General features: G+C 36.0%; 2 protein-coding genes and 5 pseudogenes across 3 annotated transcripts; all 7 read left to right on the forward strand.

Moving 5' to 3' along the window:
• The first annotated feature begins 10330 nt into the window (after window positions 1-10330).
• LOC114730832 (uncharacterized) lies at window positions 10331-11599 on the forward strand. Its single transcript, XM_028917942.1, has 2 exons — window positions 10331-10537; window positions 11012-11599. The coding sequence occupies exons 1-2, from the start codon at window positions 10331-10333 to the stop codon at window positions 11597-11599; spliced, it is 795 nt and encodes a 264-aa protein (XP_028773775.1).
• A 9487-nt stretch (window positions 11600-21086) lies between these two features.
• LOC114730828 (glycerol-3-phosphate 2-O-acyltransferase 6-like) lies at window positions 21087-24117 on the forward strand (annotated as a pseudogene).
• A 1446-nt stretch (window positions 24118-25563) lies between these two features.
• Window positions 25564-26815, forward strand: LOC114730830 (uncharacterized). Of its 2 annotated transcripts, none has more exons than XM_028917939.1 (4): window positions 25564-25752; window positions 25850-25954; window positions 26058-26137; window positions 26465-26815. In XM_028917939.1, the coding sequence occupies exons 1-4, from the start codon at window positions 25678-25680 to the stop codon at window positions 26646-26648; spliced, it is 444 nt and encodes a 147-aa protein (XP_028773772.1). In that variant the 5' UTR covers window positions 25564-25677; the 3' UTR covers window positions 26649-26815. The 2 variants fall into 2 exon arrangements, with proteins under 2 accessions (XP_028773772.1, XP_028773773.1); XM_028917940.1 differs by lacking the exon at window positions 26465-26815 and adding an exon at window positions 26221-26419.
• A 1926-nt stretch (window positions 26816-28741) lies between these two features.
• LOC114730833 (glycerol-3-phosphate 2-O-acyltransferase 6-like) lies at window positions 28742-29638 on the forward strand (annotated as a pseudogene).
• A 17053-nt stretch (window positions 29639-46691) lies between these two features.
• LOC114730834 (glycerol-3-phosphate 2-O-acyltransferase 6-like) lies at window positions 46692-48317 on the forward strand (annotated as a pseudogene).
• A 1813-nt stretch (window positions 48318-50130) lies between these two features.
• On the forward strand, window positions 50131-52647 carry LOC114730835 (IQ domain-containing protein IQM5-like; annotated as a pseudogene).
• An 18449-nt stretch (window positions 52648-71096) lies between these two features.
• The window catches only part of LOC114730836 (BTB/POZ domain-containing protein At3g09030-like), a 1480-nt pseudogene continuing 487 nt past the window's right edge, over window positions 71097-72089 (forward strand).

Below are 72089 nucleotides of genomic sequence, written 5' to 3' on the forward strand. Positions count from 1 at the left end.
AAGAACAGGAGGGCCAACCTGTGGACGGAGAAGAAAGGTGATGGGACGAGGCCCCTGCAGGAGATACTAGCAGATATACCTGGTGGAGTCCCGGAGCAAGACTGGTCCAGTTACGTCTATTTTAGGATGACAGCTGACCAGATCGTATGATAATATTATATTAATTATAATTTCTTTATTTTTTGTCCAACTTGACTAATTTAATTTAATTTTTTTACATTTTGCTTCAGACTCTTTCCCGGAGAAATGCTGGGAGCGTCAGGCATCAGACGATACGTCATAGGGCTGGATCCAGGAGCTTTGCGATCACCTATGACGAGATTGTGAGTACTGGAAATAAATTTGTTAAATATGTATATGTATTTAATTTGTAACTAATTATTTCTTTCATTTCATTTACAGAGAGAAAAGATACGGCAGGAGCGGTGATACACAGCCACTTATGGCGAGATGTGGCCGATGGTGTATAGACCTCGAGACGGGCGTGCGTCAGATGAGGTTGAGGAGATAGCGGTAAGTAATAAGTTAAATATTAATATAATATCACAGTGTAAATATCATTTTATTCTAATTAACTTCTTTACATTAATTTTGGTAAGCACAGATGACTCAGGTCGATACCGAGTTGCGTGAGTCTCAGGGGTCTGCCTTGGATCCCACCGCCTCACTTTTAGCAGGTCGTGGCCGGCCGTAGTACCCTGGTCGAGTTAGCGGGCTTGGACTTGGACCTACACTGACTAGGTTGCCCCGCTCAAGTGGCGCTGGCCCTTCATATACTGGCGGGAGCTCTCAGGCCAGTGGGAGAGCGAAGCGGCCGGGTTCCTCATCCTCAGAGGAGCTCAGACAAGAGTTAGAGGCCAACATCGAGGCTAGGGTGGAGGCTAAGATCGAGGAGCGTGATCATCAGTTGTAGGAGCGTGATGCTCAATTCCAGTTGCAGCTTGACCAGCTCTTGGCAGCTGCTATGACTATGCGTCATGTGGTGATCCGTATGGCTCCAAACATTCCGATTCCTGAGATCCCCGACATGCGCCTGCCACCAGTCCCGCCCCTACCCCCTATCAGCCAGTCCAGTCCCAGCACGTTGAGCGGCCCACCCACCCCCAGCAGGAGGATCTAGCAGAGGACGATCACGATGATGCTGCTTCTGCCCCTCACCCATGATTTCTCCTGTTTTCATTGTATATGATTTTATTTGAATTTTGATTTTATGATTTTATATTCTATTTAGATATTTATTTAAATTTTATATTTAGTTGTTTACTTTATTTATTTATTTCTATAATTTTATTTATGTCAAGTATTAATTAACATTGATTAATGTTAAACATGTTAATTAATTAAAATATTTCTACAATTTATTTCTATAAATTAAATATTTCTATAATTATTTATTATTTTAATAAATATTTATAAATATTAATAATTTGTTAATAATTTTGTTTATATCACGTGTTAATTAATACATTATACTAAAAATGTTATTAATTTATTGCGCAGTATTTAAAATACTTTTGGAATCTTTAATATTTAAAAATATTACCATTTCTAGCGGTTAACAAACCACTACAAAACTGAAAGTGGGAAGCATTTTCTAGCAGTTCCATAACCGCTAGAAAATTCAAGCCAAATTCAAATTTTCCTCCTCGAGTTTCTAGCGAATTATACGCGCTAGAAAATTAAGAAAATTGTAGCGGTTCCTAACCGCTAGAAATTTTATAACCGTTGTCAGATTGAATTTGTAGCGGTTATTAACAGCTAGAAAATCAAATTTTTCATTAAAATCGCTAGAAATTTCTAGCGGTTGTTAACCGCTACAAAAAATTGACCGTTACACATCCATTGGTAGCCTCCTTTATAAGCTAAAACACTCCAATTGAAATTCATTTTAACTTCTCTTTGAGCTTCCTGTGTCATATGTTCACGAAATTTGAGCGATATTAGTGATGGATCGATCATGGATCAACTTACATCGGTCGTCGCCATAATACCTAGCTGGTCTAAGCTATTTTTTAGATTTTGCTTTTGTCAATGCCACCGTAAATGGTAAGATTCAGTGTCCATGTCCTAAATGTAATTTCAAGAAGTGGCATCCCAAAGATATTGTTAGAGAACATTTGATCTTTAAGCCCTTCCCGCGAGAGTACGTATTTTGGCAACTACATGGGGAATGGCCAGATATGGTTGCTGAGTCAATTCTAGTAGTTTCTCAGATGGGTGTTCGAGTGGATGAAGCCGATGCCGTGAACGATGCTGTGTGTAATGCTTTTGGTGTTCACGAAAGCCCGAATCCCAATGAAGATGAAGTAGAGGGGCCTCAACCGGAGTTTCTAAGAAACGAAACTGCTCAGGAATTTTTCGACCTCATGAGTGAAGCTGACAAGCCTCTTTATTCTGGGTACACAAAGTATTAGAAGTTGTCATTCCTGGTGAGGCTGTATCATATCAAATGCTTGTGTGGTATGAGTGACAAGGCGATGTCCATGTTGTTGGAATTACTGGAGATGCTTTCCCCTAAGCTGAATTCCCTCCATCTTTTTATGAAGCAAAAAAGATTATTAACAAGCTTGGCTTAAACTACAAGAAGATAGATGCATGCCCAAACGACTGTATGCTATATTGGGGAGATTATGCAAACAAGGAGATTTGTACGAGATGCAAGACATCACGCTATAAGTCGGTATGGAAGGGCAAAAAGCAAAAGAAGAAACCGGCCAAAATTCTCAGGTACAATTTATTACAATGTGTTACTTGTTCCGTCTCTAAATATTTGATATTTGAAATTCTCAATACAATTGATTATAATGTGTTACTTGTTCAGTCTTTAAATATTTGGTATTTGAAATTTTTAATATATTATTTTCTTAGATACTTTCCTTTGAAACCACGGTTGCAAAGAATGTATATGTCATCAAAAATGGCTTAGCACATGAGGTGGCATGCGACTGAGGAAAATCCAGATGGCAGGTTAAGGCACCCACGAGACTCGGAGGCGTGGAAAGCATTTGATGCGAAATTTCCAGACTTTGCCAATGATCCTAGAAATGTACGTCTTGCATTGGCAACTGATGGTTTCAATCCCTTCGGAAACATGAGCACAAGTTATAGTATCTGGCCGGTAGTGTTAATTCCATACAATCTACCACCTTGGATGTGCATGAAGCAGAGCTCTTTTTTGCTTTCCATGATCATTCCTGGCAAGAAAGCACCGAGAAATGATATAGACGTATACCTACAACTGTTGATACACGAATTGATCGACCTGTGGACGAATGGTGTTGAGGCATATGACTTATATGACAAGCGACTATTCAATCTCTGTGCAGCCTTGATGTGGACAATAAGTGATTTTTCCGGTTTGGGAACTTTGTTCGGCTGGAACGTGCATACTGGGTTGGCTTGTCCTGAGTGCAATTTGGATTCTATGCCATGTCGCCTTCCACACAGTCACAAGTGGTACTTCATAAGACATCGACGATTCCTTGATTCTAAGCATAGACTTAGATTGCAATGGATTTGCTTTGATGGGAAACAGGAGAAGAGATCTCCTCCTGTTACTTTTTCTGGTGTGGATATTTTGCGGCAGTTAGAAGATGTTAATGTTGAGTTTGGTAAGAGTGTGGATCCTGAATGATTGGGATGACGATCTCGTGGGAGATCTGATACGCAACCTATACAATGGCGGAAGAGAAGCATATTTTTCACTCTTCTTTATTGGGAATCTAATTTGCTACGACACAGTTTGGATGTTATGCACATTGAAAAAAAATGTGTTCGATAATGTGCTATATACGTTGCTCAATAAAGCTGGAAAGTCCAAAGACCATCTCTCAGCTAGAAAAGATTTACGGGCCTGGGGAATTCATGAAGAGGCTTGGCCTGATGAAAATGACAAGTTTCAACCAGCTAAATTCACCTTGACGAAACAGAACAAGGATATCTTCCTCTCGACGTTGAAGAACATAAAAGTACCAGATGGATATTCTAGCAACATCTCAAGGTGTATTGATCTGGAGGCTCGAAAGGTTACTAGGTTAAAAAGTCATGACTCTCATGTTCTTATGCAACAGTTACTTCCATTGGCCTTGAAAAACACACTTCCTTCTGATGTATCAGTGGTTTTGGTAGAATTATGTTCATTTTTCAAGAAGTTGTGTGCGAAGGTCTTGATAGCGAAAGAGCTTGATTAGCTGTAAAATAAAATTATTCTTACACTTTGTCACTTGGAGATGATATTTCCTCCATCATTCTTTACTGTTATGGTTCACTTGACTGTCCACCTTGTTCGAGAAGCAAAGGTTGCTGGCCCAGTTCACTATTGATGGATGTACCCTATAGAGAGGTACTAGATTATCTTTTATTCTCACCTCTTTAAATTTCACATTGTTCTTTCATTTGCTCGTAATTATTAATGTAATTCTAACTTACAGGTACTTGGGAAAATTAAAATCATATGTTAGGAATAAGGCATGGCATGAGGGGTCAATAGCAGAAGGTTATTCCGGAGATGAGGTCCTAACTTTCTGTTCAAGGTACTTTGATGACATGGAGATATCTTTTAACCGCCCGCGTCGGGTAGATGATTCTCCTCCTAGTCCTTCCACGTCAATTTTATTTCCTCCTATAGAGAAACTCCAGGCACACAGACACGTTTTGATAAATTGCAGCCAAGTTGAACCCTTCATGCAGTAAGTATATCATATAAGCTCACTAGCCTTTACACTTTATATTTGTTTCTCACTAACTCTTCTAACAAATTACACTTTACTGTAGTGAGTTTAGGAGTTACCTCAGGCGTTCGCTACGGGGGCGTGCGCGTTCTGCTGACATTGATAAGAGTCCATAAAGAGTCTCCCAGTTGGTTTACACGTCGAATACATAATGACAACAGCCCATACACAGATGAATTCAAAGCTCTTTCTCTCGGTCCGTTAGCCCATGCACGAAGGTTTACCGCATATAATGTCAACGGCTTCAAGTTTTGTACGGTTGGACGTGATCAAGGATTGCTCACACAAAACTCTGGATTTTACGGGACATTTGGAATGAGATGTTATGCTAGCAATAGTGATGGCGATATGCGCTTTGGAGGCATCACTTACTATGGAAAGCTAATTGACATTATTGAGTTGAGTTACTAGCTTTTCACCGTGATACTGTTCAAGTGCTCCTGGGCAAATACGACAACTTCACAGGGACTCGCTACTGACCATTTGGGCATCACCTCAGTTAATTTCTCTAGACTTATTCATATGGGGGCATCTGAAGATGATGAGCCATATATCCTTACTTCTGAGGAACACCAGGTTTACTATGTCGAGGACGAGAAACATAAAGATTGGAATATGGTTGTTCACCTCAAGCACGGGATCTTTATGATATGGGTGATGGTGACATTATTTACGACAGTGAACCCTTCCAAACCTCGAATTTTGAAGACTTCTTTCCTCAAGGAGATGATAATTTGCCAATTATCAGATATACGTCTTTTCTTAAATTATCTAAATAATTAACTACTAATTACTAATTTCTTCTAAATACATTATAATTCTAACAATTTTTTTTTAAATATGTCCTTTCAGGCCGGATGATGATGAATAATAGTAGCATCCAAAATTTTTATTATTAAAAAAAAATTTCCTTCCATAAATACATATGTATAAATTAAAATTGGTATAGCTTTTTAAAAAATAAAAAAATTTGTAGCGGACAAATTTATTACTAGAAATATTCCCCCGACAAGTACATATATGTATAAATTAAAATTGGTTTAGATTTTTAAAAAATAAAAAATTATAATTTGTAGCGGTTATATAACTGCTACAAAATCTAACTGCTACAAATACTAGCGATTAGCTGTACACTAGAAAATGACAAACAACTACAAAATGCAATAAAACGCTACAAAAAAACCGTTACAAATGTGTCGCTGATTTCTATAAATATCATATCATCTCTACATTCATTTACTCCATCTATTTTCTTTCCTCTCCTATTCTTCCTCATAATTCTCTCTTTTTTTCTTACTCTCTCATATGGTAGTTTCTTTCTCTTCACTGTATGGTAAGTGAATTTTATTTTATAAGTTATTGTATCTTTTATTTGTTTTTACTTATAATTTACTAACATATTTATTTCTCTTTTTCTTTTAGATTTTTCTTCTTTACACTTGTCATGCCCTCCTCAACTGATTCAAATACTTCTCAACAAAACACTTTAGGTTCAATATTACAAACTATCTCATCTTCAATTCAACTATCTTATTAAATTAAATTCACTTCTTTTGACACACTCATAATTTAATTACATATTCTTTGTTGCAAAATTCAAATATATAAAATGTAATACATAACTAATTATACAAATTAACAAAAATTCTCCAACATAATCTATTTAATGGTTTTTAAATTTATTATATTATATTTTCTAATAATGAAAAACCATAAATTTTTTTTCTGCCTCGAAAAACATTTCTAGGGGTTCAAAACCGCTAGAAATAAAAAAAATAGCGGGAAAATTTCGTGAAATTAAAATTTTGCGTCAAATTTTCTAGCGGTTCAAACTGCTAGAAATGTTTTGGTGCCAATTGAAAAATTTAATTTGCCGACAAAATTTGATTTCCCACTAAATTTCTAGCGGTTCTGGAACTGCTAGAAATTTTGGCGTCATAATGCAAATTTTTAATTCCTGGCAAAATGAGATTTGGTTCAGAATTTTGTAGCGGTTATATACCCGCTACAAATTTTTTCCTCTTTTCTAGCGGTTTCTGTTTGCTAGAAATTTTCTCTCCTACTGCTAGCGTTTTCTAACGGTTATTAAATTGTTAGAAAATTTCTAGCGTTTTGACCATACCATGTAACGGTTGCCATAACCGCTAGAAATTTTTTCTTGCGCCTGATTTTCTAGCGGTTTTTGTAACCGCTACAAATATTATTTTTCTTACTTTAATCGCTACAATTGACATATTTTTTGTGGTGTAAGTCTCCAGTAGTCATATCAAAAGCAGAGAAGTTGAGTTGTGTTAATTCTCCCAGCCAAGGGGAAGATCTGTCAAAGGCCCTAGTTGTGTATGGTAATCTGTCACTGCTATCAGAAGTTACTAGGGGAGTGAGTACGATCAGGTTGAAGAGGGAGCTGGAGGATGCAGTTGAAAAGGAAAAATTAAAAAGAAGAAAGTTCAATTTTGATGATGATTCACTAAAGGAAAAAAAAAAGATGAGATGAGTGAAAAGAGGCCTGTGGAAAGAAGTGTGAGGATTTTGAAGAGGAGGATCAGGAAAACGAAGGTAATAGGCTGTAAACCTGATTCTGTTTCTAGTATTCTCAGTAGTCTGGGTGTGGATGTCTCTAAAGAGTGCAGTAAAGGTTGTGGTAATGGAATAGTGACTGAGGGTGATAGTGGCTGGCCTCAAACAGCCACCAAAGAGTTATGATTTACTTAGTTTGGAACTGTCAAGGATTGGGAAGGTCCTTGACAGTCAAAAAGTTGAGGGAAGAAAACTTTAGAAGAAATCCCTCAGTGATATTCCTAATGGAGACTAGAATGAAGAAGAAAAAGGTTGAAAATATTAGAAAAAAGTGTCAAATGGATGAGTTGGTGGTAGTAGAGCCGCAAGGTCAGAGTGGAGGTTTGGGTTTGATGTGGAAGAGGGAGGTTGTGATTAATGTTTGGTATTGCTCGAAGAACATTATTCACACAAGCATGGTTTTTGCGACTAAAGGGGTACCTAACTATGTCACTTTTGTGTATGGTGCACCTAAAGAGGAAGGGAAAATGCTTGTGTGGAATAAGATGAGAGACATTGCGTCAAGGATTGATGAGCCTTGGCTCTGCATAGGGGACTTTAATGATATTGCGGCTTACTATGAGAAAATTAGTAGCAGACATGTAAATATGAGAAGAATGTTGAATTTTCAGGGTATGCTATCAGATTGTGATCTTCTGGATCTGAAATTCAGTGGACCTCATTATACCTGGAATAATAGTAGGATGGGCAGTGCACATGTGAAAGAAAGGTTGGATAGGGTTGTGGCAAATGTATATATTTGTGAAGCTTTTCAGAATGCTTTGGTTTTGCACATAGAGCCAGTGGGCTCAGATCATCATATGCTATGTGTTGATTGCAATTTTAAGCATACTCGTGTGCAAAGGCAATTCAGATTTGAAGCATATTGGATGGAACATGTGGAGTTCTTGAAGGTAGTTAGAGAAGGCTGGAGAATGGATGCTAGTGACTTCATTGACAAAGTTCAAGAACTACTATGCAGGTTGGCAAAGTGTAAAGAGGCTTTGACAGAATGGGGAAAAGCCACCTTTCTGAATGCAAGAAAGTCCCTTGAGCAGTTAACAAGGAGGCTGGAAGTCTGTAGGAGTGGTGTGTTAATGGAAGATAATAAAAATGAGATTGATGATTTAATTAAGAAGATGGAGGAAGCGTGGGACAGAGAAGAAGTGTATTGGTGGCAGAGGGCACGTGTGAAATGGTTGGAAGATGGAGACAGGAATACCAAATTCTTTCACTCAAGTACAATCCAAAGAAGAGTAAGGAATAAAGTTGTCAAACTGAGAGGAAATGGAGGATTATGGTTGGAGAAGGAGGAAGAAATTAACAACACCTTCATTAGGTTCTATAATGATCTTTTTCTGTCAAAGGGGTGTACTGGAGTGGATGAGGTTTTGAGGTATGTGCAGAGACAGGTCACTGCTGAAGATAATTTGCATTTGGAAAGATCAGTCACAAGGGAAGAGATTAAGGCTGCAGCCTTCCAGTTAGGAGGAGCAAAGGCGCCTGGACCTGATGGCTTTTCTGGTATGTTTTATCATACTGCGTGGTCTGAGGTTGGAAATGATGTGATAGACATGGTGAGTGATTTTTTTGAGAATAATGCTAAATTAGATAATCTGAACTGTATGAATGTGGTCTTGATCCCGAAAGTTGAAAATGCTGAAACTGTAGGGCAATATAGACCTATTAGTTTGTGTAACTTTGCTTATAAAATTGTCTCCAAGGTACTTGCTAATAGAATGCGTGGTGTATTGGCAAGAGTGATCTCTAATAACCAGAGGGCTTTTATTGAGGGAAGATTGATCCAGGATAATATTGTGATTGCTCATGAGGCTTATCATTACTTGAAAAACAAAAAGAAGGGAAGAAAATTTGAAATGGCTGTTAAAATTGATATGAATAAGGCTTATGATCTTCTGGAATGGGACTTTATTGAGCTTGTGATGAAAAAGATGGGATTTGGGGAGAAGTGGGTGGGATGGATCATGGAATGTGTTAGGTCTGTTAAAATGTGTTTGGTGATTGGAGGAAGAAGGATTGCAGATTTGAATATGGGTAGGGGTATTAGGCAGGGTGATCCATTATCTCCCTTCCTTTTTATTATGGCTGCAGATGTTCTTTCTGTGATGGTTCAATGGTATGTGGATCATGGGAAGCTAAAGGGTATTAAATTGGCCTCTAAATGTCCAGTGCTTTCTCACTGCTTTTTTGCAGACGACTCCCTCTTTTTTGTTAAAGCTGAAAAAAGGAATTGCAAGCTGTTGAAGAGAATCCTGGATGACTATGCTTTAGCTTCTAGGCAATCGATTAATATTGATAAATCCTGTATTTTTTTCTCAAGGAATACAGTTGATTCGGTCAAGCAGGATGTCTTCCAGTCTCTTGGCATAAGAGGTACTTCTGAACCTGGAAGTTATCTTGGTCTATTGGTTTTATGGGGGAAATCTAAGTCTGAGGCTCTGGTTTTTGTAAAGAAGAAAATGAGTTTGAAACTATAGGGTTGGAAACAAAGATTGTTATCTTTTGCTAGTAGGGAAATTATGATGAAAGCAATAGCTAATGCCATACCAATTTATCCTATGTCTTGCTTCAAGTTTCCCAAAAAAGTGTGTGTAGAGTTGGATAGAATGATTATGGGATTTTGGTGGGGACAAAAGGAGTTGGAAGGTTGGATTCATTGGAAGTCCTGGAGTTGTATGTGTAGTGATAAGGGGGAGGGTGGTATGGGCTTTAGAGACTTCATGAAAATGAACAAGGCCTTACTTGCCAAAACTGCTTGGAGGTTATGTCAAAATCAAAATGATTTGTGGTGTAGGATACTAAAAGACAGATATTTCCCAGATTCTGATTTTATGCAAGCCAAAAGGGGTAATAACGCATCATGGGGTTGGTATAGTATTTTGGAGGGCCGACAGCTTCTTTAAAAAGAGTTAATTTGGAAAGTGTACAATGGTGATAAAATTAGTCTTTTTTAGGATAAATGGTTGCCTGAAGTCAAGGGCAATCGCCTGAAGCAGAGGGTACTGTCTAATGATATGAAGAAAATGAAGGTAGATGATATAATTGTTGACCAACAATGGAACTTTAGCCCTGTGGAGAATATACTAGATGATGAGGAAAAGGTGTGGATTAGTTCGGTAAGAATACCTGTTGTGCAGGGGGTTGACAAGTATGTTTGGTTGGGGAGTAGGGATGGCACTTATCCTGTGAAGCTGGGTTATAAGGCTACTGGGAGGGAGGAGGGTAGTATGGTAGAGGAGAGACCTAGCAGCTCGTATAAGGCTTCTAAGAGATTGTGGAACAACATTTGGCAAATCTGAGTACCTCCAAAGGTTAACCATTTTCTTTGGAGAGTTGCGAATGGAGTGCTGGCAACTAAAGCAGAACTTTTTAAAAGGAAGTGTGCTAATAATCCAATGTGTAGCATTTGTAAGGTGAGTGTTAAATCTACTGAGCATGCTATTTTCTTATGCCCCTGGGCCCAATCATGCTAGTTTGGTTCTCCCTTGGCCATGAGATTTGTGGAGGGTAATATGGTCAGGTTGGACAGGTGGTTGGAGGAGTGGTTGCCAGGGAGAATGAAGTCGGATGAATATAACGTTACTCTGTTTGCTTGTTTGTGCTGGAATATTTGGAAGGAAAGGTGTAGCAGCATTTTTGAACATATTGAGGTTAATGCTGTGAACTGTTTATCTAGAGCTATCAGATTGGCCAATGAATATTAGAGTCAGTTGGAGAGAAAGGAAAGAAGGAAAGGGATCGTTGATTCGGATGTCAGATTATTATCCTGGCAAAGGCCTCAGGCAGGGGTTGTAAAGATCAATGTGGATGGTGCTTTTTGTCCTAGCAGGAAGTGTGCGAGCATTGGTCTGCTTGGTAGAGATAGTGCAGGAAGGTTCCTAGGAGGAGTGGGGAAGATGGTGGTTGCTGATTCTGCTTTCATGGCGGAGTGTTTAGCTTTTATGGAAGCTCTCCAGATTAAGGACATCTTTAGTGAGGGTAAAGTTGTGATTGAGACTGACTCCCAATTGTTGTTTAAAAGGCTTAGAAGTGGTGACACAAAGGGATGTGAGTGGAACTGTACTGACGTGCTGAAGAAGTGCTTGGAGATTGGAGGTTCTGCTAGAGATTGGTCGATGTCCTTAGTTTCTCGAAAGGGCAATAATGTTGCGGATCTCATTGCAGCTATGATAATGAGGGATATGGTACCACAAGGATGGCTTGACAAGCCACCATTCTCTCTTTTGGAAGTTTTGAGACAGGATCTTCAAAATCCTAGCACTGATGCTGGCGTGAAGAAAGGAATCGGCTGAGGTTATTTTGCTTATTACTAGAGTTTGTATTCCTTTTTTCTGATTTTCAATAAAATGGACTAATATTTCAGCTAAAAAAAAAAGAAATGGAGGGAGTAAATCGAACTAGTTCTAATGGATTGTGTTTTGAAATAACAGTTTGGTTTAATTATTTTCTTCCTAGTGAATCCTACCTCTGACATTCGTATGCGCATTTAATAAACAAGAAGCAGGATTAGGGCATGCTGACAGAACAAACCTGTTGGATCTGTGCTATTCATGAGGAAGCTGTAGAACAAACAAAAGCATATTCTTCAATAAAGCCCGCTGAACACTTCCCCAGAAATCTTGTCAAAAATACATGACAAAGTGAAACCTTTTCTAGTGGTCTTGTCAACTTCATTAATCTAAACAATTCCTCGTTGAATTCGATATGAATTAGTACGGGTTGCTGGTTCCCAGTAGTCTATATTATTATGTCATTTGTCATATTAAATACAACGTGTATGTGTGGATGCTTTATTGAATAATATGTATATGTGCACTTCTGTTTCTATATATATATATATATATGTATGTATATGTATATGTTTCTATGTCGTGTATGTTCATCTTTTATAAATGAAACTATTTTGAATGCTTTGTTTGCTGCATGAGTTATACAACTACTTACTACACACACGAGCGAGGAAATAGGCAAAGACTAAACGATGCTCTGTTTAGCCCGGTTTTGCTGTGGGGAAATTAGAGGTAATCGAAAAAACGAAACTTTGAAACAATTCGAATTCGAAGTAACGCATTGACATGATTGATCAGGTAAATAAGTTTGGGCCAATGTGTTCAAACAACAGGTGGCTTTGGTGAGACAAAAAGCTCCTGATTTTATTACTATTTTATGATAGATGGAGTATTATTGTTCATATTGGTTAAAGATATGACGGTGGCTCCAATAAGTGATATATATGAACAATGATCTGCATGACGATTACATTTATTTCCCTCTTCTGAAAACCCCAGGCGATATGCGAATTGGAAGCGAAATTTGCAAAGTGACAAAATTTATTGTTGTTCTTTCATTATGTTGACTGAACTGATACGGCTTGTAAAGAACGTTTGACCGTTAGCCAGCTCAACAAATATTAGCAATTGTGTTGTGCCATGTGTTAATGCAGCTTCAATATTATTTGAAGATATCAAGTTAGCAGATTTAAATACTCTTTGTTAGGTGTTCAGATACAATCAATTAGGATGAAGATAAATATGCTACCTCTATTAATTTAAAAATATTAAGAAAATTAGTTAAATTAGTCATTTGTCACTAATATATGTTGATGTCTCCAAACTATACTCTGCAATTATGTGCATTAGATTATTAGAATTATATCTTGATGGGAATCCTTTATAATCAATAGAAATATTTTAGGAAAAAATGAAAAACAAAAAGGATTGAAATCTTATAGTCAAATTAAAACTAACTCTTATACTAAAGATGAGAGGTAATGATCTAATCGAATATTATGAAAGTATCATAGACGTGTTAGTAGTTTTGTAACTTTATTTGGACATTGTACGATATAAACACTTGAGGGGATACATAATTAAGTGATTGACTATCCAAACAGAAAAAGGCAACTGCATGGAGCTTATCTTAAGAGCGTGTGAAGGTTGGTCATATGTATAAATCACTTCATATAATTTTTTCTGTAAATGTACGAATTTGTCCTTATCAAATTATTGACACTCACTATTCCTTTGCATGCCTGGTGTAATAATATCCTGCCGTATTCGCCTGAAGTTTTGCTTTATAGAGAAACGATCGGCACACATCACTATCTTAATAAAAATGATTGTTCCCTATCTTAAAAATAATTAGTTTACCAAAGAGAACAATGCATTTAACTTCTTGTTTATTGGTATTTATATGTGCACAATGCATTTTATTTATTTACTTTCCACCGTCAACAAATGCAAATAGTGTCTTTAATATTTTCAATAATAGTTTTATTCTTAAAGTATTAAAAGGAATAAAGTTGAAAAATATTTAAATTTTAAAATAGAATTAATAAGATTTAAGGGTTTTTTAGTATCAATAAAACATGTTAAAACTGAGTTATAACTAAGACAAGAGGAGTATAAACTAAAATTTAATTAAAATTTGCTAATGTGATTAAAGTCAACCTCATTTTTATATGGATACTCGTAGTTAAATGCAACAAAGTATGACTCAATCTCAGCCATCTCTCTCAACTATTCTCTACATCATAGCTACTAAAAAATATCCATAGTGTGGATATTATTGAAAATAAATTAATTGCTTTATGGACTTTGCGGAAAATGACTTATTAGAACATGAACAACTTTTAAAATGTGAATTACTAATATTGAAAATTATAACATTGTGCATGCATAATCAAACAATGTGACTTCCTCGAATTTAATTCTATGCAGAGAACACATGGAATGGTCACAATCTAGTTGGGTCAGTAATTAAAAAGAATAGCTATCCTATTTCGAACAAAGCTCTCTAAGTTTTTTTTTTTTTTTTGTAGCTTTTAAGATTAGGCACTTAACTAAAGGACCACTTGTTTAGTCATATCAAATTTAATTTCACCAATTAATTATACATTTCTCATAAGGCCTGGTCCCTGCTTGCTCACTGGATAAGCATTTCGGATTGAGTAATTGAATTGGTTTTATAAAGTGTCATCAAATTTGTCTCAATTTTTTTTGTTCAATTTAAATATTTGAAATATATAACTTTACTTAAGAGTAGCTATAATTAATTTTATGAAAGGATCTAACATCTGTAAGATCAACATCAATTCCAATAATTAACTTATGTACATCTGTTTCAGTTAATATATTGTTCGCCATGCATGCGAATATTTGTCGAGAGGAAATTAAATACTACCTCTAGTCCTTAATATAAAACTTTGTTTGATTTTTATTTTGATCCTAAATATAAGACCCCAATCTATTTTGTCTCTCATATTTATGTATTTTTTTCCAAGATAGTCCTTCTAACAATGGTAGTGTTAGCCAATATACTTGATTAGTAAAAATATTTTAGGAAAGAAAATACTTATTTATTACACATAACTAACTTAACTTCTTTTCTTAATCTCCTCAAATTAGTCAACTAGCTCTTATAATTAGGACCAGAGGTAGTATTGTTTTCAATTTAAATAACTAAAAAGAGAAGGCCATCTAAGTACTATTGTCAAACTCGCAAGTTGACTCTCCGAGTCTAACATTTTTATGTTTTCAGCTAATAAAATTGTGTCAACTCATTCTTAAACTCGTAATAACTGTAAACTCGGTTAAACTTACGAGTTTATTTATCAAGTTTACTGTTTTTATGTTTTTAGTTTACAAAATCATGTCAACTCGCTCTTAACCTCGTGATAAATTTTTGGATTTGATTATGTTCAGTGACTTTATATATGAATTTTATAGAAATTTCTTTGTTGAATATAGTAAATTATGAATATTGATGGATATAATTTCAATTATTTAAATTTAAAATATATTTAAATGAAATTGTTCTTATTTTTATATATATTAATTATTTGATTATATACTTTTAATATTAGTTTATTAATAAAAGTATACTTTTACGAATTCACGATTCGAGTTTACCATTATAATTTATATCATCATCACGAGTTTGTTTAAACTCGCGAGTTTGACAACCTTACATTTAACTATATTAATTAGCTAAATTAAAGATGAATCATATAACATCCAATCAATATCAATATTTCAATGTGCATGTGTAGTAAAATCTAAGGCACAATATTCACAAGATACTCCCTTCAGTCCCGTATATAAGAGAATTTAGAAAGCTTTCTCTAAATCCTAGATTAAAAAAAAAAACTACACAAATCTACTTCATATATTAAAAAGTTCTTCTCACAACCTTCATTGAATAAAAATTGGCCCTACGAGTGTCATTAAATATTTGGTAAAAGGTCAAAATTAATTAGGCATTTTAGAAAAAAGGGAAAATTATACTCCCTCCAACTTTATTTATAAGAAACATTTGATCAAATAAGGTAGATAAAAAAAGTTAGTTAAAATTCATTAAAGACAATAAATATGTACAAAATATAAGTTTTTTCTTAAAAATATCCTTCTTTATGGGGGAAGAGAATATAAAAAAGAATAAGAAAATTATTAAAATAAAGAGAATGGTGTTTCAAGAAATGAGATAACAACTACTCCTGTGGTCCAATTTATAAGGCAGAGAGAGAAAATATTTTTTGATCCTATTTATAGGACACTAAGAGAAAATTTTTGTATGTATATACAATTTTACCCTTCATTTATTATTATATTGAATTTATTTACATGAAGTATAATGTATGTTAAATAGGGATAAAGTTGGAAAGTTATTGAATTTTAAATGAGAGTTAATAAAGTTTAAAATTTTTCTTAGTTTGCTTGAAACATATTGGAAGTGACTTATAAATAGAGCCAAAAGAGTATATTGAATACTAAAATTAGTAATTAATAGGTGCAAAATAAAAAAACTAACAAAATTTTTTTAAAATATCTTGTAAATGGTTTTTTTTATAAATAAGGTCAAGAAACTTGTTAAAAAAAAAAGGAATAAGATAGAAATGATAGTTATTTCTTATCCAAAGAGGTTGAGGGAGTACTTTGTGACATATTGTAAAACAACATATATTTTCAACCATTTTTTTAATCATCGTTCATTATTTGTTTCCTATAGTATTAGGACCGGAGGGAGTACATACAAAAATAATAGGAAAAATCGCAAAAAAGACTGTCAAAATTAAAAAATTGCATACAAGGACCCATTCACAAAAATTGTTATCAAAACCCATACTAATGTTGTAATGGATCCCTATTTGTAATTTTTCTATTTCGGCTGTCTTTTTTTTGTGATTTTTCCAAAATAATATTACTTATTATGCTCATAATACTCCATCCAGTGCATAATATAAGACATTAATTAAAAAAAATTGTGATCTAAAATATAAAATGTTGTCAAGATAATTAATATAATTTTTTCATTTTCACTCTTATTAAATACTACCTCCTATCCTTAATATAAGACTTTGTTTGACTTTTATTTGGTGTTAAATATAAGACTCAATCTACTTTATCTCTTATATTTATGCATTTTTTCAATATACTCCTTTTAATAATAGTAGTTCTAGCTAATACACTTGATTAGCAAGGATATTTTAATAAAGACAACATATATTATTACAAATAACTAACTTAACTTTTTTCCTTAATCTTTTCAAATTAGTCTACTAGCTCTTATAATTAGGACCGGAGGTAGTATAAGAGAGAGAGGGGAGAAAATTGAGAGATAATAAAAACATAATATTGAAGGCAATTTTATCATTTTGGAGGGGATAAAATAGAAAGACTTTGTCATTTTACGATACACTTAATAACTAAATTTTTATTTCTTGATACGTGAGAAAACTTAACCAACCTTTTATGTTATGAACCGGAGGGAGTACAATATATGAAATGAGCATTAAATATATATTTTTTCATTATATGCCGATATTTAATAAGGGTTCTAAGAGAGTGAGAACTGATATAACAATGTTGGAATTAGTATAGTTAACGGTAAGGATAATATTAAAAATCATTTGAAGTTTAGGACAAATTTAATATTTTAAATTATTTTTATTGACAGATGTGAATTAGTTAGAGGGTTATAATAAAGATAAGAGGGAGTAAAACACAAGAAAGGTGAGGAAGAGCGTGGGAGCCTTAAATGAATTACTATGTGGATTGTTCATTGAGTTGGTTAGGAGCGTTGAATCAAATTGTCCTGTAGTGTGGTTGTAATAATAGTATTAGTAATAATAATAACAAAAACTGTAGCCTTTTTAATGTAAGCAATTATAGGGGGCTTGGCCCCGGCCCCTTGACGATAACAAATAAGCAAATTGAACAAGGGCAAGTGTGCTGTGAGATATATGACCTCCAACTGCTCGGACGCCTCCCTACAACTGCCCCCGTCATAAAGTTAAGGACAGCTCTTTCACTCGTCCCAAAATTACTTCCCTCTCTCCTTTTCACAGCCTCTTCCTTCTTTGATTCATTTTCTGTCATAAGATATCAAGATTAATAACTCTTCATCATATTTTTCCTCTTAAAATTCACATACTCGATATATAAGTTTTATTCTATTTTTTTTAAGAGTAGCAATATTCTTTGCTGAAGAATCTAATTAATTTTCTTTTAAGTTGAGAATGAAACCGCACGTTAAAGAACGAGATTCCTGGCCGCTCACATCAACCCGAGTCAGTAGATATATGCCACTATGATTTTTTTTTTTTGGGTCAAATGTTATATGATTATGCATATAAGATCATTTCTTAAGTTGTTTTAATATATTTAAGATCATTTCTTAAGTTGTTTTAATTTTTTGATTATATTTATAAGTTACTTCTAACATGTTTCACACAAATTAAGAAAAACTTTAAATTTCATTAACTTTTATTTAAAATTCAATAACTTTTCAACTTTATCCCTATTTAATATATATTATATCTTATATAAACAAAGTCAACACAATGATAAATGAAGAGTAAAATTATGCATCTATATAAAAAATTTCTCTTAATACCCTATAAATAGGATCAAAAATGATTTTTTTTTTTACCTTAGAAATAAGACTAGAGGAGTTTTTTTTTTTGGTTTTTTTGCGCCACAACAATTTCAGTTCTTTCCATTTATTAACCCTGCCAACGCCAATGATCTACGCCGGATCCCTTATGAGTCACTCTTCTTTGATTCTTTTATTATTTTTTGGTCACAACAATTTCAGTTCCTTCCATTTACTGTACATCTCTTGCATTAATTACATGCCGTTTAACTCAGATCTCTAATCAATGCCACTATCCCCCAACTGCATCAATTTAATTCAATTTCAATTCTTCATTTATACTTGGAAATTGTGCAATATTTTTTAATACTTCTGTGCTATTTATGACTTTCAGATTTAAGAAGAGATGTCTTCCATTTTGTAAGTTTTAATTTGAGTTTTTTCTTAACATTTAATATTTTTTAATGTTATTTTTAATTATTTTTCTTTTATTATTATTTTCATACATCATCTTTCGTCCTTTTCTTTTCATTTATTATAATGACATATTATTTTTAATTTTAATTAATTTTAACTAATTATTTATTATTTGTGAATTAGTTTTTTAAAACTCATGACAAAGACTAGAAGGAGTATTGTGTGTGTGTGTGTGTTTGTGTACTGCCACTTATTTGTAGCAGAGGGTATTTCTTCAAATGTCCAGCCTTGCATGCATGTATTGTCAATTTTTCGGTTGGCTTTCATTTTAAATAATTTTTAATTGAAGAATTTGGTCGAGCACTAATTTCCTTATTACATTTTAGTTTTATAAGGTCAAAAATATGATATAATAATAAATTGATAAATAAACACATTTTAGTCAAATACAATTAAATTTTTTTCCAGTAACATCCGGGGCGAAAAACATCGCATCCTTAATTCTTTTATACTAAAAGACAGTTATTTCAAAATAGAAGAATACCAAACTTTCCCTTGCCTAGTCGTCAACCTTAATTTATTGAAGAGATCTTTTAATGTATTCGAAATTGAGCCGAATTATTGAATGACTAAAATATTTTAATTTCTTTTTAATTCCGATGGCTTTTAGTCGTCAAAGATGGGAAGTGAGAACTTCGGAACTTCCCTTCTCCCTCCCGGAATATCACATTTCTCTGGAATTTATTATTGGATCTTTTATAATTTTAAGAAATATCTTCTCATTTTTACTCCTATATAGTATTGGTTAATGTGAGCTGCATAATTATAAATGAAAAATTATGGCTTTTAATTAGTTGTCGACAAAAAAAGTCAACTTTTCACCTTGTTGGCCAGAAAAACGTCAATTTTTCATCAAATTTTTAAAAAAATAACTTTTTTAATATACATGATACATTGTGATAAAAATTCAACAAATTTGATGTTGGCCACGCAAAGCCTAATACTGTTGACAAAAAAAAAGGGTGGGGGGAGCCTAATACAACCCTTCTCTTTCATGCGCCTTCTTTTGCGTGTTTGGAACGGACTATTAAACATAGGGAGCTATCAAGTGATACCTTTTAAGTAAAAATTTATATAAAAATTTAGTTACTAATGAAGTACAATGTTCGTGTTGGATGTATGTGATATATATAGAAAATGTTCTTGTCGGATGTATGTGATATATATAGAAAATGTGGAGAGGATATAGTGGGCGCCAGCAGGCTCTAGGAAATCTTGAACATTTATGTATCACTAAAAGCTGCTGGTTTAACGGATTTAAATAATATATATTGTATTCTAATTACTACTTCCGGTCCTAAATATAAGAGCTAGTTGACAAATTTCAGTAAATTAAGAAAACAAGTTAAGTTAATTATTTGTAATAAATAGGTATTGTCTCTTCTAAAATATTCTTGCTAATCAAGTTTATTGGTTAGAATTACTATTATTAGAAGGAGTATTTTGGAAAAAAATGAATAAATATGAGAGATAAAATAGGCTGAGATTTTATATTTAAGACTAAAATAAAAGTCAAACAAAATTTTATATTAAAGACTAGAGTAGTATATATCTTAATCTCATATAACAAAATGTACTCTCGTCACAACAAAACATATTCCTCTAGTCCTATATGACAGAGATATATAGGACCAAAGAGAAAAGATTTTTTTAGTTCTATTTATAGAACATTAAGAAAATTTTTTTTATATTGATATACAATTTTGCCCTTTATTTGTTATTATGTTGATTTTGTTCACATGAGGTATAATATATATTAAATAGAGATAAAGTTAAAAAGTTATTGAATTTTAAGTGAGAGTTAATGAAGTTTAAGGTTTTTCTTGATCTCTGTGAAATATGTTGAAAGTAACTTATAAATACAGCAAGATGAATATATAGGAAATTCATAATTAATGCATTAGTATAATCTGCATTCTCTATCTTTATTTTTTTTTTTTGGAAAAACTATTTGCAGGTGCCTCCTTAACTTTTAATTTGGTGCATATCTTTTTTTTTTCCTTCTTAATTAAATACTCTAATTGCACTCTGTTAGTATTGGTAGTTTCTTTAACTTTGCTCTATTGATACCGATAGCTCTTATGCAAAAGCTAACTGTGCTCACGGAGCAAAGTTATAGCGTTTAATTAAAAAAAAAAAATACAGGTACCAAATTAAAAATTGAGAAAAACTATAAGTAATTGTTTTTTTTTTTATGCCACCACATTTTCCATCAATTCGTATGTATTTTTGTTTTTAGGCCAAGCAATCAATTCCCACGCAGCAAATGGCAACTAGGTTTTCAACGACATATTGTAAGGTTATCTTTCCGACCACAGAATATATATTACTATGATTTTTATTATACTTATTTGATTTGCTATGCATGCGAAACAAACATTAAACAATTCATTGAACAACGTCACCATCTCTTCCTTCTCCTTTTAAATCTCTTCCAACCCTCCTCCTCCCCCAGTCTCTCTCGTCATTACAGTCTCCACCAGGCCAGCAACCTCCATAGCCTCTACTTATTTTTGTCTTCTCCTTCCCTCTCTCTGCAGCCATGGTTGCCAAGGAAGCTTTTCGTCGTTTCCAACCCATCTCAAAGTGCAGCACTGATGAACGGCAAAACCAAACCGTCGTTTCCGACTTAGACGGCACCCTTCTCGTGTCGCGAAGCGCTTTCCCTTACTACATGCTCGTCGCTGTCGAAGCCGGAAGCTTCCTCCGAGGACTCCTCCTTCTCGCTTCAGTCCCCTTTGTGTATTTAACCTACTTGTTCGTCTCTGAAACTGTGGCAATCAAAACTCTCATCTTCATCACCTTCGCCGGACTCAAGACCAGAGACGTGGAGCTCGTGTCGAGGTCGGTGTTGCCCAAGTTCTACGCCGGTGACATCCACCCGGAGACTTGGCGGGTGTTCAGTTCGTTCGGGAAGAGGTACGTCGTGACGGCCAGTCCGAGGTTGATGGTGGAGCAATTTGCGAAGACCTTTCTAGAGGCAGATAAGGTCGTAGGTACAGAGCTGAAAGTCACGAAATCTGGGAAGACACTGACAGGGTTTGTTAAGGAACCAGGAGTGCTGGTTGGTGACCACAAGAAAGAAGCCGTTGTCAAGGAATTTGGACAAGAATTGCCAGATTTGGGGCTGGGGGACAGTGAATCTGATTGTCACTTCATGTCAATTTGCAAGGTTTGTAATCTTCTATGTATACCCTTTTGTTAACCATGGCTTTTGAAGTTGGTTCAAAACCTGACATGACTTTAACTAATAAACCTCTTCACCTGTCATGACAATATTGTTCTCCCTCAGTTGTTTTGATAAAGAAGAGATTTTTTTAATCTTTTTCTATGAATATTTATAAAATATTATGTAAGATATTTGTTTCGTTTTTCTCTTATTGCCCTATTTAATGTTGATTTATATTTTGTACTCCACTGCCATTTGCGTACTACAATTTTTTATGGGTAGTTCTCCCTGTCACATTAACTTCTCAATAGAAGCATCAATATTATCAGCACAAATTAAAAAGAAAAACATATCCAAAATTTATCTCTCTTACAAGACTTTCCTTGATATAGGACTTTTAACATTATCTATAGCCTCTACCTTTTTCCCCTCTCTACATGAGAGAGAGCTAAGTCCTTATACACGTACACCAAATATTATATCTTTTCGCAATATTCTTTAAATGTTTCTTCTGTCGGTTCTTCTCGATTGGGTATTTAATACACCCATACATTCTAATGGCCCCTCCATGTTCTGAAGAATATGATTCCATAGCGGTAAACAGCGGTTGGCCGATAAAAGACAACGGCAACACAAATTTGATTATTCTCAACAATAATGCATGGCACTACTTGCCATTAATTCTTGATGTCTAACCTAATATTACAGCGCTCTCGTAGCCACTAATGACTAGTCAATATACTATGATTGTTAGCCCAAAAACCTTAAAAAAAAATACTTTGAATTTTCATTTATTAAAAGTAAAATATTCAAAAAAATTATTTTAATTTTCACAGTTAATTTTATATTGTATGTATTAATTAAACTAGACATTAACACTCACAATCCAACCCAAATTAGTTGAAACCCCAGATTTTTTTAATATACTATATATCAATAGTGTTTAAAACTTTTTTGAGGACCGAGAGAGTTTATGCCTTTTACTACTGCGTACCTATATACTCCACCGACACTTGCCATCTCAAAGTTTCCTGAGGTTTCAATCAATGGTTCTGATGTATTGTCCCTTCATGAAACCTGATATAACCCGTTGCAAGTATATATATTCTCCCCGGATCAATTATATTTGTAGTGAGTATTTTGAATTTGCTCTCATATATGCAGGAAGGATATAGAGTGCCAAGAACAAAATGTGAGCCACTACCCAGAGACAAGCTTTTAAGTCCCATTATCTTCCACGACGGTCGTTTTGCTCAGAGGCCAACCCCTTTATGGCACTTGTCACCTTCCTATGGCTCCCTATTGGCGCCATACTCGCCATCTTAAGGGTATACCTTAACATCCCACTACCAGAAAGACTCGTCTGGTACAACTCCAAGCTTCTGGGCGTCAGAATCCTTGTCAAGGGCACCCCACCCCCTCCCCCAAAGACCGGCCAGAGCGGTGTCCTTTTTGTCTGCAACCACCGTACCGTCGTCGATCCTGTAGTTATTGCAGTTGCTCTCAAGAGAAAAGTCAGTTGTGTCACCTACAGCATAAGCAAGTTCAGTGAAATAACATCGCCAATCAAAACCGTTGCTTTGTCAAGAGAAAGAGAGAAAGACGCAGAGAATATTAAAAAACTGGTTCAGGAAGGTGACTTGGTGATTTTTCCTGAAGGCACCACTTGCAGGGAACCATTTCTGTTAAGGTTCAGTGCTCTTTTTGCTGAATTAACCGAGAGGATTGTTCCTGTGGCTATTAACACGAATCAGACTGTGTTTAATGGGACCACAGTTCGTGGGCATAAGATTTTGGACCCTTACTTTGTGTTCATGAACCCTATTCCTACGTTTGAGATCACTTTTCTGGACCAGCTTCCAGTTGAGCTCACATGTAAGGGAGGCAAGTCCAGTTTTGAAGTTGCGAATTACATTCAGACAGTTCTTGCGGGGACGCTTAGGTTTGAGTGTACGAATCTGACGAGGAAAGATAAGTACAGCATGCTAGCTGGAACAGATGGGAGGATTGCATTAAAGAAGGAGAAGGATGGGGAGAAGAAGACTGGAAAGCTTGAAATTAATTAAGTGTGATAGCAGATGGGGACAAGAGAAGTACGTACAACTACGTGGTGGATTGGATATATTCTTTTGTATTATGAATTTAGTGGGTTCCCAATGTGCTTCTAAATGTTTATAACTATGTGTGGATATACATGTAGCAACAAGGCAACAAACATACTCATATTTGTGATAAAGTAATTAATAATAATCTACATGATTATGCTTTAATTTTGTTGTTGAGATATGAATTAATACCAATTGTATATTCTCTATCGGTTTCATGTTGGATTTATCAGTCCCGAAATCTTCTACAGTATTATGTCCAGTTGGAGTGAGCAACGACAGGGAAGGCCTTAATTATTACTCCTCCTGTCCTAATTATTTGACTTATTTGAGGAGATTAGGAAGTTAAGTTAGTTATGTTGTCATTCCTAAAATATCCTTACTAATTAAGTATAAAACTATCAGAAGGATTATCTTGGATGCATAGAGACATGGATCTTGGACCTAGTCAAATGGAGTTTATATTAAGAAGTAGTTTTTTAAGAAGTTACAAGCGGTCGCGAAAACTTTGACTGATTTTCTCTTTGCTCGTATGCTCTGGGCCAGAATAATGAATATAATAGTGATTTTAGAGATTATTATATTGACGAAGTCAAGGTTGTGCTTTCGGCCTTTTGCTATCAGAGTCAACAAGTTCATGCCCTTACGACTCCTTCCTCAGTTTCTCTCCGCGTCAATTCTGAGACCCACATTCCGAGATACGATTCTCTTGAGGTGTTGGGGGGGCGTTGATTGAGGTTAGTAGCTCTCTTCGATGATTTATTTTTGTTTGGCCTGCTGCGGAAATCTTGTTAGTACAGTCTCTGCTATACTCTGCTTTTGGAATTCCTCAAGAATTAAACACTTTTGATCTTTTCTCGATTTTTGAGTCTCTGTTAAGCTTTTCTGACGCCTCATCTGAGCTCTTCCCTTTCTTTCTATGTTTCTTTTTTTTTTTCAAAAATAAATTATGGAAAACCTGATTTAACATTAAGATATAAGTGGAGTGTTGGACTAATTTTCTTTTGTTTTCTTCTAATAACTTTAGGTTGTTTCGGATAGCTGGGAAAGAACAGAGAATGAGAGATCTTGTGTATCATCAGTCCAGGATTTGGAGATATGTGAGAAGTGTGTCAGTCATAAATGGCCTGGTTTGCTTTGGTCTCAGCTCCACCTACGAAAGATCATTTGGAAAGTGGGGTTTGGCGACTCCTTGCTTATCTATTGGTGGGTTTAATTATGTGGTGCCTCATCTGGCGGGCCAAGAGAATTCGAGCTTCAAATAAAGTCCAATGTCTTGTGGCAGCCCTAATTTTTGATATGATCTGTTTGATCTCGGTCCCGCATGATGAACTTGTGACTGCAAAATCAGAGGCACTGAGCATTATCTCGTATGGTTCATTTGCCTTGATGTCGCTGTCCATGTCAAGGAAGTTTGAGCTCGGATTCGAAACTGGCTTCTCCACTTTTTTCCTGCATGTCTTTGTTTGCCGCACAACTTTTCAAAATCAACTGGAACTTCTTACCCATTGCATTAGTTTTCTGCTCCCACATCATTATTCTTCGCCACTACTCACAATCCGCATTACAGATTGGTTTCCACCAGCCCAAATGCAGCTGTAGTAGAAACTGGCGATGAAGACATCAATGATGAGGTCTCAATTGAGTTTTGCAGCAAAATATTCAAGCTATTACCTGTTACTACTTCAACTAACATGCCTTTTGTCTTTGTGGATTTTGTTTTTGGCAGAGCCAAGATTCCCCAGGGATGGGACAAGTTTCAGGGCAAAACCTGCTATCCACGAACAATCAGCAGAATAATCAAGTGGAGTCTTCTCAAGCTGTAAAGTGACCAAAATGGAATATAAATATTCAGAGTACTCATATACTTCTCTAGTCTCCTATCTAATGACTGAACAACTATTGCCACTTTCACACAGACGCATCATTCCTCATCAGTTAAAGGACAAGTTTCAGAGGGAGGTGTATTAGATTGGGACAGTGAGCAAAATAATCAAGAGGAATCTCGTTTGTCTTTCCCAGCTGTAGGTGACCACATACACTATGTTAATACTTATTTTGTTGATTAGATTTTTCACTCGTGTTGATGGTTTCTCCCCCCCCCCCCCTTTTTTTTTTTTTTGGCAGGAATCCTCAGGAAACAACAGGGTCACAATCCAAAACGACTGGACTGGCGGTTCAGCAGCACCACCAGGGGAACTCCTAAGGTCATCCACTGATCCTCTTAAACACATTTCTCCTATACCGTTTCTGCTCACTCGCTTTTAATGGCAATGGCAATTCATCATAGATTCATAGTGGCACAGTAAGATAATAAAGAACCTGATCCGAGGTAACATGCAAAGGTTTGATAATAAAAAACCAACATTCTCATACTAAAGCTGCAATTTTCCTCAGAGATTCTCGTACTATAGCTGCAATTTCAAGCAGTAAGATAATAAAGAACCAACATTCTCATATTATGGCTGCAATTTTTCACAGTAAGATATTAAAGAACCAACATTCTCAAACTATATGGCTGCAATTTTTCTCAGAGATTCTGCCGGTGCCATGCAACTGAACGGTCTAATGAATGGCCTCAATTATATTATGCACTGGGATCGTGAACCAGAGACTAACAGGCCCAAGAGATGTGACAATTGGGCTTGGGAGGGGTGCACTGATATTGAACAAGCCATTAAGGTCTATAAATGGAGGAAGAAGTTGGCTTGGAGGTAGGAAGGAATTATGTCGTCCCTTCCCCCTCAGATTCCCTTGTGACTTCCCTTCTTTTCTCTTTAAGTTGATCTTCATCTTGGTCTCTGTGTTTCTTTTGTCTTACATATTTAGAGTGATCTGTATCATAAATATAAGATCTATTTTGTAGTCATGTACATTTTTGTAAATTTAGCTGTGATTTTTCATTGACTATCATGAATAAGGCAGTGTTTGGTTCAATAGGAGGAAACTGAAGGAAGGGATTGTACTGAAGGGAAGGAGAGAGAAAGCGATGGGGTTTTAATGAAAAGAAGAGGAGGGAAGTAATTATAATGTTATTTTGTTTGGTTAAGAAGGGAAGGGGAAGAAAAATATTTTTATATAGACAAATTTACCCTTTTTAATTAGTTCTTATTTTGTGACATGTTTAATAAAATATGATTATAAATGACATTTAATATAAAAAATTACAATTTTATAATTATCAAAATGAATAATTTTTTGCCAACTATCAAAATTGAATAAGTATCATTATAATACATGACAATAGGTACTCCTCTTATCCTTAATATAAAACATAATTAACTGATTTGATTAGATTAACGACGTTAGTTAAATTAGTTAATATAATACATTTTTTCTAAAACACCCTATATATCTTCTTTAATTTCTTCCATCCTTCTCCTATTTGATTATTATTGGAAGCATATCAGTAACGTTAATTTGAAAAAATATTGATAAATAAGTTTTGTATATAGGACTAATATAACCTTCTCAATTAGATTCTACATTAAGGACTGAATGAGTGATATATTCAATATTATTAAAAAGACTAATTTTTCCCAATTATGAAAACAAATTTTGATACTTTCTTTTTATAAAAAGTCGTTTTTTATTTTCTCATTAAAAGTCAAGATAATAGATGATAAAATCATTAATAATATTATCATAAAACAGCAATTAACAAATGATTCATAAAGATCTCACATTTAACAAAGACTTGTTCGTATATACCAAAGCAACAAGTCTATTATGGCCACTCATTAGACTAGTTAAATTCCCCACCACAAGCTATCGCTTTGAACAGCTAAAGTTGTTTGAGTTTACAAGAATCCAAGATCTCTAGTATTTAATATAAAAACTAGTTTAACATTCAATTTGATTTTAAACACAAGATGTTAATACACTTTGTCTTTAAGATTTATCTATTTTTTTTAAAATAGTCATAGCAGTAATTGCATATATTAAAGGTTTATTAAATAGTACTTTTAGCTATTACAAATGATTAACAAGGATATTCTAGGGAAAACAACACGTATTTATTATAAATGACTAACTTAACTCACTTTTTTAATCTTCACTAATGCATCAACTATCAAGTACCGGAGGTAGTACAATGCTTTCAACAATAAAAACATAAATCATAGAATCATGCTGATTCTTTGCTGAGCAAAACAAAAAAACAAAAAGAAAAAAGAAGAGAGAGAGAGAGAGCAGATGGCTGCAGCCTCTTGCCTTATCTTCCTTAGACCTGAAACAAGGAAAAAAAAACTTACTTGTCACTGAGCTCATCCCAACCAAAAAGAAATAAAGCTCATGGCATATGAAATCATGCAGACAATGTTTGTATTGCAAATAAAGTATATGGCCAATTACTAACAGATTATATATAAAAAAGAAAAAAAAGAAAAGAAATGGTAATCCCTAAATTTTCTTTAACTTTTCATTGCCATAACTTCTCTCCTAGCTCACATGACACACAGAATCAAATTAGTTTTGATAACTACAATATATCAAACACACAACCTGCAAGGTGCCCACCGCCTCAAGCAGCACCATAGAGTTTGAAAACCCAGTTTTTTAATATATCAATGGAGTTTGAAACTTTCTTTCTGAGGACCAAGAGAGTTTTAAAGTTTAAACCTTTTACTACTACGTACCTATACCCCACCGCCCACCGACGACGCTTGCCATCTCAGAGTTTCCTGAAGTGAGGATCAACGGTTCTGATATATTCTCAATTCAACAAACCTGCCGTTGTGTGTGTATTGTAGCTGGATCATTTATTTTCCCTTGATTTTATATATTTTGAGTATTTTGAATTGCTCTTTTATATGCAGGATGGATATAGAGTGCCAAGAACAACGTGTGAGCCACTACCCAGAGACAAGCTTTTGAGTCTCATCTTCTTCCACGACGGTCGTTTTGCTCAGAGGCCAACCCCCCTTATGGCACTATTGACCTTCCTATGGCTCCCTATTGGCACCATACTCTCCATCTTAAGGGTATACCTCGACATTCCATCGCCAGAAAAACTCGTTTGGTATCTGGGCGTCAGAATCCTTGTCAAGGGCACCCTACCCACTCCCCCAAAGACCGGCCAAAGCGGCGTCCTTTTTTTCTGCAATCACCGTACGGTCGCCGATCCTGTAGTTATTGCAGTGGCTCTCGAGAAAAGTCAGCTGTGTCACGTACAGCATCAGCAAGTTCAGTGAAATAACACCGCCGATTAAAACCGTTGCTTTGTCGAGAAAAAGAGAAATGCTGAGAATATTAAAAAAACTGCTTCAGGAAAGTGATAGCTCGGTGATTTTTCATGAAGGAACCACTTATGCTGAGAATCATTTCTTTTAAGCTTCAGTGCTTCTTTAGCAGAATTAACCGAGAGGATTGTTCCTGTGGCTATCAGCACGGAGAAGACTGTGTTTAATATGACCACAGTTCGTGGGCATAAGATTTTGGACCCTTACCTTGTGTTCATGAACCCAATTCCCACATTTGAGATCACTTTTCTGGACCAGCTTCCAGTTGAGCTCACGTGTAAAGGACGGAAGTTCAGTCTTGAAGTCGCAAATTACATTCAGATAGTTCCTGCGGGGACGCTTAGGTTTGAGGTTACGAATCTGACAAGGAAAGATAATTACAGTATGCTTGCTGAAACAGATGGGAGGATTGCATTTAAGGAGGATGAGGATGGGGAAAAGAAGACCCGAAAGATTGAAATCAATTAAGGGTGACAGCAGATAAGGACAAAAGAAGCACGTACAAGTACGTGGTAGATTGGATACTCTTTTGTATATGAATCTAGTGGGCTCCGAATGTGTTCCTAAATGTTTAGAAGTGCGTGAGTCACTAACAAGATATTGTAGAAGTAGCAGCGGAACCTTTCTAGCGGTTAAAGAAAACCGCTAGAAATTTCAGATATTTTCTAGCGGTTCCTACAAAAACCGCTGCAAAATACAGACGGTTTGACCATTAAACGCACATTTCTAGCGGTTACCCCCTAACCGCTAGAAAATTAGAGCTAGAAAACCCCCGGGCTTTGGCGGGAACTTGGCGCCAAATTTGTAGCGTTTACTTTCTAGCGGTTCAGGCTAATAAAACCGCTAGACACTGAAAAATTGTAGCGGTTGATGCATGAAGCGCTAGAAATTTTTTTCATTCCCCGAGGAGTTTAGAATTTCTAGCGGTTCGCGGCCGAACCGCTAGAGATCTCTAGCGTTCGGCCGTGAACCGCTAGAAATTCCCAACGGTCATATGACCGTTGGGAATTTCTAGCGGTTAGGCACAAAACCGCTAGACATTTCTAGCGGTTTTGTGCCTAACCGCTAGAAAGTTTCGGTCTATATATACCCCCCCCACACTCTCACTTCTTCAATCGTTCTGGAAGCGAAGCTCTGCTGAATTTTCTTCACAAAACATATTTGAGTTCTGATTCAGTTGCAGATCCTTATTTTCAGGTAAAATAGTAATTTATTGATAAATAATTTTTATTTTATGTTTTATTTTATTAATTTTATATGTTATAGCTTATAAATTAATTTTTTATTTTCATTTATAAATAATTACTATTTGTTGTTATTAGGATGCCTCGTCGACATGGGAAAGACCCAGTTGATCCTGAGAGAGCTGGACCCAGTGAGGTTCATCATGATGCTGATGAGCCATTCCCAGCATTCATGACTACGATCTGAGCGAGGAGGATATCCTCAGTTTTATGGAGCAGGATGGTATTGAGCGGACTGAGGAGGCTCATTTTACTGGGAATGAGCAACCCCATGCTGATGCTGCTGACGAGGAGGAGGAGGAGGAGGAGCAGCAGGATCAGGGGAATGAGTATCCCCAGGCTGCACAGCGTCCTGCTCCGAGACGTCAGGCTGGTTATGAGGTGGAATTTGTCGGTAAGTATTTATTTTAACTTTTTAAAGTTTTGATCAGTATTTAATTTATATAGAATTATATTAATTTATTGATATATATTTATTTCTTAATTAAATTTGTAGACACTGAGGGGAACAGGTCCTATCGGAGGCTGACAGCCAGAGAGCTGTCTATGATGACGGGCGGACGAGTGGTTGTGCCGCTAATGAGTTGGGCCAACCGACGAAGAAGAAAGGTGGCCAGTTACAACAAGTACGTGTGCCTCCTTGGTCAGCAGTGGACGCTGTTCCCCATCTACGTGCAGGACTGGAAGAAGATCACTCAGACAAGAAGCAGCAAGGCTGGGAAATAAATGAAAGTAATATAAATTGTTATTTATAATTTTTTTAATTTAAATAAATGATTATATATTTTGTTTTCAAATATTTAATTGTTTGATTATAATTTTTTTATTTATTTAATTTGTTTGTTATTTATAATATTTTTAAAAGTAGTTAAATGAAAAATATTTGTTATTGATTTCATAATTTATTACTTATAATATTTTAAATTTAGTTGAGTAAAAATATTTTTTTATTTAAATTACTTAATTGTTTAATATTATTAACTTTGATTAATTTATATTTTATTTATAATATGTAAATTAGTTAGTTAAAAACTAATTATTTGTTTTTAATTATTGAAATTGCTTAATTATTTGTTTATAATTTGTTATTTAGTTAATTTATTATTTTAATCATAGAGTAAATTTATTCTGGGGGAGGAGTTGAGGGCTGACACGATCAAGAGGCTGGGGATGGCATGGAATGGAAGAACAGGAGGGCCGACCTGTGGAGGAGAAGAAAGGTGACGGGACGAGGCCCCTCCAGGAGATACTGGCAGATGTACCTGGTGGAGTCCCGGACCAAGACTGGTCCACTTACGTCTATTTTAGGATGACGGCTGACCAGATGGTATGATAATATTGTATTAATTATAATTTCTTTATTTTTTATCCGACTTGACTCATTTAATTTAATTTTTTTACATTTTGCTTCAGGCTCTTTCTAGGAGAAATGCTAGGAGCGTCAGGCATCAGACGATACGTCATAGGGCTGGATCCAGGAGCTTTGCGATCACTTATGACGAGATTGTGAGTACTTGAAATAAATTTATTAAATATGTAGATGTATTTAATTTGTAACTAATTATTTCTTTGATTTCATTTACAGATAGAAAAGACGCAGCAGGAGCGGGGATACACGCCCACTTATGGCGAGATGTGGCCGATGGTGTATAGACCCCGAGACGGGCGTGCGTCGGATGAGGTTGAGGAGATAGCGGTAAGTAATAAATTAAATATTAATATAATATCACAGTGTAGATATCATTATATTATAATTAACTTCTTTATATTAATTTTGGTAGGCACGGATGACTCAGGTCGATTCCGAGTTGCGTGAGTCTCAGGGGTCTGCCTTGGATCCCACCGCCTCACTTTTAGCGGGTCTTGGCCGGCCGCAGCACCCTGGTCGAGTTAGCGGGCTTGGACTTGGACCTACACCGACTAGGCTGCCCCGCTCAAGTGGCGCTGGCCCTTCATATACTGCTGGGAGCTCTCATGCGAGTGCGAAGCGGCCGGGTTCCTCATCTCAGAGGAATTGCGAGAGGAGCTCAGACAAGAGTTCGAGGCCAGGATCGTGGAGCGTGATCGTCAGCTCCAGACGCAGCTTGACCAGCTCTTGGCAGCTGCTACGGCTCTGCGTCATGTGGTGGTCAGTATAGCTCCAAACATCTCGGTTCCTGACATCCCCGACCTACACATGCCACCAGTCCCGCCCCTACCCCGCCATCCGCCAGTCCAGTCCCAGCAGGTTGAGCGGCCTGCCCACCGTCAGCCGGAGGATTCAGCAGAGGATGATCCCGATGATGCTGCTTCTGCCCCCCACCCATGATTTGCTTTCATTGTATCGGATTTTATTAGAATCTTAATTTTACGGTTTTATATATTATTTAGATATTTATCTAAATTTTATATTTATTTGTTTCCTTTATTGATTTATTTCTATAATTTTATTATGTCAAGTACTAATTAATATTGAAATATTTATTTATTTATTACAACATCAACATTACAATTTATTAAACACGTTAAACATATTAATTACTCGAAATAATTCTATAATCATTTATTAATTTAATAAATATTTTTAAAACTGTAGAATTTTCTAGCGGTTCTGGTGAACCGCTAGAAAATTTAGAATTTTCTAGCGGTTCACCAGAACCGCTAGAAAATTCTCAAATCTGACCGAATTTTCTAGCGGTTATAAAACCGCTAGAAAATTCAAAACAGATGGAGAGAAAATTCCCGTTAAACCGCTAGAAATTTCTATCGGTTTGTAACCGATATTTAGAATTTCTAGCGGTTAATAACCGCTGGAAATTGAAATTTTCCGTTAAAACCGCTACAAATTTGTAGCGGTTTTGTAACCGCTACAAAAAAATGACCGTTCCTCCATCCACTCCTTTATAACTTCTTTTGCAACTGAATTTCATTTTAACTTCTCTTTGAGCTCTGTGGCATATTTTCACGAAATTTGAGCATTATTAGTCATGGATAGGTCGTGGATCAACTTGCACCGGTCGACTCCGCAATACTTGGCTGGTCTAAACTATTTCTTGGATTTTGCTTTCGCCAATGCTGCCGTAAATGGTAAGATTCAGTGTCCCTGTCCTAAATGTAATTTCAAAAAGTGGCATCCCAAAGATATTGTTAGGGAACATTTAATCTTTAAGCCTTTTCCGCGAGAGTACGTATTTTGGCAACTACATGGGGAACGGCTAGATATGGGTGCTGAGTCAGTGCCAGTAGTTTCACGGATGGGAGTTCGAGTGGATGAGGCCGATGCCGTGAATGATGCTGTGCGTGATGCTTTTGGTGTTCACGAAAGCTCGAATCCCAACGAAGATGAAGTAGAGGGACCTCAACCGGAGTTTCTAAGAAACGAAACTGCTCGGGAATTTTTTGACCTCATGACCGAAGCTGACAAGCCTCTTTATTCTGGGTGTACAAAGTATTCGAAGTTGTCATTCTTGGTGAGGCTGTATCACATCAAATGCTTGTGCGGTATGACTGACAAGGCGATGTCTATGTTGCTGGAGTTACTGGGAGATGCTTTCCCCCAAGCTGAATTCCCTCCGTCTTTTTACGAAGCAAAAAAGATTATTAACAAGCTTGGCTTGAACTATAAGAAGATAGATGCATGCCCAAACGACTGTATGCTATACTGGGGAGATGATGCCAACAAAGAGATTTGTACGAGATGCAAGACGTCACGCTATAAGTCGGTACGAAAGGGCAAGAAGCAAAAGAAGAAACCGGCCAAAATTCTCAGGTACAAATTATTACAGCGTGTTACTTGTTCCGTCTCTAAAAATATTCGGTATTTTAAATTTTTAATATATTATTTTCTTAGATACTTTCCTTTGAAACCACGGTTGCAAAGAATGTATATGTCATCAAAAATGGCTCAGCACATGAGGTGGCACGCGACTGAGGAAAACCTAGATGGTAGGTTAAGGCACCCACGAGACTCGGAGGCGTGGAAAGCGTTTGATGCGAAATTTCCAGACTTTGCCAATGATCCTAGAAATGTACGTCTTGCATTGGCAACCGATGGTTTTAATCCCTTCGGAAACATGAGCACAAGTTACAGTATCTGGCCGGTGGTGTTAATTCCATACAATCTACCACCTTGGATGTGCATGAAGCAGAGCTCCTTTTTGCTTTCCATGATCATTCCTGGCAAGAAAGCACCAGGAAATGATATTGACGTATACCTGCAACCGTTGATACACGAATTGCTCGACCTATGGACGAATGGTGTTGAGGCATATGACTCACATGACAAGCAACTATTCAATCTCCGTGCAGCCTTGATGTGGACAATAAGTGATTTTCCCGGTTTGGGAACTTTGTCTGGCTGGAATGTGCATACTGGGTTGGCCTGTCCTGAGTGCAATTTTGATTCTGTGCCATGTCGCCTTCCACACAGTCGCAAGTGGTGCTTCATAGGACATCGACGGTTCCTTGATTCCAAGCACAGACTTAGATTGCAACGGATTCGCTTCGATGGGAAACAGGAGAAGAGAGATCCTCCTGTTACTTTGTCTGGTATGGATATTTTGCGGCAGTTAGAAGATGTTCATATCGAGTTTGGTAAGAGTGTGGATCCCGAACGATTGGGACGACGATCTCGTGGGACATCTGATACGCAACCTATGCAATGGCGGAAGAGAAGCATATTTTTCACTCTTCCTTATTGGGAATCTAATTTGCTACGACACAGTTTGGATGTTATGCACATTGAAAAAAATGTGTGCGATAATGTGCTATATACGTTGCTCAATGAAGCTGGAAAGTCCAAAGACCATCTCGCAGCTAGAAAAGATTTACGGGCCTGGGGAATTCGTGAAGAGGCTTGGCCTGATGAAAACGACAAGTTTCAGCCAGCTAAATTCACCTTGACAAAGCAGAACAAGGATATCTTCCTCTCGACGTTGTAGAACATAAAAGTACCAGATGGATATTCTAGCAACATCTCAAGGTGTATCGATCTGCAGGCTCGAAAGGTTACTGGGTTGAAAAGTCATGACTCTCATGTTCTTATGCAACAGTTACTTCCATTGGCCTTGAAAAACACACTTCCTTCTGATGTATCGGTGGTTTTGGTAGAATTATGTTCATTTTTCAAGAAGTTGTGTGCGAAGGTCTTGGTAGCGGAAGAGCTTGATCAGCTGCAAAATAAAATTATTCTTACACTTTGTCACTTGGAGATGATATTTCCTCCATCATTCTTTACTGTTATGGTTCACTTGACTGTCCACCTTGTTCGAGAAGCAAAGGTTGCTGGCCCAGTTCACTATCGATGGATGTACCCTATAGAGAGGTACTAGATTATCTTTTATTCCCGCCTCTTTAAATTTCACATTGTTCTTTCATTTACTCGTAATTATTAATGCAATTTTAACTTACAGGTACTTGGGAAAATTAAAATCATATGTTAGGAATAAGGCATGGCCTGAGGGGTCAATAGCAGAAGGTTATTCCGGAGATGAGGTCCTAACTTTCTGTTCGAGGTACTTTGATGACATGGAGACATCTTTTAACCGCCCGCGTCGCGTAGATGATTCTCCTCCCGGTCCTTCCACGTCAACTTTATTTCCTCCTGTTGGGAAACCAGTTGGAGGATATGAATTCTTCAGACTCACTCCTACAGAGAAACTCCAGGCACACAGACACGTTTTGATAAATTGCAGCCAAGTTGAACCCTTCATGCAGTAAGTATATATATCATATAAGCTCACTAGCTTTTACACTTTATATTTGTTTCTTACTGACTCTTCTAACAAATTACACTTTACTATAGTGAGTTTAGGAGTTATCTCAGGCGTCAGCTACGGGGCCGTGCGCGTTCTGCTGACATTGATAAAAGAGTCCACAAAGAGTTTCCCAGTTGGTTTACACGTCGAATACGTAATGACAACAGCCCATACACAGATGAATTCAGAGCTCTTTCTCTCGGTCCGTTAGACCATGCACGGAGGTTTACCGCGTACAATGTCAACGGCTTCAAGTTCTGTACGGTTGCACGTGATCAGGGATTGCTCACACAAAACTCTGGAGTTTGCGGGACATTCGGAACGAGATGTTATGCTAGCAGTAGTGATGGCGATATGCGCTTTGGAGGCGTCACTTACTATGGAAAGCTAATTGACATTATTGAGTTGACTTACCAGCTTTTCACCGTGACACTGTTCAAATGCTCCTGGGCAAATACGACAACTTCACGGGGACTCGCTACTGACCATTTGGGCATCACCTCAGTCAATTTCTCAAGACTTATTCATACGGGGGCATCTGAAGATGATGAGCCATATATCCTTGCTTCTGAGGCACACCAAATTTACTATGTCGAGGACGAGAAACATAAAGACTGGAATATGGTCGTTCACCTCAAGCCACGGGATCTTTACGATATGGGTGATGGTGACATTATTTACGACAGTGAACCCTTCCAACCCTCGAATTTTGAAGACTTCTTTCCTCAAGGAGATGATAATTTGCCACTTATCAGGTACACGTCTTTTCTTAAATTATTTAAATAATTAACTACTAATTACTAATTTTTTCCAAATACAACATAAATTTAACAAATTTTTTTAAAATATGTCCTTTCAGGCCGGATGATGATGGAGAGTAGCAGCATCCAAAATAAATTATTTAACAAATTTTTCGTCCATAAATACATATGTATAAATTAAAATTCGTAAAATTTTTTTAAAAATAAAAAAATTTTCATTTGTAGCGGTTATTAACCGCTACAAATTACAATTTCGTGAAAATTGTAATTTGTAGCGGTTAATAACCGCTACAAATTACAATATCGTGAAAAAATTTGTAGCGGTTATGAACCGCTACAAAATACATACCTGTAAATTAAAATTCGTTCAGATTTTAAAAATAAAAAATACTAACTTTCTAGCGGTTAATAACCGCTACATATGTAACCGCTACTAATTACTAGCGCTTTTATATACGCTAGAAAATGAATAACAGCTACAAAATGTTATAAAACGCTACAAAAACACCGCTACAAATGTGTCGCTGATGTCTATAAATACCATATCTTCTCTACATTCATTTACTCCATCTCTTTTCCTTCCTCTCCTATTCTTCTTCATAATTCTCTTTTTTTTTCTTACTATCTCATATTGTGATTTTTTTCTCTTTACTCTATGGTAAGTGAATTTTATTTTATAATTCATTGTATCTTTTATTTGTTTTTATTTAAAATTTACTAACATATTTATTTCTCCTTTCCTTTCAGATTTTTCTTCTCCACATTTGTCATGCCCTCCTCAACTGATTCAAATACTCATCAACTTAATACTATAGGTTCAATATTCCAAAATATATCATCTTCAATTCAACTATCTTATTAAATATTCAATTAAATTATCTTGTTAGATTAAATTCACTTCTTTTAACACATTCATAATTTAATTACATATTTTTTATTACAAAATTTGAATATATAAAATGTAACATATAACTAATTATACAAATTAACAAAAATTCTTCAAAATAATTTATTTAATGGTTTTTAAAATTATAATATGAAACACCATAAATTTTTTTTTCTGGCATGGTAAACATTTCTAGCGGTTCAGAACCGCTAGAAATATTTCGTCAAATTTAAATTTCGCGCCAAACTTTCTAGCGGTTAAGAACCGCTAGAAAATTTTCCCGCCATTCTAAAAATTCAATTGGTGTGAAAATTTAATTTCCCAAACATTTTCTAGCGGTTCTATAACCGCTAGTAATTTTCGCGCTACTGAAATTATTTAATTCCCGTTTAGCAGGTTTCTAGCGGTTACAAAACCGCTAGAAATTTTTTCCGGGGAAAACGTTTCTAGCGGTTATAACCGCTAGAAACGTTTCCCCGGAAAAAATTTCTAGCGGTTTTGTAACCGCTAGTAATGTGTCTCCTTCAGATAATTTCTAGCGGTTCGTAACCGCTAGAAATGTTCTATCGTTTTGACCATGGTGTGTAGCGGTTGAGATAACCGCTAGAAATTTTTTCTAACACCTGTTTTTCTAGCGGTTTCGTTAACCGCTAGAAATGTTATTTGTAGCGGTTAAAACCGCTAGAAATGTAACACCATAACCGCTAGAATTAACATATTTTTTTGTAGTGAGTATATACATATAGCTATAAGGCAATAAACATGCTCATATTTGTGATAAAGTTATCAATCATCTATTTTATTTTGTTGCTGTGATACAAATTAATACCGGCATATATTCTCTATCGGTTGCATGTTGGATTTATCAGTCCCGAAATCTTCTACAGCCTTTATGGCCTGAAGAGTTTACAATGGTAGTTTTAGACTTCTACAGAGTACTATACCATGTCCAATTGGAGTGAGCGAAAACAGAGAAGGCCCTCAATTGTAACATTAGAATGTGGCCTAACTTGTTGATGATTCCTTTTTTTAGAAGTTGAAAGTGGGCTCAAATACTGTGATTGATCTTCTCTTTGATTGTATTCTTTGGGCCAAACCTTGATGATACATTAATTACCAAAAAACAGACACAATATATAAGGCCTAAGTTGTAACGATACTCGTCTATTAATTTTTTTCAACGGGCAAGCGCCCCGGTATGAATAATAAATATAGTAGTGATTATACATTTTATATTGACAAAGCAAAGACCATCAAGATATCAACAGAGGGGAGAGTTGACAAAGTTGATATCTTCACCGTTCCTTCCTCAGTTTCTCTCCGCCTCAATCCCAAGACCCTTATTCCGACTTACGATCCCCTTCTGGTCGCCACGATTCTTGGGGAGGGGGCGTTTGATTAAGGTTAGCAGGTCTCTTTGATGATTTATTTTTGTTTGGCCTGTAACTGGAAATCTTGGTACGATCTCTGCTATACCCTGCTTTATGGAATTCCTCAGGAGTTAAGCACTTTTGATCTTTTCCCCTTTTTTAAGTCTGTCCTGGAGAAGAACAGAATGAACGATTTTATGAACCTGCAGCCCCAGGTTTGGGAATATGTGGGAAGTGTATCAGCCATAAGTGGCCTGCTTTGCTTTGGTCTGAGCTCCACCTACAGAAGGTCATTTGGAAGGTGGGGCTTTGGCGGTCTCATTGCTTATCTGTGCGTCGGTTTAATTATGTGGTGGCTTGTCTTTCGGGTCAAGAGCATCCGGGTCCGGATCGTCGCCGATTTCATGTGTTAGCTGCAATTTTTATTGTGATGTGTGCGATCTCCGTCCTGCTTGACAAACTTGTAGCTGGAAAATCAGATGCACCGAGCATCATCTCGTATGGTTTGTTCGCCTTGATGTCGCTGTCCGTGTCAAGGATGTCTGAGCTTGGATTCAAGACAGGGTTCTCCACTTTTTTCCTGTCATTTTTTGTCGAAGAACTTCTCAAAATCAGCTGGTTCTTCTTATTACCGATAGCATTAGTTTTCTGCTTATTCATCTTTATCGTCCGCCGCAACAACTCAGAATCCGGAGTGCAGGTGAGTTCCGTCCTCTCATCACGGTGAATTGTTGAAGATGGAAACACCAAGGTGGATGTCTTGATTGAGTGTTAATGGTTTCCGTTTTACGCTACAGGTATCCCGGGACGAAGATCACGTTCAATCAGGAAACAGCCACGTCATAATCCAAATGGGGAGGACGCACCCCGTCCCTGAATTAAGGTACTCCTCTAAAACCCCCCATATAATACACTGTTTATGCTCAATATTAGCGTCATGGCAATTATAAGTGACCGCAATAGAATTTGTATGGATCATCAAAGAAAGCCGAAGGAAACCCTGCCACTACAAGCCAGCTGTTACTCAACAGAAACTCTGATCAGATAGATGCAATACTCAAGACAGACCCTATGGCTATTTCCTACCACAAGATTGTTTTGGATTGAAAGCAAATAATACGGGGGTGAATTTGATGATGTTATTAATTATTAGTAGTATAAAAGAAGAAGAGTTTTTTAGAGCTATCTCTTCTGTTCTCTACTGTGATTTCACTAAACCGTTTATATGTTTTGCAAGCATTTATACATTATATTTATGACTTGTTTTTCCTTAGAGTATTTGAGTAAAAGAAAAATAAGTAACTGGAATAACCACAGTACTGTTTGTTGTGCAACAGGAGGAGGAGGGAGATGCAGCCTGAAAATTGTGAACGAGATCGGTCATCCATATCAAGGCCCGTCGGATACAACACTGTTGCTTTGCGGCCGCAGGTGGCCCCACGCCTCTCTTTTAATTTCCTTTTTGTTTTTTCAAAAAATTAATGGGACGCCGCAATGAGCCGTTGACAGCACAAGAAAAGGCCTTTCTGCTATGCCAAGGGAAAAAACAACGAACCAGAGGAAGATCCTTGGTCCTTGGCAGCTGTGGTTGATCAAATCCAATATTAATGTTCATTTGGCTAATTACATTTTTCAGTCGCGTGCTAGTGGTTTCCATTTTATTTGTTGCAGGAATTCTGGGACGAACGTTTTGTAGACGGAGTCACAACCGAAGCCCCCTGGATGCTCAGTTCTGGCGAGCCTAGAAAAGGAATTCTACCACCCATACCGCTTGACTTCCGAAGGTCCTCCTCTTAAACACCCATCTCCTAAACTGTTTACGCTCAATATTTAGTGTCATGGCAATGATAATTGATGGTAATTGAATTTATATGGATCATCAAAAAGACCAAAGAATACCATCGCCCATAGGCCGAAGCCCCAAACCCTATCACTCCAACATAGCTGTTACTCAACAGAAACTCTCATCAGATGCAGTACTGAAGACAGACCCTATCGCTATTTCCTACCACAAGACTGTTTTGGATTGGAAGAAAACAATATAGAAATGAATTTGGTGATGTTATTAATTATTAATAATATAAGAGAAGAAGAGTATTTTAGAGCTATCTCTTCTCTTCTCTACTGTCATTTCATTAGACTGTTTATATGTTTTACAAGAATTTATACATTATATTTATAACTTGTTATTAGTAGGAGCAGTTGAGTAAAAGAAAAATAAAGTAACTGGCATAACCACGTTACTGTTTGTTGGGCAGGAGTTGGGAGAGGAGTTGGAGCTTGAAAATTTGTACGGAGATGGGCCACGCCTATCAACCAAATGTAACCTGGGCAGGGAGGTCCTGCTTGAAAGGATTAAAAGGCGCAGGCAAATGAGGCAATAGACCAGATTTAGACTTTTTAAAAAGCCTATTAGGTCTCTCAAACCTGACCTGATTTTTTTTATTTTATTTTTAATTTTTATTTTATACCCATATTTGGTTTTATTTTAAATTTTAATATATAATTATAACTTATTTTCAATAATATTAACTGTAATTAAGATTTAAAATATTACTTATAACATTAAAATTTAAATAAAAGATAATGATAAAAATAATTATTATGTAGTATGTATATCTTATATTTTTTATTTGCCTATGTATTTTTTACTATACATTTTGAAAACCTTAAATTTCCAAGCTTTTTTAACAAGCTCAGGCTAGGCTTTTATGCAAGTCAGGCTCAACCTTGGGGGAAAAAAAACTATTACAAGTTATAAGTCAAGTTCAAGCTAGTATGTTATTAAACAGACTTTAACCTGTTAAGAACAAAGCGTGACTTGCTTATTTTCACCATCAGACACAATGCTGTTGCTTTTCGGCCGCAGTTGGCCCCACTCATCTCTTTTAATTTCCTTTTTGTTTTTTCAAAAAATTAATGGGACGCTGCAAATGAGCCGATGATAGCACAAGAAAAGTTAATTTTGACTATTAGTTGACTCAATTTTATTGAGATGGCTTTGACACATAAATAATGCCACGTATTACTCACCTATAGTGCCACGTCAGGATCATCTTCTAAACACCTGTGCACTTGTTGAAATCCCAGCTCCGCCCCACCACCTCCTTCACAAACCTTCACCCATTTCATCTCATAACAGTTAATCTTCCTTTCTTTTTCACTCGTTGTAACCCATTTTTTGTGTTTCGTGAGTGCTCTGTCTTTTAGTACGAAGTACAAGGGCGCTCAGAAATTACAACTGTATATGCTATAATCTCTTCAAAACCGTTCATCACTATTGTTTTCGTTCCCTTTTATTGGCTGGAGCTCTTGGAGCTACAGGAATGGCTCCTGTTAACGAGACCCATTTCGATCGAACTAATAAACAAGGGATGTGAAGATTCTCGCCTAAGATTTCTTTTCATTCAAGGGAATCAGTAGTTTTGTTATTTGTTTAAGGAATGAGTATCATTTGAAAAATGAATTCTTGTATTTCCTTTCCCACGAGTTTTATCACAAAGAATAATAATTAAGAGTGCACTTTCTTTAATATCTGAGACATAAGGAGCCAGGTGTAATAGAGAAGTTGTTGCTATAAACTTTACAAGCTTTTTAAATGGTCTAAAGGTAGGTTCTTGTTGCTCCAGCAATCTCATGCTATATCTGGAGATAAGTGTGCGAGTATTTATGGGCAAATAACGTGTTTAGAATTTCTGGAATTTAAAACTCGAACCAACCGTTCTCGGTAATTTTTTCCCCCCCATAATACCATGGTTGCCGTAATCAGGACGCCGGTTGCTTAAAAAATATGGGCGAAGGTTTGAGATAAAGGAGGGGGGACAGAGCTAGAATTTCAATTAGTGCAGGGCTGATGCAGTGAAGGGAAGGAAGATGATGCTGACGTGGCGTGACAGGCGAGTAATACGTGGCATTAAATCCTATATGTCAGAACCAATTCAACAAAATTGGGTCAACTAACAGTCAAAATTAATTTTACTAACGCGGATGATATTGCTACGGTTTTAACATTTTTTAGGCAACATTGTTCCTAAAAAAACTTCTTGATACTCACAGCTTTTACGTGACAACTTCCTAAGCAAAATCGAATCTTATCCCTATGGGAATTATGCAATTATTATATATGGAAACAAAATGAGTCATGGGATTTTTTTTGTGGCATGAAATAATGGGATTCACATCACGTGCTTTTTCTCTCCCAACTATTTTCCAACTACGCATGCATTACTCTTATTAGTGTTAATAATATTTACAATAATTGTTGCTGCCAATATTCCAAGCCATACAATGGTAATACCCATTTTTATGCATTTAGAACGGTATCTTCCAATAATTATTTGACGACTAAGTTTTGGTGAATGATTTTCTGACTAAAACAGTACAAATATTAGTGGCTTATACTACTGAGTTCTTGTAATGATTTTGTTTATATGTCACAACTTTAAGATAAGATCTTCTCCAAAAACGGAGGGAAATAATCTTAAATAATTATTTCTCATGAAGTTATTATAGAACAAAAAAAATCTCCCATTCAACTTTTGTAATGATCATTAGATTTTAATCCTTCTTTTTTCAATTCAAGGTGATTTTTAAATGTATGTAAAATCCTGATTTTTTTAAGGGTTAAGGTGCGTCTAGCACCCCGAACTATTTATCCAGGTGCGTCCAGTGGTCTAAAGTAATTTTGGATGCATCCAGTGTCCTAAATTAATTAAAATGATGCGTCCATATCCTAGGCTAACAGAAATGTTATGTTTAACTGTTAATTTCCTGACTCAGCTTAAAGTTGACCCCAGATATTCTACATGGTAGACACATGGGGCACCCGATGTGTATTATTCTTATTCAAAAGTCAATTTATTTAGAAGAAGAGGAAGGAAATAAATTCAATTTTGAGTAAGAATAATGCATATCAAATGTCCATATGTCTACCATTTAGAATATCTAGGGTCAACTTTAAGCTGAGTCAGGAAAGTAACAGTTAAACATAACATTTCTGTTAGCCTGGGATATGGACGCACCATTTTAATTAGTTTAGGACACTGGATGCACCCAAAATTATTTTAGACCACTGGACACACCTGGGTAAATAGTTCAGGGTGCTGGGCGCACCTTAGCCCTTTTTTTAATTATGTTAATTAGAACAGTTCATGCTTCAAGTTTATTATGTTAAAAACATATGTACAAATAAAATACTATATCATTTCCTATTTTTACTTCATTTAAATACAAATATATGCGCCACTGGGACTCATCTAGACCAAATTGATTCGATTTGCCAAGGCTGCGCTCCTCCTCTTACACTCACGGATCTCCTATATATACCATTCATGCACGATACTCACTTATTTAAAGTCATGCAGTGATAATTCTGATGCAGTGGTTAATCCATTTCTTTTTTAGTTTTAATTTCCTTTATTCTCTTACACAACTTTGTTCCTTTTTCTAACTTCAAAAGCCCGAACAATCAAATTTGCCCATGCATTATAATTAGCTTGCTATTTCATTTTACCTATTCATAGGATTTGTCTTCATGACTCTTAAATATGATATGATTTTTCTTTTTCTTTTTTTCCATATTATACGGAAAGTATATTAAGACTGTCTTATTAGTTCCAAGTATTTGCATAAAGATTCAGATTTATTAATCTTAAAAAGCAATTGTTGTCGCGTTAATGAATACTGAAAAATAACGTAATAATATGCACACACATTCTATATAAAATTATTGATAAGCAGAAACATGACGACACTGTTTCATTCATTATGAAGATCTAACCCCAATTAAGTGGCCAAGGAGGCAAATATTTATTGCTTGTTCTTATCTCCATACACTCTTTATATGTTCACACACAAACAGTTTTTACATGACATTCTCATAGTTTTTAGTCACTAATTTCTTCCTTGCAATTAATGTTTTTGCGTCAGGAATGACTGCTTTTGTTTACTAATCTTCTATATGCACCCGCGCACACACTAATTACTTAAAGATTCACAATGAATCAGCATTACCTTGTTTAAAATATGTATTGATACTAAAAGGAGAACTGGTTCATTTTGAACATGTAGCAACCTCTTTCACATGTTAAAAGTATCCTGAGTTAACAGAGTAGCTTGATTTTACACATCACGGGGTGTTTATAAACCCTAAAAAACACTTAAAATGAGCATTTTTGTGTAAGTTGAAGCAAAACTCCTCTCATATATTTACTTAAAATTACTTTTACAAGGCTAATCCTTATGGTGATAAATCAAACACCATTTAGTTTAGACAGTAGTCTGGACGACAGCTTCTTCTTATGCTTTTGGCCTTTTGCCAAAAAGTTGATCCCTTTTCCATTTTCCTCACTGTGTGACTCTCATGTGGGGAAGCAGTGGTAACAAGAGATGAATTATTGAAGGAAAAAACAGCATGAATCCCAAAACCCTCATTCTGAGTTACGATCCTCTTGAGGTTTGCAGCGATTCTGGGCATTCAGTGTGGGAAGGGGGGCGTTAGATTGAGGTTATTATGTCTTTTTTATCATTCTTTTTTTATTTGCTTTGGCCTGTAACAGAAATCTTTGTACAATCTCGGCTATGCTCTGCTTCTGGAATTGGAATCCTTTTTTCGGCGACTGGAATTTGAATTCTTATATTTGAGGAATTAAACATATCTTAACTTTATCCCGTCTTCGATTTTCTGTGATGCTTTGCCCAGGCTTGGCCTGTCTCTCTCTCTCTCTCTCTCTTTTTTGGGGGCAAGAATTAATTCACTAGTGTTTAGTTTACTTTTATTTTCAATCACGTGTTTCTAATTTATTTTGCTTGAATTGAACCCTTTATAATCTATGTTATAGGCATCAATCCCTGAGTCAAATTCATTTTAATGTTGTTAATTTCAATTTGTAGAATTTCATTCATTTTATGAAATTTCTATGATTTATTTAACCCCGTTTTATAGTATTATTGGTATATTTCTATAAATGAAATAATTTCATCAAATATATACATTAAAATTAACCACTTAAATAATAAGGGGATAATTATTTTTTAAAATTTTTTATAAAAACTGATTTAAAATTTAGAATTTCTACTTTTTGTGCATGAGTTATTAGTAGGGGTAATTGAGCAGGAGGAAAATGGAGTAATTGGAATGGCTGAGCAAGTGGGGCAATGGGAGGAGGAGGGGGACGACACCTGGAATTCATATCCCCCCCTCCAAAAAAAAATTTTTTAATGCCCAGTTGTTCCTTCAGACAAGTTTTACCTAGCATCCATTTAAAATGATTTCTAAACAATTTTTCAATCATAATTTAAAGAATACAAAATAAGCACGTGAGAACAATTTTATTTTGATTTATGTAAAATAAGCTTATAAATACTTATAATCGTGATTCCAAACAAGGTCTCAGTAAAAATGTAGTATTTGTTTGGAATCACTTATAGGCATTTTTTTAATCATAATTTACAAAATAAGTGATTCCAAACAAGGTCTCAGTAAAAAATTTTTATCTCAGTTTACATAAACAAAATTATATAAGTGATGCCAAAGGAGCAACTTGAACGTGGCTTATACGCACATTTCAGAGCTGACGTCTTCACTCTGTACGGTACTCCGTTACCATTTGTTGCCGATTGGGATTTTTCACGGGTAATTCTCTCTGTGACATTATTTTTTAACAGAAGCATCAAATATTATAAGCACAAATAAAAAAACAATTTCCCAAAAAATTTAGTCTGTTAAGAAACAAGCCTATTGAACATGTAAAATTCACCTCTTTTACGAGACTCTCCTTGCGTCCTTGACATAAAACTCGTAGCATAGCATTATCTATAGTCTCTTTTTTGCCCCCTGAAAACGAGAGAGAGCTAATAAAGTCCTTATACACTTTTAACACATATACGAGTATGTATTATTATATCTTTTCGCAAGCTTCCTTCATTGTTTCTTCTATTGGCTCTTCTCGATCGGGTATTAATTACTACACCCATACATTCAAATGGCCCCTCCCTGTTCTGAAGAATAAGATTCGACAACGACAAACAGTAGTTGGCCAATTAAAGATAATGAAAACACAAATTTGATTTTTCTCAACAATGCGTAAGAGATACTTGCCATTAATTCTCGATGTCTAACATAATATTATCGCGCTCTGGTATAATGGCTGATTAATATACTCTGATTTGAATCCTAGCCCAAAAAATAAAAAAAATTACTTCGAATTTTAATTTCCGAAAAATAAAAATTAAAAAAAAAACAATTTGAGTATTTTGAATTGCTCTTACATATGCAGGGAGGATATCGAATGCCGAGAACAAAGTGCAAGCCGCTACCCAGAGACAAGCTTCCAAGTCCCATTATCTTCCACGACGGTCGTTTTGCTCAGAGGCCAACCTCTTATGGCACTTGTAACCTTCCCGTGGCTCCCTATTGGCACCATACCAGAAAGACTCGTTCGGTACAACTCCAAGCTTCTGGGCGTCAGAATCCTTGTCAAGGGCACCCCACCCGCTCCCCCAAAGACAGGCCAAAGCGGTGTCCTTTTTGTCTGCAACCACCGTGCTGTCGTCGATCCTATAGTTGTTGCCGTTGCTCTTAAGAGAAAAGTCAGCTGCGTCACCGACAGCTTAAGCAAGTTCAGTGAAATAACATCGCCAATCAAAACCATTGCTTTGTCAAGAGAAAGAGAGAGAGATGCAGAGAATATTAAAATACTGCTTTAGGAAGGTGACTCGATGACTTTTCCTGAAGGAACCACTAGCAGAGAACCATTTCTGTTAAGGTTCGGTGCTCTTTTTGCCGAATTAATTGATAGAATCGTTCCTGTGGCTGTCAACACGAAGCAGACTGATGTGTTTAATGGGACCAAAGTTGGCCGGCATAAGATTTTGGACCCTTACGTACTTTGTGTTCACGAACCCTATGCCTACATTTGAGATCACTTTTCTGAACCAGCTTCCATCTGAGCTTATGTCTAAGGGAGGCGAGGCCAGTTTTGACGTCGCCAATTACATTCCGACAGTTCTTGCCGGGATGCTTCGGTTTGAGTGGACGAATCTGACGAGGAAAGATGAGTACAGTATGCTTGCTGGAACAGATGGGAGGATTGCATTAAAGAAGGAGGAGGAGGAGAATAAGAAGACTCGAAAGCTTGAAATTAAGTCATAGCAGATAGGCACAAGAGAAGTACGTAAGCACGTGGAAGATTGGATATTCTTTTGTACTATGAATTTAGTGGGTTCCCGATTGAGTTTCTAAATGTTTTAGAATATGTATGTGTGTAAATGCATATTGCAAATTTGCAATAAGCCAATAAACATACTCATATTTGTGATAAAGTAATCAATGATCTATATGATTGTGCTTTTATTTTGTTCTTGTGATATAAATTAATGCCAATTGTATATTTCAAAAATTGGGAATAAATCTCTCACTGAAAAATTAATTGGTAAATGGTCCTTATGAACTTTGTATAACTCAAATTCCATTATGTGCAACTTAATTTTTCTTATGTGTCTTCTTTTGTGTGCAATCATCATTTCTTGTCCAATTGAACTTTTTTTGGTGTGCAAATTATCTTCTCTATATGTAAATTAGTTTTTTATCCAAATAATATTTTGTGCAAATTATCTCCTTTTTGTGCAACTTAATTTCTCTCGTGTGTAACTTATCTTCTTTTCGGCAATCTATCATCCTAAAGATTGTTTGCCAATTAAATTTCTAATGAATGATTTATTCTCTATCCATTGCATGTTGGAGTTATCAATCCCGAAATCACCTACAACAGCCTTCATGGTCTTGAAGATTTTACGAGGGTAGTTTTAGACTTTTACAAGGTTGAGCAGTTAACTATGTCCAGTTGGAGTGAGCAAAAACAGTGACGAACCTCAATTGTAACACTAGTTGCGGCCTAACTTTTTTCTCTGTGCTTGTGCGCTTTGGGCCAAACCTTAATGATCCATTAACTACCAAAAAAAGCCCAACACAATAAGGCCTACACTGAAACGATACTCTTCTGTTATTTTGGGGGGGGGGGGAGAGGCTTGGTTCCCTTTCTTCAGGATCGGCGCACGTGAGCCCCTACGTGTACTTATGTCTATTACTGGTGCTGTCTAATCCATCATTAGAACCCAGAGAGCAAGACAATGTGAAGAAACTTGTGGATTGTCTGGTTGTGGCCTTTGAGAGGGGTAGTTGAGCCCTTTTGGTTCGGCTTGGTTTGTTCTTGTTTTTCCTTTCAATCGCAAGTATGCTGATGATATCTCAGAATAATAAATATAATGGTGATTTCACATATTTTCTTGAAAAAGCAAAGAGCCAAAGCCCAAGTCAAGGTTGTACTTTTGGTCTTCTGCCATTAGAGTCAACAACTCAATACCTTTACCATTCCTTACACGGTTTCTCTACGCGTCAATTCCGAGACCCTTATTCCAAGTTACGCTCCTCTTGCTGTCGAGACCATTCTCTGGTAGTGGGCAGTGTGGTGTTGGGGGGGGCGTTTGATTAAGGTTAGTAGTAGGTCTCTTTGATGATTTATTTGTTTGGTCAGTAACGAAAATCTTAGTACAATCTCTGCTATGCTCTGCTTTCGAAATTCCTAAGGAATTAAACACGTTTGATCACTTCCCCATTTTTTGAGTCTCTGTTAAGCTTTTGTGGTGCCTTATCCGAGCTTAAACACAAGTGTTTAAACGCGAGTGTTTAATTGACTTTAACTTTGAATCAGATCTTTTTAATTTCTTTTGTTTGAATTCAATCCTTTTATTTATTATAGGCATTAATCCTCGAGTTAAAAACTATTTTAATATTATTATTTTTAATTTATAGAATTTCATTCACTTTATGAAATTTCTATCTCTAGCGTCTTATTTAACACCTTTTTAGTTTCTGTATATTTCTATAAATGAAATTTCATCAAATTTATAAATCAAAATTAAGAAATCAAATAATGAGGGTCTCATTTTTCTTTTTTAAATAAACTATGAACAGAATTAGAGATCTTGGATGTCATCAGCTCGGGATTTGGAAATTTGTGGCAAGTGTGTCAGCCATAGCTGGCTTCGTTTGCTTAGGTCTCAGCTCCACCTACAAAATCTCATTTGGAAAGTTTGGTATTGGCAATTTCCTTATTTATCTATTCGTTGGTTTGATGATATGGTGCCTCATCTTGTGGGGGAAGAGAATTCGAGTTTCAGAGAAATTCCAAGGCCCTGTGGCAGCTCTAATGTTTGATGTGATCTGTTTGATCTCCGTGATGAATGACAAACTTGTGCCAAAATCAGATGCATTGAGCATTATCTCGTATGGTTCGTTTGCCTTGATGTCCCTGTCCATGTCAAGGAAGTTTGAGCTCGGATTCGAAACTGGCTTCTCCAGTTTTTTCCTGTCTTTGTTTGCCACACAACTTTTCAAAATCAAGTGGATCCTCCTACCTATTACATTAGTTTTTTGCTCGCTTATCATTATTCTTCGCCACTACTCAGAATCCGTAGTACAAGACGTTGGTCCCATCAGTCCAAGTGACTATCTTCAAGTTGATGTTGGTCCTTCAAATGTAGCTGTATTACAAATTGGCAGTTATGAAGACGGCAACGAGGTCTTAACAGAGTTTTGCAGCAAAATATTCAAGCAACTGAAGCTGTTACTTGAACTAACATGTGTTACATCCTTGTGTATTTTCTTTTTTTGCAGTGGCAAGATTCCCCAGGGATGGATGAAGATTCAGGGCAAAGCCTACTATCACGGTAGGCAAGGGCAGGGACAATGGCAGCTAAGGTATTCAGTCTTCTAAATCTACTAAATTCAGTTTTCTATAAATTACTTTTATCATACTTATATGACTCTTTATATAGTCATTCATTTGAGAAAAAGAATAATACGAAAGTGTGAATGTGCATGAGGCTTACTTTTCTTCTTTACCTCTCTGAATACACACCAATTACTTTATAATTACAAAGAATCTGGATTGCTGTGGAGTTTAACTAATGATTTCTTTATTGATTTTTTTTCCTAGCTTCTAACTGAATTTTCACTCAGGTAGGAAAAGGTTTGTCCAAGAATGAGAAGGCACGAAAACTAGCCCTGCGACATTGGCTTGAAGCTGTAAGACCTTATAGCCTTCTCTATTCTTACCCATTATCTTCTCTATTCTTACCCATTATTCCAATATGTTACTACTTCCAATCCCTAATATAAAAGCTTATTGGACTTTTATTTTAGTCCTAATTATAAGATTCCAATCCACTTTGTTTCTCATATTTATTTATTTTTTTCAAAGTAGTTCCAGTGATAATGGTAATTCTAGTCAATACATTTGATTAGAAATGATATGTTAGAAAAGATAATACCTATTTACTTAAATTAAGTCAACTAACTCTTATATTAAGTTACTGTTTGGTGTGAGGGAAAAGGAGGGGACCTCCCCTCCCCTTATACCAAATAGATCCTAAGAACAGGAGGTAGTAGTTAAGAAGAGTACTCTTTATGATCTTGAGGCTTTTGAACAACAGATTTGATATATATTAAGTGTTGACAATGTCGCTTTCTTTTTGTTTATTGCATAGATTGACCCACGTCATCTATATGGTCCCAATCTACGCCTCTATTATGATGTCTGGCTTAGAAGCTAAAGCAGCCAACCATTTTTCTACTGGTAGACACTCCTTCTTAAATTTAATCTCTTCATTGTAATTACCATGAAACATGGTAGATGGGGAACTAATACGGATCTGGATGGCTAATTTCCTGCTTTTCTTACATTTAGGTTGGACGTAGGAGAAGGCAAAGAAGTAAATTTTGAGAGATGTCAAAGGAACAAAATTCAACGCCAATGCATTAAATATCTTGGACCAGTAAGTTCTTGCTAATATGTGTATATAAAGATATATTTATTTTAAACATACGTTTTAATTAGATATTGATTCATATCCAACAGACCTAGCTATGAAGATTCATTTTTTATTTGGCCTGAGTCTATCTAAAAACTGCTACTGCTATATCTCATATAGCTGACTGATGGTGGTACCATTGCAGAAAGAAAGGGAAGAATATGAAGTTATTGTTGAAGGAGGCAAGCTGGCGTATAAACAGAATGGGAAGCTTCTGGATACTGAAGATGGATCCAGATGGATATTTGTTCTGAGCCCCACAAGGTCTTTGTATGTGGGGTGAAAGCAGAAGGGTTTGTTTCACCACTCTAGCTTCCTGGCTGGAGCTGCAACCACAACAGGAAGATTAGTGGCTCATCAGGGTGTCCTTAAGGTACTAACAGCATAATACATCACACAACATGATCACTTTCATTCTATTACTTTTAACGCTCTGGTACTTTCCCTGGAGCAGATTCACTTATAAGTGCTGTTGCATTAAAACGTTTCAGGTTATTTGGCTTTATAGTACATACTACCGTCCTACAGAAGAAAACTTTAGAGAAGTCATTAGCTTTCTTGAGGAGCACAATTTAGACCTCTCCACTATCAAAAAAATTAAGATGTTATAATATAGTAATTATGTGATATCTGACATGAATAAAAAAGAATTTAATAATTATTTTACGTAAGTAGAAAAACCAGAGCTCATTTTGAACATGCAGAAACTTATTTGACATGGTAAACATATCACTGATTAATAAATAAAATAGTACGATTATTATAACTTTTTTTAGCCAACGCGAGATTATTATACATATTATTCATCTGCCCCTAAACATATGAATTAGTGGAGGGATTTATTTAGGCGCTAAATGTAAGATTTAAATTCCCTTTTTTTCATTAGATTTATAATTTATTTTTCAAATTATCCCTCTTTTTTTTGTATAGACATAGGCATTCTCCTATTAGAAGTAATTCTTATTAATTACACTTATTAAGAGAGTTTTCATTAATGGTACTTTCCAATGCAAATAATTAAAAAGATATATTAGGAAACAAACACATTTAATTTTTTTAACAAATAACTAAATTAATTTTCTTAGTGCAAATTAGTTATTGGCAAGAGTGCACCTTTATTCCAACCACTCTAGTACTTATATTATTTATAAACTACTTTCAACTAATTCTCACAAACCAAGAAATAACAATTGAGTAATGAAATATGTCTTAAATTAATAAAATTTGCCAAGTTTACCCTTATTAAAGGATGTGTATAACAAAGGGGAGAATTTCTATTAGCCCCCTTTATAGAGATTTTATTTCCAATCACCCCATATAACCCTGAAATTTCACTGTACCCTTTTGAGAATAAAGTGAAATTAATTCCTAAAACAAAATGACAATAATAATCATATAGAGAGAGACAAGAAAAGTGAATTTACAAGTAGAATACGAAAATTTATAATCAAGATGAAAGAATTCACAAAAAGAATAAAAATGTTTACAGATGGAGTAAGATCATTTTGCTCTTAAACTATTAACTTAATTTGTAAATGTTTTTATTCTTTTTGTAAATTTTTAAATTAATATCTTGAGAGTAAAATGACATCACAAAACATTTTAGGATGCCAAATATACTTAAAAAAAATATTTTAGGGTGATAGGCATACGTTAGGTTACTAATTTAAGGTGTCCTAAATTAATACCAATTATATACCTTCTATCGGTTGCCTGTTGGATTTATCACCCCCGAAATTTTCTACAGCCTTTATGTGTTGAGGATTTTACAAGGGTAGCTCTAGACTTCGACAGGGTTGAGCAGTTTACTATGTCCACTTGGAGTGAGCAAAAACAGAGAAGGCCCTCAGTTGTAACATTAGAATGCGGCCTAACTAGTTTTTCTAAGAAGTTACAAGCGGGCTCAAAAAATTTGATTGATTTTCTCTTTGCTTGTATGTTTTGGGCGAAACCTTAATGGTCTATTAACCAAAGAGTACCAATGCACTTGCCCGAAAAGATTATCATCTCGTATGGTTTATTCGCTTTGATGTCGCTGTCCATGTCAAGGAAGCCTGAGCTTGGATTCGAAACAGGGTTCTCCACTTTTTTCCTGTCCTTGTTTGTCGAAGAACTTCTCAAAATCAGCTGGATCTTCTTACCGATTGCATAACTTCTCTGCTAGTTCATCTTTATCCTCCGCCGCAACTCAGAATCCGTAGTACAGGTTAGTTCCATCAGTCCAAATGGCTCTCATAACGGTGAAGTTGTTGGGGATGTAAACATCAATGGGGCAGTCTTAACTTGAGTTTTGCAGCAACATATTCAAGCAATTGAACCTGTTACTTGAACTAACATGTATTTTATGCTTGTGGATTTTGTATTTTGCAGACCCAAGAGTCCCAAGGGATGGGAGAAGAAGTTACAGGGCAAAGCCTGTCATCTACGAACAGTCAAAAAAATAACCAAGAGGAGCCTTCTCAAGCTGTAAGTGACCACAACGGAATACAAATATTCAGTATTTGGATATAATTCTCTGCTCTCCTGTTAAATGACTCGACACTTATCATCGCTTTCGTACAGATGGATCATTCTCCAAGAAACGGAAAAGCTTCAGATGGAAGCATGGTAGATTGGGACAATCAGCAAGATAATGAACATGATGAAACCCGCTTGTTTTTTCCAGCTGTAAGTGACGATATCCAATATGAATATTCATTCTATTGATATACTTCTCTAGTCTCTCATGCAGCACACACTGTCACTGAGGCCAGAGGATTATAGGAAAGAGATGTAGAACCAGAGAGGAGGGAGAGAGATGCGAAGAACAGAAACGGAGGGGAGGACAGATAGAACAAGAAAAGAGGACAATGTAGTTATTTCAAAAGGCAACAAATAATATTTCATTCATCAAAAGACATGCAAACGTTTCAGGCTCTTGGTGGACATAGGGCCAAGCACTGTTTGACCACATGAGAAGACACAGAGCCACCCTCAACGGCATCGTCATCGACCTTGACTTGACCCCTCTCGAGATTGACATCAAGATCTTTTTGGCAGTGAGGCACCTGAGATTGATGCCCTCATCTGATTCCATTTGTTCTTCTGGTGTGATTCCAGTGTTGTGATCAAGGAATTGTCATGGGTATCAGAATTTGGTCTCAAAAAGGCTTTCTTTATTTTAGCATGGTCAGCCTAATTTATGGCAGATCTTTTGGCGTTCTGCCACAAATTTTTCTTCCCTCGAAACTGCAGTTTTAGGTATGGCTCTGAATTCTATCAGCATGACATTGATGATTCTATATGTGCAAAATAATTTGTCGCCAATGATATCTTTTTTATTCCTATGCCTATAGCCGCTCTCAAGCCCAAATAAAGGAGAAGGGATGTCTTGACAGCCAACATAAAACTCGGAAGCCAGAGTTGAAGTCATTTATGGTCTTTTAATTGCTTAAAATACTACTTTATTTTAGCATAATACATATGACATTGTTAACCACTCTAGTTTAGCACACCACGATTTGGAGCTGTGAATAAGTATGCTAAACTTTATAACTTGAGTATATTGTGTATATAAAAAAAAAAAAAACACAAAAGGAAACTTGAGTATATTATTGGAAGGGAGGGATGACAAGGTTTGTCTTCTTAATGACCAGAATCTTTCTCTATCAGAGCTCTGGTAGTTTAGTGTCTGCATTATAAAAGCTGAGCTTTCTTGTTATGTAAAATTCTAGTAACTGGACCTTCATTCTTCTTTTGGAATTAGGAGATAGACAGACATTGTTGGAAGAATTATGCTTTGTAGGCGAACAAATATTTGGGATCTTAGCTTAACCCATGCTGCTGCGATTATATGATGGCCGATCATGCCAAAAAGTACTTCACATGTGCTCTTGATTATGTTCTTAGAACTCTTTGTTTTACAAGTACACGTGTCTTAGATCACCGGAATTCATCTCCTCTAAAGTGCAAACTGCTCTTAGAGAGTTTAGCACAAGTAGGTAATTGTTGGTGTAGAAATTAAGGGAGTCGGTTTTCACTCATCTGTAGGTTTATATCAAGTCATTCCTTCTCTGAAAAATTTCAACAGTTGATTTCAATATCATTGATGATCTGCCATACACCTTTCAATGGATTGTTTCCTAGATAACTGAAGGCTGAAACACTGAAAGGCAACGTGCCATATTTTACCTTACCGGCTCACCGTTCTTCTTATGTGGTTTATGATATTTTTAAAACAAGAGTTACAAATGCCAAAATGGAATTTCGCTGGTCGAAATGAGATCAACTGCAGTGCTATTTTGTATGCTGTTCAACTCAGGTCGAACGTGCTGGTTATAAGTTCGAAGGCTAATATTGAAGAATGTTAAGCCTTCCTATGCCATTTCCATTTTTAGGCAAGCAAAGCAGTCCTGAGTTCTTTTCATTCCATTATCAACTTGTAGCGCACGAGCAAGGTCATAATTTGGAAGCGGCATTCTTATGTCTCAAAGTTCACCAGGTTTCCTCGGGAGCTAAGGATTTCCCCTTTTTTGGGGAATGTCTGAAATCACCCCTCCTTTCTGAAGTGACAATTGATTTGGAGTGCATAGAAAATCATCACTCACCTATTATGAGGTTGGATTTTTCACGAGTTGTAAGTTTGAAATTCAAAAGTCTCAGATCAAGTTGATTTCCAAATAAAAGGTTCTAGTTATGGTAATTATTTGAATTTATTTATCTTATTTTGTTTCTACTTTTAGAAGAGCATATATATTAGTGGCTTAATATTACTAGAAAGATCCATTTGTGATTTCTCATTTTCATATTACTAGACCATAAGACTATTGTCTATAGTTTGTACTTACCTTTAAGGTTTTCTACATTTGATTTAGTAGTATTTAGTAATATGTAAATTTATACATTTTATTTTTATATAGACAAATTTAATACTTTGATTAGATTTTGATGTTTATAATCGCTTTTTCCTTCTAATTCTTTCCTGGTCTCATTTTTTGAAACCACAATGTTGATTCTTTTCAAAAGAATTTTTTTTTAAAAAAAAAAACCCCTTTCGTCCTTCATGGTGGCGACCAAATTAGACCATTTTCCTCATTAAAAATGTTTTTGGTAAAAACTATTTCATTAAATTTTTTACATGATGAGATGACTCAGAGGATAAAAAATATTTTCTAACTATTTTATAAATAAGATTAGAGGGACAGATTTGGGAGTAACTACTTTATATATATATTAATTACTTATAATTCACAATCAATCACCTTTATATCTTTTTTCTTTTTTTTTTCTGTAAAGCATAGGTATCCTTCTATTGGAGGCAATCTTATACGAGACACTGTCAGGTACTAAATGTGGGTATCTCTCTCAGTAGAGATTCAAACCTTGGTTAGTCACGTTATGACATATTAGTCCTTTTTACTAAACCCAACCCTATTGATACTATTATATCTTGTTAAAAACATGCATTGATACTAATCCCTAACGTATAGAATGGGACCCAACTTGTTGGGGACTTTTTTTTAAAAGAGAAGTTACTAATGGGCTCTAAATTTTTAGTGTTTTTCTCTTTGGTTGTATGCTTTGGGTCAAACCCCCCATGCTCCAATCGTCTAAACTTCAAATCCATTATCCATAAACTCAAAAAAAAAAAAAAACAAAGAGAACTATTGCAATAAAATTCTAAAAAAATTATTAAAAAAATCTTACTAAAGCAACTTATAATGATAAGTTTCAAAATACTACCTAGGTCTTTAATATAAGACTCTATTTGATTTTTATTTTGATCCTAAATATAAAATCCAAATCTACTTTGTCCATCATATTTATTGTATTTTTTCTTTAGATAATTCTTCTAATAGTAATAGTTTTAACTAATACACTTAATTAGTAAGGATATTTTATGAAAGACAACACTTATTTATTAGAAATAACTAAATTAACTTATTTTTTAAATTTTCTCAAATTAGTCAACTAGCTCTTATATTTAGAATTGGAAGGAATAAAAAATAATAATTTCTCACTTGTGATTATGACTTTTTAGTAATAAATTACTTTTTATGAGACTCTATTGTAATTCTTCCTGAATTTTTTTTTTTGAATCGGGACATGTGGGTCCCTACCAATAATATATTGTACTCCTCCGATCCTTAATAAAGAACTCAATTCTTGAGTTGGTTTTTGTCTTAAATATAAGACTCATTTATCATACCTATAATCTCCCTCAAATAATCAAAGTAGAAAAGAGAGATGAGGTATTAAGAAAGATGATTGGCGTAGGCCTCCCAAAAGGTAACGGAGGCGTGCAAAGGTTTCCCCGGGCCAGACGGAGATTGGCCCTCGAGTGCAAAGGCAGAAGGGAGCTTGACTGCAAGACCCACCCGTCGAGCAGGGACGAAAGTCGGCCTTAGTGATCCGACGGTGCCGAGTGGAAGGGCCGTCGCTCAACGGATAAAAGTTACTCTAGGGATAACAGGCTGATCTTCCCCAAGAGCTCACATCGACGGGAAGGTTTGGCACCTCGATGTCGGCTCTTCGCCACCTGGGGCTGTAGTATGTTCCAAGGGTTGGGCTGTTCGCCCATTAAAGCGGTACGTGAGCTGGGTTCAGAACGTCGTGAGAGGGTCAAACTAGGTGTATAGAATCTAATCGCTATAAGACAGCTCTTTGTTTTGTGGATGTTTCAAAAAAGATTCTCGAATCCGATTGAATTGTTTTAGAAAAAATATGTTACTTTTCTTATAATTAACTAACTTACCTAACTTTCTTAACCTAATCAAATTAGTTAAATGGGTTTTATATTAAGGATCGGAGGAGTAATTATTACTCGTTCTACTGTTCTACCAATAATTTATTACAAATCCGTATAGATCATGCATACTTACGAAGTTTTTTTTTTTTAAAAAAAAAAAAAAGGGGGGTGGAGCCATGCATACGCAAGATGCGTGAGGAACGGAAGTGAAGTGTGTCTCATTTTAGTTAGTTAACCCGTTTTATATATATGAATTTTTTTCTTATCGCAAGCATGAATTCGGTTCATTCTTTTAAACTCCATTTGATGATATCAGTGTTGTGGGTTTTACAAAGTTTTTAAAAATTATTAAATATAAATTCATCTAAAAGAAATTACATAATTTAAAGAAAATACATACCCTCTGCTTACGTGGATTTTATACATCGTCCTGTGCTATTCATGACTTACGAATATGGATATGATATGATTTGTCAGTTTTTTCATACCATACTAAAAGCATATTAAGTAGTCTTCTTTTTTCTTTGGCCAAATACTAAGTAGTCTTACTTCGTAGTATTTGCAGGAAGATTCGGATTTTTCAAAGCACAATACTCTTGTAAAAAGTAACTTGATAATATATCTACGTTCTGTATAAAATATTGATAAACTTGCAGAAAAATCGCAAAAACTGCGTCATTATCTAACCCCAAGTAGCTTAGGAAGCAAGCATTGTTCTTATCTTCATACACTCTCTATGCTCGCTCTCTCTCTCTCTCAAACGCACACCCCATTCTTTCTTGATTACCAAACTATTTAACTAATTTGAATGTATTAAAGAAGTTAATTAAATTAGTCATTTATCATAAATATGAATTGATTTTTCTAAAATATCTCTTTTTAATAATGATCTCTATCGAATGGAATAGTTAGACGTGTATAATTAATAAGGATACTTTAAAAAGTAAATTACTTATTTGGGAGACAAAATGAATTAATATCTTATACTCCTCCGGTCTTTAATATAGGACTTAATTGTTGAGTTAGTTTTAGTCCTAAATATAAGACACATTTATCATATTTATCAATTATCTTTAAATTACCTTTATGGATACTCCCTCAACCGTAATCAAGTAAAAGAGGGAGAAGGGATATTTAAAAAGATGATCACGATATTTTAGGAATAACGTGTCATATTTCTTATAATTAACTAACTTATCTAACTTCCTTAATATAATCAAATTAGTTAAATGAGTCTTATATTAAAGACCGGATGAGTACTGTACTACTGAATAATCAATATAAGAGCGTGATTTTATGTGTTACATATGATAAAGCAAAGATCACTTAAATATTAATTAGTCCAGACAGCTTGTTAACAAAGTCAAAAAGTTGATCCCTTTCCTAATCCTTTCTTGCTTTCTCTCGGGCATGTGGCGAACTTGGATGAATTATTGAAGGAAAAGGCCGCAAGTATTCCACAACCCTAATTCCTACGATCCTCTTGTGGTTGCGGCCGGCGATTCGGGGCAGTGTGGGAGGGGGCGTTTGATTGAGGTTAGTATATGTCTCTTCGATGAATTTTTTCTCTGGCCTGCAACAGAAATCCTAATACAAACTCTGCTATACTCTGCTTTTGGAATTTGAATCCTTGTTCATGAGGAATTAAACGCATTAGATCTGTTTGCCATTTTTGATTCTCTGTTATGCTTTAGCTTTCAAAGGTTTGATGATGTTTTAGGCATGCACAAGATTGTTTTGGATATTTAAAGAAAATATAGTAGTGAATTTGATGACGATGATGCTCTTGTTATTATTATTTAATTTAAAAGTTGAAGAGTTTTTTGGACCTGCATGTCTCTTCTTCTTTTTCTTTTTTCTTGTGTTTTTGCCTGAACCTACATATCTCTCCTAGCTACTGCAATTTCATGAAACTGAAGACCTGGATTACAAATTTCTACATGTTATTTGTGAATTGGGTAATTGACCAGAAGAAAAACGAAGTCATCGGAATGCGTATGATCTTGTCCAGGAGGAGGTAACAAATGGAATTCGAGACACATCAACCCCGACTTTCCTTTTTCTCATATCACACTCAATCCCTTCAGAATTTGTCATTGTATTTCAATTCATTCTTATTTGTTTCACTGTACCCGAATATTAGTGAAAGGCATACAAAATAAATAAAATGGTATTGATGTGTGAAAAAATTCTAGGCAAAGTAGCATGTACTTTCAAAAGGAAAGAAGAAATCAGAGAGAAAATAGAAACGCAAAATGAAAAGGGAAAGAAAATGACTACATATGCATTGTTTATATAATAATATTATTATTTATAATAATTGTTGCCGCCAGAAAACATTTTCCTCGTGATAGCGTGCTAATAATACCCATTCTATGCATTGAGAATGATTTCTTAGAATTATGTGATGATTAAGTTTTGATAAACCATTTTCTGCAGACTAAAGTAGCACAGATTAATGGTTTATAGTATAATGAGTTCATGTCAAAATTTTAAGATAAGATCCTCTCAAAAAGGTTGCTGCATAAGATAATAAGACATGAAAGGGATATGACCATTGGTGCAGCAATTTTCTTGGATGCAACACACTTGTGACTTCCATCTCAGAAAACAAAATCGAAACACCTTGACGAGAGGGCAAGTATTTTGATGGATGGAACATTATGGAGTAGTTAACTTCAACTAATGAGGAGATTGAGAAACTAACGTCAGATTTCAGATCTTCAATTAGCAGTTTGCTTTCACATGTTATCCATATGTGTTGGAGGAAATAGTATGGGCTTTGGTTTGTATGTTTTATTCTTATCTTAATTTCTTAAAATAATTAAAAATGAGTTCATCTAATGGAAATTGCATAATTTAAAGAAAATACATACCCTCTGCTTACATGGATTTTGTATATTATATTGTACAACATATTAAGATAGTGTCCTAAGTTCCAAGCTTTGCTTAAAGATTCAGATTTTTTAAAGCACAAATTCGACCTTTTTTTCAACAAAAAAAAAAAATTGATTCGCAAAACTGCTTCATTATGAACATCTCTAACCCAATTAAAGTGGCTTGGCAAGCAAATATTATTGTCCAATTTTCTGTATATTAATTACTTAGAGAAATCACCATTACCTTGTTAAAAATATGTGTTGATGCTAATCTCTGGCATACCTAAATTAATGTTATAATTTTATTTACTTGCATGTAATATTATGCTGTATTATGCTGTATTACACTGCTTGCTGTTTTGCTTTCACCGTCTTTTGCTCCCAGAGTCAAAAAAATGACTGATTCCTTTCCCACTTCCCTATCTTCTCTCGTAGGGAAGTTTTAACTTGGACGAATTAGTGAAGCTAAGGAAAAAACCGTGTTAGTCCACAACCCTAATTCTTGTGGCTAGTGTCGGGGCCGATTCAGCTGGGCAGCGTAGGAGGCGCCATTTGATCGAGGTTAGTGTGTCTCTTTGATGATTTTTTTTTTAAAATTTTTTCTGCTTTGGCCTGTAACAGAAATCTTGGTACTACGATCTCTGCCATCCTCTACTGCTGGAAATTGAATCCTTGTGTGTCAGGAATTCAACACACTTGATTTTTTATTTTTTTTTGCCATTTTTTAATTCTCTGTTATGGTTTAGCTGAGCTTTGTTTGTCTTTGTTTTTTTGTTTTTTGTTTTTTTTGGGTTGATAACTTTAGGTGGAAAAGAACAGAATGAGCGATCTTATGAATCTGCGGCCCCAGGTTTGGAAATATGTGGGAAGGGTGTGTGCCATAGGTGGCCTGGTTTCCTTTCTTTTCAGTTCGACCTACAAAGTGTCATTTGGAAAGTGGGGCTGTGGCGGTCTGCTTGCTTATCTGTTCGTCTGTTTAGTTATGTGGTGCCTTGTCTTCCTTGTCAAGAGCATCCGGGTTCCAGAGAATTACCGAGATCGTGTGTTGGTTACAACTTTTTTTGTGATCTGTGTGATCTCCGTCCTGCTTGACCAACATATAGCTGGAAAATCAGATAAACTGAGCATCATCTCGTATGGTTTATTAGCCTTGATGTCGCTGTCCGTGTCAAGGAGGTCTAGGCTTGGATTCGAGACAGGGTTCTCCGCTTTTTTCCTGACATTTTTTATTGAAGAACTTCTCAAAATCAGCTGGATCTACTTATTACTGATAGCATTAGTTCTCCTCTACGTCTGGGTCATCTCCATGCTCCGCCGCAACAACTCAGAATCCGGAGTTCAGGTGAGTTCCATCAGTCCAATGCTCTTATCACGGTGAATTGTTGTTGACGATGAAAACGCCAATGCGGAGGTCTTAATTGAGTTTTGCAGCAAAATATTCAAGCAATTGAGCCTGTTACTTACATTTATTTTATGCTTGTGGATTTTGTCTTTTGCAGAGCCAAGATTCCCTAGTGATGGGAGAAGTTTCAGGACAAAGCCTGTCATCTACAAACAGTCAGCAAAATTATAGCCGAGAGGAGCCTTCTCAAGATGTAAGTGATCACCAAAACGGAATATAAATGTTGGATATAATGCTCTGGTCTCGTATTAACTGACTTCACTTATTTTCGCTTTCATACTGTTGTATCATTCTCTTATTTAGGACCATCAGCAAAATAACGAAGATGAGGAAAGCCGTTCGCTTCTTCCAGATGTAAGTGGCCAAATCCAATATAAATATTCATTTTACTGATATAGGAGAGCCAAGGGGTTCTAATGCCCCACTCTGTAATGCCCCTTAACAAGCCCCGACTTCCCAAATGTTTTTTTCTCCTCTCTTTTTATCACTAAATTTTGTGTAAAATGAGCAACATTTTTGATATCTTATGGGCAAAAAGTAGTACAGCTTTAATTTTTTTATGATTTTTTGGTGAGAGGATTATAGGAAAGAGATATAGAAAGAGAGAGAGGGAGGGAGATGCGAAGTAACAAGAAAGGAAGAGGAAGTAGTTATTTCAACAAGGCATCAAATAATATTTCATTCACCAAAAGCCTCCTGCATAAGTTGCATGGGGGCTATTTATAGGAGCCACTTGCTTGCCAATGGCCATGTGCCTTGATGGAACCATTATGACTCATGAGGCTGAGGGTTCTGCCCTGAGTTTTATGTGAATAGCATGCAGCCATTTTTGGGAAAATTAATATCTTTTGTTACGACTGAACTCATCTCCTTGCCCTCCTTCCTTTTCTCTTCCCTCCCCCCCCCCCCGGTCTCTCTTCTGCATTCCCTTTCTTTCCCTCTGCTTCTGTAACCCTCCCCGGATCCTGCTCTGTTTGAATCTTCAGTGGTAGTGTGTTGCATGGCATCTATCTCTTATTAAATGACTGAACCTGTTTTGTTACTTTCATACAGACCCATCGTTCCTCGGGGATGGAAGAAATTTCAGAGGAAAGCACACCAGAGAGGGGCGATGAGCAGAATAATGAAGCAGAGGAAGATCCTTCGTCTTTGGCAGCTGTAGGTGATCAGATCCAATATTGGTGTTTATTTGTGTTATTACATACATGATTCAGTCGCGTTTTAATGGTTTCCCTTTTTCGCAGGTATCCGGGGACCAAGATCATGTTCCATCAGGAAACAGCCACGTCATAATCCAAATCGGGGGGACGCCTGAACTAAGGTACTCCTCTTAAACCCCCTTATCATACACCGTTTGTGCTCAATATTAGTGTCATGGCAATTATAATTGATCGTAATAGAATTTGTACGGATCATCAAACAAAGCCAAAGGAAACCCTAACACTACAACCTAGCTGTTACTGAATCAGATAGATGCAGTACTCAAGACAGACCCTATAGCTATTTCCTACCACAAGATTGTTTGGGATTGAAACAAGAAAAATAGGGGAAGTGAATTTGATGATATTATTAGTTATTAATAATATAAAAAGAAGAGTTTTTTAGAGCTATCTCTTTTGTTCTCTACTGTGATTTCATCAAACGGAGGATATGTTTTACAAGAATTTATGCATTATATTTATGACTTGTTGTTCGTAGGAGGAGTTTGAGTAAAAGAAAAATAAAGTAACTGGAATAAGCATGGTGTTGTTTGTTGTGCAGGCGGAGAGGGGGGAGGTGGATGCCACCTGGAATTCCAAACATATCAAGCCGCGTTGGACATACGCTTGGGCAGGTGCAGCGCCACGTGGCTCCCCGCTCTTTTAATGTCCTTTTTTTTTTTTAAATAGTTTGAGAATGTAGAGATTCTTTCTACTTTAAATAGTTTGAGATTCTCTACTTTAGTGAAAGATGCCCCCCACTAAAGGAGCATCCGAGGACCCACTTTGATGTTGACACTTGACACTTTTCTAAGGGCTGGCCTGGAAGCCGAACATCTTTTATCTGAGTCATATGAAGGCAAAATGAATCATGAGATTCACATCACGTGCTTTTCTCTACCAACGACCCTCCAACTGCACGTGCATTGTTTACATGTTACTCCTATTATTGTTAATGTTAATAATATTCATAATAATTGTTGCTGCCAGGAAAAATAAATAAATATTCCAAGCCACAGAATGGCAATACCCATTTTTATGCACTAACAACGGCTTCTCCAATGATCACTTGACGATTAAGTTTTGGTACATGATTTTCTGACTAAAGGATGCCGCCCAAATATTAACGGCTTATCGTATACTGAGTTCTTGTAATAATTTTGTTTATATGTCACAATTTTAAGATAAGATCTTCTCCAACAGTGGTGCAGCGAAGGGCACGTAATCTTAAATAATTATTTCTCATCAAGTTATTTTAGAACAATAAATTCTCCCATTCAACTTTTGTAGTGATCATTATATTTTAATCCCTTTTTTCCATCCAATGTGATTTTTTAATGTATGTAAAATTCTGATATATTTTTATTTAATTGGAACAATTTATGCTTCAAGTTTCAATATCTTTAAAATGTATGAATAAAATACTATATAATCATTTTGTATTTTTACTTCGTTTAAATACAACTATTAAACAAAACTTAAGTAAAGATAATTCATTTTTGTACCCAAACATGAACATTCAATGACACAAACCCAAGCAAAGAGTTCATTCATTCTTGATTATGTTGGACATCATACCTAAGCTTTTGACAAAGACAACTTATATTCTGTAAAAACTTTTAGAAGTGTTTGAGTGAAAACAAAACCATAATTTTAAAAGTGAGTTTATGGATACTAAGTAAATATATGACCCAAATTGCATAAAAGCACTTCTTAAAAATGCTTTTAGGGTGAGTCAAACACCCTTTTTATGTAAAATAAAGTAAGATTTACATTCAAATTGAAATAGTGGCGTGAATTCTCTAAATTAAATCGTCACTGGAATAAAATAGTGAATTTTCAAAATGAAAGCTTTCCACTGGACACAACTCCACCCGTAGCTCAGACGACCCTCATCTTCAAATGAAGAACCAGAAACTCACTCCAACTTCGGAATTTTGCAACCAGTGCAGGCTGATCAACGTTCCTCTGCTTTGCAGTTATGAGAAGCTTCTTCATATAACTGCTTACAAATTTACAATTACAAAAGTCGATGAACCAAATAAATCAGTATTTATGCCTTAACTTTCATACTACATCATAAATTCATTTGCGGGACTATATAACGAGAACACTCTAAAATTCTAAAGAAAGAAAGGGTTTAAAACAGATTGTGCTAATTGTATTGACACCCGGGAATACTTATTTGGTTAATTAATAGAAGTATAACTTCATTATACTCCTTCTGGTTCAAAATATAAGATACATTTTATCATTCACGTTTATCAGGAAATTAGTTAAAATTAATTTAAAACAATAAATATGTAAGACATGATTTTTTCTCTAAATATACCCTTATTAATAAAGAGAATAAGTAAAAGATGCAATAAATGAATCAAAGAAGAAAAAAATGTTAAGGGTAAAATTAGAAAAAATTTATTAAATGCTTAGACAAAAATAAATATTATCTTATAAAAAAATTAAGTCCCTCCAACAAAATTTATCTTATACTCCTATTTTGAACTGGATGGAGTATTAAAACAAATTCTTCCATATGACATCATCTTGCAGCTGAGAATGAAAATAGAAGGCAGATCTGAGGGAAAACGTTGGAGGAGACAAAGCCAAAGATTCCTATTCTGTGACATCGTTTGGAATATTTTCAGAGAAAGTCCAACATTGTCCCACAGTCAATCTACGAATGCAAGATAATTGGTGAACCAACGAGTAGAATGCATCGTTTTGTTGCTATTTTGACGAGTTAATTAATTTAGAGATTATTATTAGGAAAATTTCATTTTAATTCAGAAACAAAAACATTTGTATTTGAGGTCATGAATTTTCTTATAAGTTTTGTAATGTCTATATTTCTTATGAATAGCTAAATTTGGGTTGCATATCGCTGAATTTTGCTATAAATTGCTAAATTGCATTTATTCATTCACACTTAAACACTTATATTTAGAGTTGTGAATTCCTTTATATTTTTTATGAATTGCCAAATTTGAGTTGTAAATCAATAAATTTTTGTTTCAAATTTTCAAATTTCACTTACTCATTCATACTTAAACATTTAAATATGTGGTTGTAAATTCCCTTATATTTCCTGTAAATCATTAAATTTCACTTGTAAATTGTTAAATTTTAATTGTTTATTTATACTTGCATTTATTTTGTTGTATATATTTTACTTTGTGTCGTGTGATTAAATGGCTTGATTAGTTTGATGGTCATACTATTTTTGGTGATCATGAGTTCAAACCCTCCTTAGCTACTGTATTTCAAAAAAAACAAAAGCTAGCTAGTGGTCGACCCTACTGAAGTTCTGACGATAATTAATATTTATTTTTTGAAAAAATCAAAAGGAAGGGTATCATTGTATTTTTACCCTTAAATTTTTAATTTTATTTTTGTCTAAGGAGGTTGACTAAAATTTTGAAAACATTTTTAAGGTCGACCGATATTAATTAGATACAGTAGCTGTAAAATGAAATTTTCCCATTATTGTTTCCCAGATTTCCATTGTCCAAGCTGGTCAAAAGCTTTGGACTATCTTCGTGGTGCTCTCTCAATGGATGTGGCAAATTCTGACTCTGATTATGTGGCCTCTCCGGACGACACTATCAAGCTCAACGTCGGCGGGAAGCTCTTCGACCGTCCGCCCCAATCCGCTCCCCTCTGCCGCTCGTCGTTTCTCCAGGCAAGAACTTCCCGATGAAGCCCTTTACTATGGCATCGACGCCCAACTCAGGTCGGCCATGGCGCCGCCGACGTTGGATGGGATCGACGCCTCTATCAGCGCAACAATTCGACCGGCGTCTGAAGGCTTGTCTCCCACTTTCACCGCCACCAAGGTCCACAGATCCATTTGGATGGAGGACGGTGGTCAGATTTCTTGCTACGACTGGAATCTCAGCCACTCAGGCACCATTCGGACTCATCTAGACCAAAGTGATTCGATTTGCCAAGCCTGCACTCCTACTCTTATACTCACGGATCTCCCATACTTTTCATGCTCCATGTTCACTTATTTAATTAAAGTCATGCAATATGATAATTCTGATGCAGTAGTTAATCCATTTCTTTTTTAGTTTTAATTTCCTTTATTCTCTTACTCAGCTTTGTTCCTTTTTCTAATTTCAAAAGAGCGAACAATAAAATTTGCCCATGCATTATAATTAGCTTTCTATTTCATTTTATCCATTCACAGGATTTGTCTTCATGACTCTTAAATATGATATGATTTTTCTTTTTTCTTTTTTTTTCCCCATATTATACGGAAAGTATATTAAGGTAGTCTCATTAGTTCCAAGTATTTGCATAAAGATTCAGATTTATTAATTTTAAAAAGCAATAGTAGTCACGTTAATGAATAGTGAAAAATAACGTGATAGTATGCATGCACATTCTATATAAAATTATTGATGAGCAGAAAAATGACGAAACTGTTTCATTCATTATGAACATCTAACCCCAATTAAGTGGCTCGGGAGGCAAATATATATTACTTGTTCTTATCTCCATACACTCTTTATATGTTCACACACAAACAGTTTTTACATGCCATCCTCATAGTTTTTTGTCACTAATCTCAGCCTTGCAATTAATGTTTTTCCGTCAAGAATGACTACTTCTGTGTACTAATCTTCTATGCACGCGCGCACTCACACACACTAGGTACTTATAGATTCACAATGAATCAGCATTACCTTGTTTAAAATACGTATTGATGCTAAAATGAGAACTGGTTCCTTTTGCACATGTAGCAACCTCTTTTACATGTTAAATGTATCCTGAGTTAACAAAGTAGCTTGATTTTACACATCACAGGGAGTTCATAAACCCTAAAAAACACTTAAAATAAGTATTTTTATGTAAGTTGAGACAAAATTTCTCTCATATGTTTACTTAAAATTACTTTTAAAAGGCTAATCCTCATGGTGATAAACACCATTTCATTTAGACAATAGTCTGGATGACAGCTTTGTTATGCTTTTGGCCTTTTGCTAAAAAGTTGATTCCTTTGCCAATTTCCTCTCTATGTAACTCTCATGTGGGGAAGCAGTGGCAACAAGAGATGAATTATTGAAGAAAAAACCGCGTGAATCCCAAAAGCCTAATTCCAAGTTATGATCCTCTTGTGACTTGCAGTGATTCTGGGCATTCAGTGTGGGAAAGGGGGCATTTGATTGAGGTTATTATGTCTTTTTTATCATTCTTTTTTATTTGCTTCGGCCTGTAACAAAAATCTTTGTACAATCTCTGCTATACTCTGCTTCTGGAATTGGAATCCTTTTTCGGCGACTAGAATTTGAACCCTTTTATTTGAGGAATTAAACACATCTTATCTTTATCCCATCTTCGATTCTTTGTGATCCTTTGCCCAGGGTTGGCCTGTCTCTCTCTGTTTTTTTTGGCAAAAATTAATTCACTGGTGTTTAGTTTATTTTTATTTTCGATCAGGTGTTTCTAATTTATTTTGCTTGAATTGAACCCTTTATAATCTATGTTATGAGCATCAATCCCTGAGTTAAAAATCATTTTAATGTTGTTAATTTTTTTTTTAAATACAAGAGGGCAATCTAAGCTTGAATGATCAAAGTACAAGAAACTCCCAGGAGCTACTCCATATCAGCTTGCAGATGAGCCAAGCAGTCATCAGGTGGTTGTGACGACACCACCATATCCTCCTGGATATGATGTGCCCCTTTTGCCAGGAAATCTGCACAATGTACAGCTCAACGGGGGACATATGCGTATGATATATCCCAATCGGAATATGGTAGTTCTCTGACCTCATTGATCTCCGCCCAATGTGGGTGATTAATTCCACCTTCAAACATTATTAAATGGAAGAGTTCCAAAGAGTCGGTATGTGAGACTACACTAGTATAGCCATGAGATTTACACAATTTAAGTCCTGTTAGCAGCGCCATTAGCTCTGCCGAAGTAGGTGGCAGCATTCCTAGCTTCCTCTGAAATCCCAGGAGCCATTCACCTCTTGAATTCCGGATAATGCCCCCTCCGGCTGCAATTTTAACAATATCATCTAGGAATATAATTCCGACCATATGGCATGTGGAGAATTTTTCTGTACTATTTATAAGTTATTAGTAAGAAAACCTCAGCCCGTTCGGGTTAGCTCATATCCACATCACAAGAGGTAAGGTTGGACATAGCTCAGACCCTCATCTTCATCTTCAAATGAAGAACTAGAAACTTACTCCAATTTCGAAATTTTGCAAGTAGGGCAGGTTGATTGACATTCCTTTGCTTGTCAGTGAGAAGCTTCTTCATATTACTGCTTACAAATTTACAGTTACAAATGTTGATGAACTAAATAAATGGGTATTTACCCTTTCCTGCCTTCAGCCTCAGGTTACATCATAAATTCATTTGCAGGACTTGACAGCGAGAAGACTCTAAAATTCTAGGAAAAAGAAAGGGTTCAAAACAGATTGTGCTAATTGTACTGACTGCGGGGAAAATTTATTTGGTTCATTAACAGAAGTAGGATGTTCTCTGTGTATAACTCAATCATATTTACTGTCACAAATTCTTCTATATGATCTATGAGTAGTCTTGGGGCTGAGATTGAAAATAGACGGCAGAGGAGAAAAACAGATGTGAGGGAAAACGATGAGGGAGACGAAGCCAAAGATTCCAACTCTGTTACATCGTTGGGAATGTTTCGGAAAAGGTCCAGCGTTGTCCCACCGTCGTTCTAAGAATGCAGGATATAATTGGTGAACCAACCAGTGGAACGCATCGTTTCGTTTCGATTCTGAGAAGTTAATTTAGAGATAATTATTTCCCAGATTTCCATTTTCCAAGCTGGTCAAAAGCTTTGGACTATCTTAGTGGTGCTCTCTCAATGGATGTGGCAACCTCTGCCTCTAGCTATGTGACCTCTCCGGACGACCGTATCAAGCTCAACGTCGGCGGGAAGCTCTTCGAGACGACGCTAGCCGCACTTCGTTCCGGTGGTTCGGATTCCCTACTCACCGCTCTCTCCCTCCTTGACACCGGCAATAACCACCCTGTTTTCATTGACCGCGACCCCGAGATCTTCTCCGTCCTCCCCTCTCTCCTCCGCACCAAGCAGCTCCCTCCACCGCTCGTCGTTTCTCCAAGCAAGAACTCGCCGATGAAGCCCTTTACTACGGCATCGACGCCCAACTCAGGTCAGCCATGGCTCCGTCACCGTTGGATGGGATCGATGCCTCTACCACCGCAACAATTCGACCGGCGTCCGAACGCTTGTCTCCCACTTTCACCACTGCCGAGGTCGATGGATCCATTTGGATAGCCCACGGTGGTCAGATTTCTTGCTACGACTGGAATCTCAGCCACTCATGCACCATTCGAACTCATCTAGACGAAATTGATTCGATTTGCCGTGTCTGGCCCGAAATTGCGGCTATAGGGTCAGAATCCAACGCGGGACTGCACTTCTACGATTTCTCCGATGGGCGCAACATCGGGACGGTTCAGTGGACTGATCCTTCTGATCCCCGTATCTTCAAGGCCCGAGTGAACGCAATAGATGGCTCAGAGAGTTCCATTTTTGCGGCGTTTGATTGCCCGCACAGAGAGAATTGTGTCCTTGAAGTAGATAAAACAAAGCTTCAGATCGTGTCTCAGCTCGCTAGACAATCTGGTAATCAGGCTAAGCATACGGTTCCTGGGAAGCTGACGTGGGTACCCCAGACCAGCGTGATTGTCGGAAGTGCAGTTACGAGCGGGGCTTTTGGATACTCTGGCTACATCAGATTGTGGGACCCTTGTTCCGGCGAGGTGGTGTGGGAGACGAATGAGCCGGGTGCAGGTAGAAGCAGTAGGTTTGGGGATTCGTTTGCGTGCGTGG

Source organism: Neltuma alba, unplaced genomic scaffold (assembly GCF_004799145.2).
Source record: "Neltuma alba isolate B1F8T4 unplaced genomic scaffold, ASM479914v2 tig00012767_pilon, whole genome shotgun sequence".
Taxonomy (NCBI): domain Eukaryota; kingdom Viridiplantae; phylum Streptophyta; class Magnoliopsida; order Fabales; family Fabaceae; genus Neltuma; species Neltuma alba.

What these genes read in the sequence shown, in the direction of transcription:
- LOC114730832 (XM_028917942.1), top strand. Translation starts at nt 10,331, where the DNA reads ATGAAGGTAGATGATATAATTGTTGACCAACAATGGAACTTTAGCCCT. An exon ending in GGAGGGAGGAGGGTAGTATG is followed by an intron (nt 10,538 to 11,011) that starts GTAGAGGAGAGA and finishes AATGAATATTAG; the next exon opens with AGTCAGTTGGAGAGAAAGGA.
- LOC114730830 (XM_028917939.1), top strand. Translation starts at nt 25,678, where the DNA reads ATGGGACAAGTTTCAGGGCAAAACCTGCTATCCACGAACAATCAGCAG. An exon ending in AAGTGGAGTCTTCTCAAGCT is followed by an intron (nt 25,753 to 25,849) that starts GTAAAGTGACCA and finishes ACTTTCACACAG; the next exon opens with ACGCATCATTCCTCATCAGT. An exon ending in CTCGTTTGTCTTTCCCAGCT is followed by an intron (nt 25,955 to 26,057) that starts GTAGGTGACCAC and finishes TTTTTTTGGCAG; the next exon opens with GAATCCTCAGGAAACAACAG.